Raw genomic sequence first — 71,839 nt, forward strand, 5'->3', positions numbered from 1 at the left:
GTATTTATCATTTTCAAAATTATGTTAAAACTGTGTTAGAATTGTCAGAAATACAACAAATATTTTGAATTGAATACTTCACTGATAAGTATCCTACGAGTGTCGACACCGATACGTGTGTCCGACACGGATACACTATTTAAGAGAAGTGTCCGAATCTCATATATCATTTTTTTTTTTCAATTTCAAAACATTAAATTAAGCTTTTTTTTCTCGTTTGGACGACTAAGCCACAAAATAAAAAAATAAATTAACCTACCAACCAAACAAGTCATATCCATGAACGCGTTGACACTGTGTATATCTTTGCAACGCCATTAAAATACACAATCCAAATTTGTCAAAAATGGCACATACAATTTTGCTTATTCCTCAAACCACTGCACATGGGTTACCCTAAATTTTCAGATAAACACATATGCTTGAAAATGAAGCATTCGAATACAAGCTCAGCAAGTGAAAATGGTTTCTACGTTCAAAGAAACTTCTCCTTCTCCTATGCCTGAATAACTCTACTCAAGAAAGGATAATATATACAATTTTTCTTTTGCCACATCGTACATGCATGTGAAACCTTAGCATACAACTTCAGACCAACTCAACCTTATTATCCTCAAACGATTCAAGTTTACTTTTGTGCTTTGTCACAGCCGTCACAACAACATTAACAAGTAAGCTTCAGATCTGTCAAGACCACAAGACACTTGTTTTTCTTGCAATTACACTTGAGCAAACCCTAACTTGCACTGGTTCAAGCATTTGAAAAATCATGTAATGGGAAATATCTGGATTGTGTTGGTAAGCAAGATTTGGAGGCACAAAAATAGTTACATCTTTAAAGGTAGAGCGGTTGACAATTCTGAAAATTTTCTCCTCGATACAATTAAAGGTTTGGTCTTGGACCACATTAAAACTTTCTTCTATGAACTTCTCATTTTCGGATTGGTACCTAGAACCCCTGATTTGTATGCATTCAATTAAAAATTGTTGAAGAGTTTAGGTTGGTTGAATATTTTTTTTGGAGTCTAGCTATTATGGTAGTTTTTTGTGTTCGATAATTTCTAAATAATGTTGTGTATAAGATTGAATCACGATCATATTTATTTATTTATTTTTGATAAAAAAAATGTTATGATCCTTTCATTCTTTCTTGCAAATGCATTCACAGATTGTATCTGTGTCATTCTTCTATTCAGCTCACACGTTTACCCCTTCCACACTCCACATCCACCAAAGAAATATATATATATATCCAACAACATCTCATCACAAGAACCATTACAAAACCAAAAACATATCAAACACTATTTGTTGTGCAAGTACAATTGACAAACAATACAACTCTCATTGTTAATTTCTTCAATCTCCACAATGGAAACCCTTATTGCAAAAACATGCTTCACACTGCTATTCATGTCTTCATTCTTCTCACTAGCCTCATCAAGAAGAGGACCAGCTTCATCCAGCAACATAGATTGGTGGTGCAACCTAACCCCACACCCTGAACCCTGCAAATACTACATCACCACTAACCAAACCAAGAGCCACCATTTCACATTGATCAAGCACAGAACCATCTTCCGAGGAATGCTTGCTGAGCATGCCCTAAACCAGGCTCTCATCATGCAAAAAGAAGCACTTGAATCTGAACAATCCAACATGCCAACAAAGAACCACAGAACAGTGCATGGCGACTGCTTGAAGCTCTATGGCAAAACCATCTTCCACCTCAACCGCACCCTTGAGTGCTTCCATGGGAACCAAAACTGTTCATCGGTTGATGCACAGACATGGCTCAGCACTGCCCTCACAAACATCCAAACGTGTCAAGATGGAACAGTTGAACTTGGTGTTGAAGATTTCAAGGCTCCCAACAACAAGAACAATGTGACTGAGATGCTGAGGAACAGCTTGGCCATCAACATGGACTTCATGAAACATGATCATCAGGCACAGAAAGCTGATGAAGAAGCGTTTCCAAGTTGGTTTTCGAAGCCAGAGAGGAAACTGTTGCAGTCTGCAACGATAAAGGCTCATGCAGTGGTGGCAAAAGATGGTTCTGGGAATTTCAGAAGTGTGCAAGATGCTCTAAATGCTGCGGCAAAGAGGAAGGTGAAAACGAGGTTTGTGATACATGTGAAGAAAGGGGTTTATAAGGAGAATATTGAGGTTGCTGTGCACAATGATAACATTATGCTGGTTGGTGATGGAATTTCAAACACTATAATCACCAGTAGCAGAAGTGTTCAACAAGGTTACACCACTTATAGCTCTGCAACTGCTGGTGAGTGATCTTTCATCTTTTCTTTTTCTTCTTATTCCTTTTACATTCTACATACATAGCATTTTGGATATTATAAGTGAGTATTGATTTTAAGAAGATGAGTTAAGTTTAAAGTTTTTATTAATATGATTTTAGAATTATTTCGAATTTATCTTTTTTAATATGATTTCTGAATATTTTAAACCTATCTTAATGATTAGTTGAACTTATAAATCATTATCTATCAAACATTAGAAAATAATTAGAAAATAAGTAGTTTATTTAGGGTTTAGAGTTTATTTATTATAAAGAATTAATAAATAAGAATCTTTTAGAATATTATAAAACACAACCCTCTTACAAATCTTTGTAATCACTTCCCAACTCATAACCTAATTTTTCTTTCTCATAAGACTTATTTTCTTTACTATAATACGTGTTTAAATCTAACCAAAACAAAATTAGCCTCTTAAATGAGCTTATTCACCTATAGTATATAGAAGAGTTTATGGTTCCTTTAGTAGTATATTTTTTGCTTTTGGTTTTGATTAATCACTTTTTATATTAACCCAGTTTTGTGCTATATATTAGTCCTCTCAGTAAAAGTCATTTCGTTTGTTTTCTTGTTTTCTAAACTATTGAAAATTTCATCTTTTGTGGTCTTTTAATAAGGTTTTAGGGCATGCATACGTATATGCGTATGTAAGAATACGAAACTTCAATTTTAATTTGAGGCTTTGATGGAAGAACAGTTAGAGTTTAATCTTTAATTAAATAGGCATATTATTCTTTGTTCCTTGGCTTTTACACATCCTTCAATACCTTTTCAAAAGAAAATAGAAGAAGTCTCAATACTTTATTTTTAAATATTCCAAACAAAACATTAAATAAAGTCAAACCCCAGCTCAAATGAATGAATAATAGATTGGATTTTTTTATTCACCTTATTATTATCATCCATATAATTGTGTTTCTATATCATTAGGGAAAACATAACTTCCATATAATTTTATCATAAGTAAACATTTAGCCAATAAAATCTGATGGTGTGAAAAGTTTATCAGAAAATTACACTTCATAATTTGATGGCTTATCATTGCTTTCAATTATTGAGAATTGATTTGATGGTTAGTAGAATTTGAAAAATGTTTGTAGGTCAGGTGTTGAATAGATTGATTTTAGCCACTTTCAGTATAAGAGTTGAAACATCCCCATAAGGGTTGTTAGATCCTGAAGTGTCTCATTTTATTTTATTTATTCTTTACTGATAAAAAAATACTCATTTATTATATAAAAATGTTATTTTGACAACGGTATATATAATCAAAGTCAATAGTTTATAATCTTTCAAAATTTCTCTACTCATCTCATGGATCCACAATCAAAGATTATTCTCTACTACTTTTAAATTTTTTTGGATGAATTGTCAACGTATCAAGACTCTTTCATATATTTAGTTAAACCCTAATTATTAGTAACATGTTTGTTTGTAATGGTGTATGATGAAAATTGCTTCCTTCAAGCCATTCATATTCACTCTTTGAATGATTGAATTTCAGGCATAGATGGTCTCCACTTCATTGCAAGGGACATGACCTTCCAAAACACTGCCGGAGCTCAAAAGGGACAAGCGGTGGCGCTCCGGTCGGCCTCCGATCTCTCCGTCTTCTACCGGTGCGCCGTCATGGGCTTCCAAGACACCCTCATGGCCCATGCACAACGCCAATTTTACAGGCAATGCTACATCTATGGCACCATTGACTTCATATTTGGCAATGCTGCAGTAGTCTTCCAAAATTGCTACATCTACGCTAGAAAACCCTTAGAGGGCCAGGCCAACATGATCACGGCCCAAGGTCGAGGCGACCCATTTCAGAACACTGGAATTTCCATCCACAATTCTCAAATTCGGGCCGCCCCAGACCTCAAGCCCGTGGTTGACAAATACAAGACCTTCTTGGGTAGGCCTTGGCAACAATACTCAAGAGTTGTGGTCATGAAAACTTTCATGGACACCTTGGTGAGCCCGTTGGGCTGGTCCCCATGGGATGATTCTAATTTTGCCCAAGACACACTTTATTATGGTGAGTATCAAAACTATGGGCCTGGTGCTTCTACAAGCAGTAGAGTGAAATGGCCCGGGTTTCATGTGATCACAAGCCCAACTGAAGCGTCTCAATTTACAGTCACACGCCTCCTTGCAGGCCCAACGTGGTTGGGCTCTACAACTGTGCCATTTACCTCTGGTCTCTGAGCCTGTGCTATAGTATTGTTCCATTACATTTATTTGGAACTAAGTTTTTATATGTTGTGTAGTTTGTGTAAAAACGTTTACTATTGATATTCTTTTGTACACTATTTTATACTGTATTATTATTGTTATTCATTTACATATATTATTTTTTACATTTTATTTAAATTTTGTTTCATTTCTCCCCTTCACAACTGTGGATTGTTGTTTCAGTAGACAAATTTTAGAAATTACTCTTCTTTTTTCCTTAAGAATATGAAAAATGGTTTTATTTTTTTTATTTTTTTTTAAAATATAAACTAATTAATAGCTAAAATTTAGTATTTAATTAAATACCAATTTAAAAATTAATTTAGAAATTTGGAAACTAGTTTAGATATTAATAATTTTTTAATTTTTAAAATAATATTTAATTTAGTTAATATAATAACTAATTATTTTTTTTCTAAAATTAATTTTAGTTTAATAATTTTCTAGTAATATGAGAAGTTATTACATTCTAAATTTTTCTCTGCTTGATTTTCTTTTTCTGTTTGGTGTCTTGATACTTTGGTCTGTTTTTTTTTTACTTTAACTTATTTTGACAGTTGTTTTTGGCAGGGTTCATTTGAGTAGTTGTCTAGAAAGTGTTGTGTTATTAGGTTGTCTTTGTTTCTTTTCTATATAGATTAGATCACTCCTAAAGTGATTCATATGTATATATTGTTTATTGCTGATAAAAAAAAATCACATACCCTTCAAAGTTATGATATTTGTGTTTTAAAATTGAAATATATATAAGAAGAATTATGAGTTACATTACATATTGATTACGTACTCAGCTACAATTTGAAAGTATGAGTACACTTAATTACTAACTTTAGAGTATTGCATCTATTACTTTTGTCTCACTACAAGTTAACAATTATTATGGGTTTAAGATTTTGGCTTTTAGAAAATAATGATTATAGGTAGCACCATTGTAATTGTTCCTAGGAACCACCTTGAAATTAGGTATATGGTGTGCAAATGTTGTATGATTAACCTAATTATATGTCGAACAACCATCACTTATGCAGAATTAATTAGAAAGAGACATGAACAGAATGATGAGAATGAGTTATCTGAACACAGCATCCATGAGATTCAGAGTCACTCATTCTCAGTATCATCATCACAACAATGTCATCACAGTTCAGAATTGAACAAGATTGTGGAAATGGTAGGGTCTAGGAACACACTGGGAGCCTAGGAGGGGCCACCATGCCTCATTTCTCACAGAATTAATGACCTTTTTTTTTTCTCTCTGAGTGTGGAAGCTGTTCCATTACGTCAACACTTGTGACAAGCAAATTAAAATGTTTTTTTTTCTTTCATTCCACATGGAATATGGACCAAAGGAGATAGAAATATATAGGAAAAGTGATGTAATAAGTGTTAAAGAAAATCTACATAATAAAAATAATAAAATTTATAATATCCTATTGACTTTAAGTGCTTGGAGATTTCACATTAACTAATGATAAAAATATTTTATAGTATATAACTGAGTGCAAACTTTATCTTATAAGTTGGTTTTGTAAAGTTGAGTTATGCTTAAAGTTCATTTCGTTTTATCCTAATAAAATTTGTTAGACTTGTCCTATCATCTGTTATCGAGTTATTATCGGACCACTCATAAATTGACCAATAGAACATTTCATAGTATATAAATAGATGTCAATCTCATCTTATAAATCAGTTTGATAAGGTTAAAATAAACTTAAAGTCCAATTTTTAATATAAGTGTTTATGGTATTATTTTTTATAATTAAAATCATAGTTTTTTTTTCAATAACTTGTCATAAATATCAAGATTAAATATTGGTATGGATTATTGAAGATAAACTTAAATCTTAATAAGGAGAATAATATATACTTTACAGAAATTAATAATGTATATATATATATATATATATATATATATAAAGTTGAGGTGTAATAAATGAGATTATTGATTAACTCCAAACTGTAAATACTTATACATTTTATTTCTTTTTGTTTCATTGCATTACTTTTTATATATATGTTTTCATTCTCTTTATGTTTTATCTATATTCATTACTACAAATGAGGAAAATAAAGTAGATGGGCGTGTAAGGTGAATGTAAAAGGAGGAAATAAAAATACATTGTTTTTGTATATTTTTTATTAAAATTATAGTTTCACTTAACTGATATAAGTACAAGATTAAACTTAAAGGTTAATGTATGAATTAACAAGATAAAACTTAAATCTTAATGGGAGAATAGGAATAATGCTTACAACCACATTATCTATTATGGTGTAAGATTTATTTGAACTATAAAATTGAGATCAGTGAAGTTTATTAAATAAGGTTTCATATCTGTAGCACAAGTTTTCTTTTCTGTACAAAAAAATGGAAACACTAAACTCTTACTAAAAAATTAAAAAAAAAGTGCAAATACAAAATATGATGTAATAGAAAAAGAAAGATTGGGAAAATAATAATTGCTAGTGAATGGTTTATTATATAAATATACTTATATACCATTAAGGTATAATTCAACGAAGGAATGGTAAATTATTCTGAAGTCTTTTCTTTGGTATATGTTAAGGTTTGGTTTTGAATATCGTAAAAGTATCTTCAGCGAGTTTCTTGGTGCCTAGAATCTCTGGTATATATGTATTCAATTAATAGTTGCAGATAAGGTGACATGGTTAATCTTTGAATTTTAAGTCGTTTTTTAACTAGTTGTAGTAGAGTAAACAGTCAGAGTTTTCTTGAAATATATGTCTCTTTTGCTTTGTAAGAGAGTTTACAGCGTGCTACATTTATTATATCTTTTCTTAGTGATAAAAAAGAAGATATAAAATGTTTATAGGAATTGAATTTTCTAATATTTGGTGTTTGGTCTGAGGCAGTAGTTCTTCTTTTCCTTCACCTTTTGCACTTGGCCTCACATATTGAGAAACAGTGAAACTTGTTGGTGCAGCTACATAATAAAAAGACAGAAAGAAAGGCTTTTGAGAGAGTTTTCCTTTGTTGCATTCTTCACTCTTTGTTAATTGGTTGTGTCTCTATCGGTTGCGGGTAGAGGTGGCAGCATATAGACTCATTTCCTTTCCTTTCTTCTCTTCTCTTCTCTTCTTCTTCTGCCATTTTTCCTCCCAAACCTTTCCCACCAATTCAGCTCTCTCTGATAATGAGATCTCTCTGATCTCACACACCCTATTCTTTAAGAGAAAACAAACAGATTCATCCAATCATCCAACACAAACAACAACAACAACAACCATATATATACTTCATCACTTGCTTCACCCTTTTCTACTTCCACCTCTTCACCCTCACCCTTCTTTTGCCTCTTTCTTTCTCACCCTTTTTTGCTTCTCAATCTCTTCTTTCTCTCAAATTTCTTCTCCCAGTCAAAATCCATGTCTTCTTTGGTCAAGTGTTGTTGAAAGAGAGATATCATATGTATATACACATACCAGTTTTGTTATAACTTGCATCATATCTGCAGTGTGAAAGGCCAATTCATTTTTCTGAGACATCAAAAGATTCACACAGTTTTCATCTTGGTGCTGCACCACTTGATCTGTGGCTTCCAAGAGACAAATCAAGGTAAATATTTTCTTCTGTTGCTCGATCTATAAGATCTCTCTCATCACACTCTTTTTTTAAGCACTTCAAGGATAACCAAACCTTATAGAAAAAGTGATCTAACTCTTCCAAACAGTATCATCACACTTTTTCTGATTTCTATTTTCTCTTAACCTCTTCATGCATATTGCTTTATTGATATGCACATACTTGCATGTTTATATGATGGTGGTGCAAACTTTTGCATAAAACTTTTGGTAAAGAAAAGACTGTGATTAATTCATTTTTGCGTTTTGAATCTCCATTTTGTTTGTGCTTGATTATACATTGTTAGGAATTGTAAGAGGGTTGATGAACTTTTTATCCTTTGGGAGCATAGATTATTATGTACTAGTGGGAATCACAATGAGTGACAATCACTTGTGTGTTCTCTTATTGTGTAGTGGATCGTGCATGTCTATAGACGCATGTCTGCTGACTATGTAAGCATCACATGCATAACAATCATGGCCATCCATGCTTTTTCTACATCTATTTATATCTATGTTTCTATAACAAGAATCAAATTTGGATCACACGATTTTGTTCAACTCGATCAGTTCCAACATTTTCACATTCTTTATTAAATACTGACATGGAGAAAAGTGCTATTCCCTAGTCTCAGTGAATTCTAGGGAGTTTTTTTTGTAGACCCAACAATCATTCTATTTTTCTGTTTCTTCTCTTTTGTGTTAATTATTCTGACTCTGAGACATCTCTGATTACAAATAATGGTGTTCCTCATCTGTGTTTCATAACCCTACTTTTAATTTTTTTGGCTAATTTTTTGCATAACTAGCTAGCTAGCTAGATTGCAATTGCATACAAGAAATCTGAAGAAATACTTTCATTTGATGCTAAGGAAATCTTGAAATATTTAAGATTAGTTATCTTTAACAATTTTTACTAATATTTAGGATTTTCGGAAGTTTTAAATATTAATTAATTTTATCTTACATTCCACCCAATCTTTCACTTCATTTTGCATTTATAAATTTACAATTAGAATAAAAAATTATTATATTTTTTTTTTCTATTTTCTACATCAAAACTTCCAAAGAAAAATAAAAAAAGGAACACTATATATGTGTATGTATATATGTGTGTCATTTGTTTTGTTTGAATTAATAGTATACATCTGATTCGCTTATAATTTATTTTATGATGCATGTAAAAATTGTTTATAAATAATTCCTCAAAAGAATGTAGGAGTGAGAAATAAAACACTTATGTCAGAAACATATATATTATTTTGTGGCGTCATTCATGGTGAATTAGGTTAAAAAATTATGTTCTGCATGCTTCCAGAATTTGGGGAATAATGGGCTTAGGAATAAACCCTAATGTTCAACATTCAGTTTATCTGTCACTAAGCAGCTGGCAGAGTGTAGATCTGCATAAAATTTGTAATAATTCCCTTTAAACAGAAGCTCATCGCATCATTTTATAAAGTATGATTTTATGTTAAAATGTTTGGTGACGAGTTGAAAGCCATTTTTAACTGGTTCCAACTTCTAATTATGGAACTGATTACAAAGAAACCATCATTAAACAAAGATCAAGTAGAAATTAAATTACAAGAAAATTAATACATAAAAACCATATTAAAAATAATTAGTTGTTAAAATTAATTTTTATTATTAATAAATAGTTTTTAAATTAGTATTTAATTAACTAGTTTTTAACTATCAAATATTCTAAATTTAGTAAAAAAAAAATCTTCTCTAAAATCTTGAAAAGGGTGAGTACTACATTTAATATAGTGCAAGAAAACCTGTTTCTCTTTGTCAGTTGAGAATAGCTGATGAAGAGGTTTTATAACTTTTGCATGCATTTCTTACCCTTTGCTTGCTCCATTTATTTACAAAGATCAACACAATGCTTAAAGATTGTAGAACACTATCTTCAAGATCAATTGTGTTAGCTTTCAGAAAACATATAATCTTCTCTTGTGCCAATTATTCTATTGTTTTTATGGTTTCTTTTTTATGGGCAAGACTCTATGCTATCATGTACAACCAACATGTAAATGTGGATTGAAAGCCAAGCATATACATACTTGATTAAATCACAGCTTTTGCTTAGTTTTTTCTCCCTATTTTCCCACCTACTTCTGCAGCATGTTGCTGCAGGATTGTTATGTATCTTATGGCTGATTAAATTACACACATACACACACATTTCCAACTATATCGCTTATAAATTTGGCATAGCAAGAAAATGGTCTCTTATAAGTGTATGTACTCTTTAAATGCAGGGCTGAAAAGAGAAGAGAGAGGGAGAATATGAATAATTTTTCTCATGTTCCCCCCGGTTTTAGGTTCCACCCCACTGATGAGGAACTTGTTGACTACTATCTCAGGAAGAAAATCACCTCAAGAAGGATTGACCTAGATGTCATAAAAGATGTTGACCTCTATAAAATCGAGCCATGGGATCTTCAAGGTAGTGAAATTAGTGTGTAGAATTAAGAAAAAAAGAGATTGTAATGTTGATATTTTGGTTTCAGAGCTCTGCAGAATAGGAACAGAAGAGCAAAATGAATGGTACTTCTTTAGCCATAAAGATAAGAAGTATCCAACAGGAACTCGCACAAATAGAGCAACAGCAGCAGGGTTTTGGAAAGCAACTGGAAGAGACAAAGCAATCTATTCAAAGCATGAGTTGATAGGGATGAGGAAAACCCTAGTCTTTTACAAAGGTCGAGCCCCCAATGGACAAAAATCAGATTGGATCATGCACGAGTATCGACTTGAAACAGATGAAAATGGCACACCACAGGCAAGTTCCTTAGATTTTTTTTATGGACAAAAAATAATAAATATAAATAAATAAAATGAAGAATTTAAGAGCTCTTCAAACCCGAATAAAAAAAAGTGTTAGCATTAAATAAGTAAACTCAAAAGGTTTGTCATGGAAAAATGACATTAATTCAGTTCTCTCCTAATGAACCAATAACTCTTATGGTAGATTAATACTACATTGAGTTTACATTTTTAGTTATAAAAAAAATGATACTTTGAAAACCATGAGAATTGTATACAATAATTGATTTAGATGTAAATATATATAATAAAAAATAAATTTGTAATTAAATGATATGAGAAAATATTAAAATAATAGTATTGAGGGTTATAATATGATTAGATAAAAAAATACGATTTTCATTGTATCAACAATATTTTCAAAATCTATACTGCATAATTAAAATTCCAACAGTAGAATCTTTTTACAACCTATTCCAAAGTTGGTTAGATGCTTTTTCTAGGAGGTATAGGTTTTACCTCTTTGTATATATATTTATGTTTGAAAATTTTACTTTTAAATTATTCTGTCTTTCAATTTTTTTAATTTTTTTTGTTGATAATATATATATATATATATATATATATATATATATATACTTACTTTTGAAAAAACAAAACTAAAGAGAAAGAAGCTAGGTTATTTTCATGATTTATTTTTGTTCAATAAAACTTAATTATTCATTACATTTTTTTCATTATTCTTCAGTTTATTTTTATATATGTAGTTGGTGCATGTATCAGACAAAAGTATTGCACTTGATTGCACTAGAAAGCATGTTGAGTGTTTTATGTATGATGTCTGTATGTCATGCTTATTTCTTTTATAAGATTTCTTTAATTGGAACACATGTACAGAAAATTTATGATAAATATATGGGATGTGATTAGATACAAAGTAGAAGTGCTTTTAAGAGTTTCATTCTTTGCTGATACAAAGTAGAAGTGCTTTTAAGAGTTTCATTCTTTGCTTATACAAAGTAGAAGTGCTTTTAAGAGTTTCTCTACTGAAAATATAGTTTTTTTTTCTTATAACAGACTCAAAAACTTTTCTAAATTTATATCCAAAACTATTCATAAACTTTAAAAAATTCAAGAAGAAAAAGTATCTTTAATGTCACTTATTGGTTTCAAATCACATTTTGAAAAGCACCTAAGTTTGTGGATTTTGGAACTGTGTAATTATTCTGATATTGTATTAGCTTTTGTCACTCTTAAGCCATAACTTTTCCTGGTTTACCTTCTAAAATGAATGCCTTTTGAACTAACCAATAGATTAATCATTGAATTGAGAAAAAGAACTGTGATGGTTTGTAGCAGGAAGAAGGATGGGTTGTGTGTAGAGTATTCAAAAAGAGACTACCAACCATGCGTAAACTGAGTGAGCATGATTCTCCCTGTTGGTATGATGAGCAAGTCTCTTTCATGCAAGACATGGATTCACCAAAGCAAACCTCTCAACCTAATTTGCCCTACCACTTCCCATATCCATGCAAGAAAGAGCTAGATTTGCCATACCATTTGCCTCTCCACCTTCCATTGGAGAACCAAAAATTGCTTCAAACTGCCTCCAACTCAATCACACAATATTCTGGTATGTATATACTCCATTAATAGTTATTGATAGAATAGTGGAGTTTGGTCTTTGAATTTTAAGTCGTTTAGAGATGGCTGATGAGTCAGAATTGTTCGCACTGGTTCTAGTAAAAGTTTGATCTTGAATTTCTTTCAAATCACACGTTGTTTCGTTCTCTTACTCTAACTAGTGTCTGGACCATTTAGTTTGTATGAAGTTGATTTCTTGATATTGGACTTTACGGTTATTAATATTGTTGGCTTTTGAGGTTTTGACACGAGAGTTACTCTTTTGACCACTAGATATGTTTTTGGCCGATAGGGAGGATAAAATACACTTTTAATATAATGGTTGAAACACTCTTAAAATTGTTTGTATTTATTGATTCTTTATTGTTGATAAAAAAAGATAGGATAGCGGGATTGATCTTTGAATTTTAAGTCATTTTTTAGGTAGTTGTGACAGGGTAGATAGTCGAGATTTTCTCAATGAGTATGTCTCTTTTGTTAGGAGTGGACCACATTTATTATATCTATTTTTTTACTGATAAAAGAAAATATGTTGCAGAAGAAAACCATGTGATGCAGCAGCCAGTATCATCAATCATGCAGCAGCAACAAGTTCAACACTCTGCTCAACAAAACTTTCATGCAGTGTTTGGAAACAATGTGACTGAACAAGTTGCTGATTGGAGAGCTCTTGACAAGTATGTTGCTTCACAGCTTAGCCAGGAAGATGCACCCAAAGAGAACAGTTACTCAAACACAGACAACAACAACAACATCTTTCATGTGAAGAACAATGACAATGTTGAACATTTGGGAGACTTGGACAAGGAAGAGATGATGCCTGAAAATGCCTCAACTTCAAACTCAAGCTGTCCAATTGACATGTGGAAATAGTGGCTGCTGTTAAATTGATTTTCAGTTTATACTATTAATAGGGTTACTATTAGTTTATAATATTAAAAAATGAAAAAAAAAATGAACTTATAATTTCTTGTACATAATAAATGAAATGAAATACATGACATTAAAGCTAGTGCATGTGAACTCCTTGTCTTCACTTCTAGCTAGCATTAAGATCAAATTTATTGGAATAGAAAAATAATTAGTAGAATATATTGCCATGAGAGATAAGCTTGCAGAAATTTTAGTTATTGTGTGGTTTAAGAAGATGGCTTTATAAAGCCACTATAAGATGTTCTTGTGTTTGCATATCAAATAGTTATAGAATAAATGATTCTTTATCTTTTTTCTTGTTAATTATTTTGAATTTTTGTTTAACAACTTATTGCTTTCTTACCTTATTGATTTGCATTTTTTGTTCCTTAAAAAACCCTTAATGTAGAATAAATGTTTCTCTTTTTCACTGTGAACCTTATACTAGTGTAAAATTAAGAAATAATATATAGATACCTCATCAAATTTTACCATAACCAATGTAGTATCTACATTGTAATATGTTTTATTTATTTATCAAGCCATTGTAAAAAAGTAACATATATATCGATTATGAACTAAATCAATATTCTTGTTAATAAAAAAAACTAAATCAATATAATATGTTCAATTTCTATATAAAAGGTGTCATTGTGTATTATATTTATTTAAATTAAGCTAGAAATAATATCAAATTTAGAAACCAACTATGGTATTGTCACTCCTTAAGTGGTTTGAAAACTAATGTAACAATTTTATCATTTTGTATATATCAATTATATAACTTTGATACAACTCATGTGAAACGGTAAAAATAATACATAAAAAATAAATTTTAGTAAAAAATGACAAGATAGATGCATAGTTTTCCCGTTGACAAACAATAAATATAATACATAATTTGTGATAGATTTAAATAGGAATTTCAGTGAATTAATTAAAAATGATTTATCTTGAGGTGTGCATGTGGGCACATCCTTGTATTGCGTGTTCCTTTCCTTGGCAGCAAAGATAAAAGAAAAGGTATAATTATTAGTTACAGTTTGTTGGTCGAGTATCAAGCAACACTCAGACAAAAAAGGTTATGGAACCATATATATAATCCCAAAATTAACACATCAAATACGTTTTTAAACACCTCAATGAGGATATACATCTTATTATAAAAAAAAAAGAAATTAAATAGGATAACTGATTTAAATAAAAAAACAATAGTTACACTACAAGAAAATCACTAGATAGAAACCAATTTTAGAGACAAAAAATAATTAGTTATTATAGTGACTGAATTAGAAATCATTTTAAAGACTAAATAATTATTAGTTTTTAAATTAGTATCTAATTAGCTATCAAGTTTTTAACTATCAAATTTAGAATAACTAATTTAAAAATCAATAATTTTTTAGTCTTGATCTCTAATTTAGTCATTATAGCAACTAATTATTATTATTTTTTTATCTAAAATTGATTTTTTTTAATGATTTTCTTGTAGTTTTATCACCAAAATTTTAATAAATTAAAATGAATATTTTATACATCTCAATCCTTATAAAAAATCAAAATTTAACCATCTACATACATAAAAATACAAACAAACAAGTATTCTAGAATTCTAGATAATGGACTTTAAGTCTACTCAACCTTATAAAATTTGTATTTACTTATATATTATGAAATGTCATAATCTCTAGTTAATGTGGAATTTCTCATAGAGAAGGACGAGAAGTGGATTTTATACTAGAAAAATTTTAAACTTGAAAATTAGAGAAAAAAAATTACGTTGATAATGTAAGATAGTTTTACACTGTGTACTATATTTATAATAATTATTTAAAAAGTAATACCAATTATGAAATAATTGAAGTTGGTGTAGAACTGTTTTATTAGTAAGAATAATAAAATTTGTTTTGAAGCTTACTTTTGGCCCACACCAGCAATTGTAACACATATGCTTTGCTGCTAAGTCTCGCAATATATAGAACAAGTTGTGTAATCATATGCTTTATATAAAATCTCTTGAGGTTTAGAAGGCAAGCAAAAGATCAACCATACATTTCCTATGCTTCAAATTGGATTAGGTTCTTTCATTTAGCACCTAATCATGCAATGGCAAATCATTAGAGGCATGATGAAGATTAATTATATACACCAAATAAATACTTATAACTTGAAGACTTGTTGAAGAACCAAACTATATTCATTGGAATATTGCTCTTATAAATATAAAAATATTGTGATTAATATTTGACATAGATAATGTAACAGTATTGGTGAGGCATAACAGGATTTAAGGTTAATTAACTAATTTTTTTTATTGGTGAAAAAAGATAAAATAAATGTGATCTACTTTAGTAATAGTCAAACTCTCATAAAGAAAAGAAGTCACAAGTGTTACCCTGTCAAAACTAACTAAAAGCAATCTAAAATTCAAGGACCAACTGTTCTATGAACTTTTAATTGATTGCATACATATCAAGGATTCGAGGTAAAAGTCAGAGAACGAAAAATCCGCTGTTAACTAAATAAAGTATAAAAGTGACTAAGATACACAAAAGTAACTATTCCTGTCAACTGAAAAAATATACCAACCTTGACAACAAGACAACCATATTCTTGATTTGCAAAAAGAGAGTTCAAACATAAATGAATAACAACATTCCTTTTTTATTGCTAAAAAAAGGTTGCATATTGCTATGAGAAGTAGTTTTTTCCCGAAATTCTAAGTAAGAATCTCCACTGAATTTGGGGCAAAACGCGACAAATTTCAGGTCAAACGGATGAGTATTCAGCTAGGAAAAAAATAAAACGGTTTCACACACAAAAGAACCTTCCTTTCGGCCCTGGCAGTGATGAATAAAAAATTTATTGAAAATCCTGTGGGACGAATTTGGGCCTCAAATCTCAGCCAAAACTCAATAGACACAGTGACGAATGTCTGGTAAAATTTTGAGACCGAAATACCCAAGGAGTAAGGCGTAGTAAGTCCCAGACCGAGAGTGAACAAAACTGGTTTTCCAAAAACAAAACGTCCTGGTTTTTCTTCCCCGTATCTTCTTTTTGTGATTTGTTTATGGACGTGCCTCCTTACCTGGGGGCAAACAACATATGAAACTACTTGTGCGAATCTTTTCAACGCAATACGGACCCAAAATAAAATTTCAGAAAGTAGGGCGAAATTTCACGAGTTTCGGTAGAGGATAGCCTTGGTTTTCAACAAAATTTCTGAAAAATTCTCCCAGAATAGTTTTTTCCCGAAATTCCACGTAAGAATCTCGACTAAATTTGGGGCAAAACGCGACAAATTTCAGGTCAAACGAATGAGTATTCACCTAGGAAAAAATAAAACAGTTTCACACTCAAACGAATCTTCCTTTCGGCTCTGACAGTGATGAATAAAAAATTTATTGCAAATCCTGTGGGACAAATTTGGGCCTCAAATCTCAGCCAAAACTCAATAGACACAGTGAGGAATGTCTGGTAAAAATTTGAGACCGAAATACCCAAGGAGTAAGGCGAAGTAAGTCCCAGACCGAGAGTGAACAAAACTGGTTTTCCGAAAACAAAACGTCCTGGCTTTTCTTCCCCGTATCTTCCTTTTGTGATTTGTTTATGGATGTGCCTCCATACCTGGGGGCAAACAACATATGAAACTACTTGTGCGAATCTTTTCAACGCAATAAGGACCCAAAATAAAATTTCAGAAAGTAGGGCGAAATTTCACGAGTTTCTGTAGAGGATAGCCTTGGTTTTCAACAAAATTTCTAAAAAATTCTCCCAGAATAGTTTTTTCCCGAAACTCCACGTAAGAATCTCGACTAAATTTGGGGCAAAACGCGACAAATTTCAGGTCAAACGGATGAGTATTCACCTAGGAAAAAATAAAACAGTTTCACACTCAAACGAATCTTCCTTTCGGCTCTGACAGTGATGAATAAAAAATTTATTGCAAATCCTGTGGGAAAAATTTGGGCCTCAAATCTCAGCCAAAACTCAATAGACACAGTGAGGAATGTCTGGTAAAAATTTGAGACCGAAATACCCAAGAAGTAAGGCGAAGTAAGTCCCAGACCGAGAGTGAACAAAACTGGTTTTCCGAAAACAAAACGTCCTGGCTTTTCTTCCCCGTATCTTCCTTTTGTGATTTGTTTATGGATGTGCCTCCTTACCTGGGGGCAAACAACATATGAAACTACTTGTGCGAATCTTTTCAACGCAATAAGGACCCAAAATAAAATTTCAGAAAGTAGGGCGAAATTTCACGAGTTTCGGTAGAGGATAGACTTGGTTTTCAATAAAATTTCTGAAAATTCTCCCAGAATAGTTTTTTCCCAAAATTCCACGTAAGAATCTCGACTGAATTTGGGGCAAAACGCGACAAATTTTAGGTCAAACGGATGAGTATTCACCTAGGAAAAAAATAAAACAGTTTCACACACAAACGAACCTTCCTTTCGGCCCTGGCAGTGATGAATAAAAAATTTATTGCAAATCCTGTGGGACGAATTTGGGCCTCAAATCTCAGCCAAAACTGAATAGACACAGTGACGAATGTCTGGTAAAAATTTGAGACCGAAATACCCAAGGAGTAAGGCGAAGTAAGTCCCAGACCGAGAGTGAACAAAACAAGTTTTCCGAAAAGAAAACGTCCTGGCTTTTCTTCCCCGTATCTTCTTTTTGTGATTTGTTTATGGACGTGCCTCCTTACCTGAGGGCAAACAACATATGAAACTACTTGTGCGAATCTTTTCAACGCAATACGGACCAAAAATAAAATTTCAGAAAGTAGGGCGAAATTTCACGAGTTTCGGTAGAGGATAGCCTTGGTTTTCAATAAAATTTCTGAAAAATTCTCCCGGAATAGTTTTTTCCCGAAATTCCACGTAAGAATCTCGACTGAATTTGGGGCAAAACGCGACAAATTTCAGGTCAAACGGATGAGTATTCACCTAGGAAAAAAATAAAACAGTTTCACACACAAACGAACCTTCCTTTCGGCCCTGGCAGTGATGAATAAAAAATTTATTGCAAATCCTGTGGGACGAATTTGGGCCTCAAATCTCAGCCAAAACTCAATAGACACAGTGACAAATGTCTGGTAAAAATTTGAGACCGAAATACCCTAGGAGTAAGGCGAAGTAAGTCCCAGACCGAGAGTGAACAAAACTAGTTTTCCGAAAACAAAACGTCCTGGCTTTTCTTCCCCGTATCTTCTTTTTGTGATTTGTTTATGGACGTGCCTCCTTACCTGGGGGCAAACAACATATGAAAGTACTTGTGCGAATCTTTTCAACGCAATGCGGACCCAAAATTAAATTTCAGAAAGTAGGGCGAAATTTCACGAGTTTCGGTAAAGGATAGCCTTGGTTTTCAATTAAATTTCTGAAAAATTTACCCGGAATAGTTTTTTCCCGAAATTCCACGTAAGAATCTCAACTGAATTTGGGGCAAAACGCGACAAATTTCAGGTCAAACGGATTAGTATTCACCTAGGAAAAAATAAAACAGTTTCACACTCAAACGAATCTTTCTTTCGGCTCTGACAGTGATAAATAAAAAATTTATTGCAAATCATGTGGGACGAATTTGGGACTCAAATCTCAGCCAAAACTCAATAGACACAGTGAGGAATGTCTGGTAAAAATTTGAGACCGAAAAACCCAAGGAGTAAGGCGAATTAAGTCCCAGACCGAGAGTGAACAAAACTGGTTTTCCGAAAACAAAACGTCCTGGCTTTTCTTCCCCGTATCTTCTTTTTGTGATTTGTTTATGGACGTGCCTCCTTACCTGGGGGCAAACAACATGTGAAACTATTTGGGCGAATCTTTTCAATGCAATACGAACCCAAAATAAAATTTCAGAAATTAGGGAGAAATTTCACGAGTTTCTGTAGAGGATAGCCTTGGTTTTCAATAAAATTTCTGAAAAATTCTCCCGGAATAGTTTTTTCCCGAAATTCCAAGTAAGAATCTCGACTGAATTTCGGGCAAAACGCGACAAATTTCAGGTCAAACGGAGGAGAATTCACCTAGGAAAAAAATAAAACAGTTTCACACACATACGAATATTCCTTTCAGCACTGGCAGTGATGAATAAAAAATTTATTGCAAATTCTGTGGGACGAATTTGGGCCTCAAATCTCAGCCAAAACTAAATAGACACAGGGACGAATGTCTGGTAAAAATTTGAGACCGAAATATCCAAGGGGTAAGGCGTAGTAAGTCCCAGACCGAGACTGAACAAAATTGGTTTTCCGAAAACAAAACGTCTTGGCTTTTGTTCCTCGTATCTTCTTTTTGTGATTTGTTTATGGACGTGCCTCCTTACCTGGGGGCAAACAACATATAAAAGTACTTGTGCGAATCTTTTCAACGCCACATGGACCCAAAAAAAAATTTCAGAACATATGGCAAAATTTCAAGAGTTTCGGTAAAGGTCTTCGGTTTTTAATAAAATTTTTGACAAATTCTACCAGAATAGTTTTTTCCCAAAATTCCACGTAAGAATCTCGACTGAATTTAGGGCAAAACGCGACAAATTTCAGGTCAAACAGATGAGTATTCAACTAGGAAAAAAATAAAACAGTTTCACACAAAAACGAACCTTCCTTTCGGCCCTGGCAGTGATGAATAAATTTTTTTTTTGCAAATCCTGTGGGACGAATTTGGGATCAAATCTCAGCCAAAACTCAATAGACACAGTGACGAATGTCTGGTAAAAATTTGAGACCGAAATATCCAAGGAATAAGACGTAGTATGTCCCAGACCGAGAGTGAACAAAAATGGTTTTCCGAAAACAAACGTCCTGGCGTTTCTTCCCCGTATCTTCTTTTTGTGATTTGTTTATGGACGTGCCTCCTTACCTGGGGACAAACAACATATGAAACTACTTGTGCGAATCTTTTGAACGCAATACGGACCAAAAATAAAATTTCAGAATGTAGGGCGAAATTTCACGAGTTTCGGTGGAGGATAGCCTTGGTTTTCAATAAAATTTCTGAAAAATTCTCCCGGAATAGTTTTTTCCCGAAATTCCACGTAAGAATCTCGACTGAATTTGGGGCAAAACGCGACAAATTTCAGGTCAAACGGATGAGTATTCACCTAGGAAAAAAATAAAACAGTTTCACTCACAAACGAACCTTCCTTTCGGCCCTAGCAGTGATGAATAAAAAATTTATTGAAAATCTTGTGGGACGAATTTGGGCCTCAAATCTCAGCCAAAACTCAATAGACACAGTGACGAATGTCTGGTAAAATTTTGAGACCGAAATACCCAAGGAGTAAGGCGTAGTAAGTCCCAGACCGAGAGTGAACAAAACTGGTTTTCCAAAAACAAAACGTCCTGGCTTTTCTTCCCCGTATCTTCTTTTTGTGATTTGTTTATGGACGTGCCTCCTTACCTGGGGGCAAACAACATATGAAACTACTTGTGCGAATCTTTTCAACGCAATACGGACCCAAAATAAAATTTCAGAAAGTAGAGCGAAATTTCACGAGTTTTGGTAGAGGATAGCCTTGGTTTTCAATAAAATTTCTGAAAAATTCTCCCAGAATAGTTTTTTCCCGAAATTCCACGTAAGAATCTCGAGTAAATTTGGGGCAAAACGCGACAAATTTCAAGTCAAACGGATGAGTATTCACCTAGGAAAAAATAAAACAGTTTCACACACAAACGAATCTTCCTTTCGGCTCTGACAGTGATGAATAAAAAATTTATTGCAAATCCTGTGGGACAAATTTGGGTCTCAAATCTCAGCCAAAACTCAATAGACACAGTGACGAATGTCTGGTAAAAATTTGAGACCGAAATACCCAAGGAGTAAGGAGTAGTAAGTCCCAGACCGAGAGTGAACAAAACTGGTTTTCCAAAACACAACGTCCTAGCTTTTCTTCCCCGTATCTTCTTTTTGTGATTTGTTTATGGACGTGCCTCCTTACCTGGGGGCAAACAACATATGAAACTACTTGTGCGAATCTTTTCAACGCAATACGGACCCAAAATAAAATTTCAGAAAGTAGGGCGAAATTTCACGAGTTTTGGTAGAGGATAGCCTTGGTTTTCAATAAAATTTCTGAAAAATTCTCCCATAATAGTTTTTTCCCGAAATTCCACGTAAGAATCTCGAGTAAATTTGGGGCAAAACGCGACAAATTTCAAGTCAAACGGATGAGTATTCACCTAGGAAAAAATAAAACAGTTTCACACACAAACGAATCTTCCTTTCGGCTCTGACAGTGATGAATAAAAAATTTATTGCAAATCCTGTGGGACAAATTTGGGTCTCAAATCTCAGCCAAAACTCAATAGACACAGTGACGAATGTCTGGTAAAAATTTGAGACCGAAATACCCAAGGAGTAAGGAGTAGTAAGTCCCAGACCGAGAGTGAACAAAACTGGTTTTCCAAAAACACAACGTCCTGGCTTTTCTTCCCCGTATCTTCTTTTTGTGATTAGTTTGTGGACGTGCCTCCTTACCTGGGGGCAAACAACATATGAAACTACTTGTGCGAATATTTTCAACGCAATACGGACCCAAAATAAAATTTCAGAAAGTAGGGCGAAATTTCACGAGTTTCGGTAGAGGATAGCCTTGGTGTTCAATAAAATTTCTGAAAAATTCTCCCGGAATAGTTTTTTCTCGAAATTCCACGTAAGAATCTTGACTGAATTTGGGGAAAAACGCGACAAATTTCAGGTCAAACGGATGAGTATTCACCTAGGAAAAAATAAAAGAGTTTCACACACAAACGAACCTTCCTTTCGGCCATGGCAGTGATGAATAAAAAATTTATTGCAAATCCTGTGGGACGAATTTGGGCATCAAATCTCAGCCAAAACTCAATAGACACAGTGACAAATGTCTGGTAAAAATTTGAGACCGAAATACCCAAGGAGTAAGGAGTAGTAAGTCCCAGACCGAGAGTGAACAAAACTGGTTTTCCAAAAACAAAACGTCCTGGCTTTTCTTCCCCGTATCTTCTTTTTGTGATTTGTTTATGGACGTGCCTCCTTACCTGGGGGCAAACAACATATGAAACTACTTGTGCGAATCTTTTCAACGCAATACGGACCCAAAATAAAATTTCAGAAAGTAGAGCGAAATTTCACGAGTTTTGGTAGAGGATAGCCTTGGTTTTCAATAAAATTTCTGAAAAATTCTCCCAGAATAGTTTTTTCCCGAAATTCCACGTAAGAATCTCGAGTAAATTTGGGGCAAAACGCGACAAATTTCAAGTCAAACGGATGAGTATTCACCTAGGAAAAAATAAAACAGTTTCACACACAAACGAATCTTCCTTTCGGCTCTGACAGTGATGAATAAAAAATTTATTGCAAATCCTGTGGGACAAATTTGGGTCTCAAATCTCAGCCAAAACTCAATAGACACAGTGACGAATGTCTGGTAAAAATTTGAGACCGAAATACCCAAGGAGTAAGGAGTAGTAAGTCCCAGACCGAGAGTGAACAAAACTGGTTTTCCAAAAACACAACGTCCTAGCTTTTCTTCCCCGTATCTTCTTTTTGTGATTTGTTTATGGACGTGCCTCCTTACCTGGGGGCAAACAACATATGAAACTACTTGTGCGAATCTTTTCAACGCAATACGGACCCAAAATAAAATTTCAGAAAGTAGGGCGAAATTTCACGAGTTTTGGTAGAGGATAGCCTTGGTTTTCAATAAAATTTCTGAAAAATTCTCCCATAATAGTTTTTTCCCGAAATTCCACGTAAGAATCTCGAGTAAATTTGGGGCAAAACGCGACAAATTTCAAGTCAAACGGATGAGTATTCACCTAGGAAAAAATAAAACAGTTTCACACACAAACGAATCTTCCTTTCGGCTCTGACAGTGATGAATAAAAAATTTATTGCAAATCCTGTGGGACAAATTTGGGTCTCAAATCTCAGCCAAAACTCAATAGACACAGTGACGAATGTCTGGTAAAAATTTGAGACCGAAATACCCAAGGAGTAAGGAGTAGTAAGTCCCAGACCGAGAGTGAACAAAACTGGTTTTCCAAAAACACAACGTCCTGGCTTTTCTTCCCCGTATCTTCTTTTTGTGATTAGTTTGTGGACGTGCCTCCTTACCTGGGGGCAAACAACATATGAAACTACTTGTGCGAATATTTTCAACGCAATACGGACCCAAAATAAAATTTCAGAAAGTAGGGCGAAATTTCACGAGTTTCGGTAGAGGATAGCCTTGGTGTTCAATAAAATTTCTGAAAAATTCTCCCGGAATAGTTTTTTCTCGAAATTCCACGTAAGAATCTTGACTGAATTTGGGGAAAAACGCGACAAATTTCAGGTCAAACGGATGAGTATTCACCTAGGAAAAAAATAAAAGAGTTTCACACACAAACGAACCTTCCTTTCGGCCATGGCAGTGATGAATAAAAAATTTATTGCAAATCCTGTGGGACGAATTTGGGCATCAAATCTCAGCCAAAACTCAATAGACACAGTGACAAATGTCTGGTAAAAATTTGAGACCGAAATACCCAAGGAGTAAGGCGTAGTAAGTCCCATACCGAGAGTGAACAAAACTGGTTTTCCAAAAACAAAACGTCCTGACTTTTCTTCCCCGAATCTTCTTTTTGTGATTTGTTTATGGACGTGCCTCCTTACCTGAGGGCAAAACACATATGAAACTACTTGTGCGAATCTTTTCAACGCAATACGGACCAAAAATAAAATTTCAGAAAGTAGGCCGAAATTTCACGAGTTTCGGTAGATATCCTTGGTTTTCAATTAAATTTCGGAAAAATTCTCTCGGAATAGTTTTTTCCCGAAATTCCAAGGAAGAATCTCCACTGAATTTGAGGCAAAACGCGACAAATTTCAGGTCAAACGGATAAGTATTCACCTAGGAAAAAAATAAAACAGTTTCAGACACAAACGAATCTTCCTTTCGGCACTGGCAGTGATGAATAAAAAATTTATTGCAAATTCTGTGGGACGAATTTGGGCCTCAAATCCCAGCCAAAACTAAATAGACACAGTGACGAATGTTTGGTAAAAATTTGAGAGCGAAATATCCAAGGGCTAAGGCGTAGTAAGTCCCAGACCGAGACTGAACAAAACTGGTTTTCCGAAAACAAAACGTCTTGGCTTTTCTTTCCCGTATCTTCTTTTTGTGATTTGTTTATGGACGAGCCTCCTTACCTGGGGGCAAACAACATATGAAACTACTTGTGCGAATCTTTTCAACACAATACGGACCCAAAATAAAATTTCAGAGAGTATGGCGAAATTTCACGAGTTTCGGTAGAGGATAGCCTTGGTCTTCAATAAAATTTCGGAAAAATTCTCCCGAAATAGTTTTTTCCCGAAATTCCAAGTAAGAATCTCGACTGAATTTGGGGCAAAACGCGACAAATTTCAGGTGAAACGGATGAGTATTCACCTAGGAAAAAAATAAAACAGTTTCACACACAAACGAACCTTCCTTTCGGCCCTGACTGTGATGAATAAAAAATTTATTACAAATCCTGTGGGACGAATTTGGGCCTCAAATCTCAGCCAAAACTCAATAGACACAGTGACAAATGTCTGGTAAAAATTTGAGATCGAAATACTCAAGGAGTAAGGCGTAGAAAGTCCCAGACCGAGAGTGAACAAAACTGGTTTTCGGAAAACAAAACGTCCTGGCTTTTCTTCCCCGTATCTTCTTTTTGTGATTTGTTTATGGACGTGCCTCCTTACCTGAGGGCAAACAACATATGAAACTACTTGTGCGAATCTTTTGAACGCAATACGGACCCAAAATAAAATTTCAGAAAGTAGGGCGAAATTTCACGAGTTTCGGTAGAGTATATAGCCTTGGTTTTGAATAAAATTTCAGAAAAATTATACCAGAATATTTTTTCCCGAAATTCAACGTAAGAATCTCGACTGAATTTGGGGCAAAACGCGACAAAATTCAGGTCAAACGGATGAGTATGCACCTAGAAAAAAAATAAAACATTTGCCTCCTTACCTGGGGGCAAACATCATATGAAAGTACTTGTGCGAATCTTTTCAACGCAATACGGACCCAAAATAAAATTTCAGAAAGTAGGGCGAAATTTCACGAGTTTCGGTAGAAGATAGCCTTGGTTTTGAATAAAATGTCTGAAAAATTCACCTGGAACAGTTTTTTCCCGAAATTCCACGTAAGAATCACGACTGAATTTGGGGCAAAACGCGAAAAATTTCAGGACAAAGTGATGAGTATTCACCTAGGAAAAAAATAGAACAGTTTCACACACAAACGAACCTTCCTTTCGGCCCTGGCAGTGATGAATAAAAAATTTATTCCAAATCTTGTGGGACGAATTTGGGCCTCAAATCTCAGCCAAAACTCAATAGACACCGTGACGAATGTCTGGTAAAAATTTGAGACCGAAATACCCTAGGAGTAAGGCGTAGTAAGTCCCGGACCGAGAGTGAACAAAACTTGTTTTCTGAAAACAAAACGTCCTGGCTTTTCTTCCCAGTATCTCCTTTTTGTGATTTGTTTATGGACGTGCCTCCTTACTTGGGGGCAAACAATATATAAAAGTACTTGTGCGAATCTTTTCAACGCACTACGGACCCAAAATAAAATTTCAGAAAGTTGGGCGAAATTTCACGAGTTTCGGTAGAAGATAGCCTTGGTTTTCAAAAAAAAATTTGAAAAATTCACCCGGAATAATTTTTTTCCCGAAATTCCACGTAAGAATCACGACTGAATTTTGGGGAAAAACGCGAGAAATTTCAGGTCAAACGGATGAGTATTCACCTAGGAAAAAAATAAAACGGTTTCACACACAAAAGAACCTTCCTTTCGGCCCTGACAGTGATGGATAAAAAATTTATTGCAAATCCTGTGGGACGTATTTGGGCCTCAAATCTCAGCCAAAACTCAATAGACACAGTGACGAATGTCTGGTAAAAATTTGACACCCAAATACCCAAGCGGTAAGGCGTAGTAAGTCCCAGACCGAGAGTGAACAAAACTTGTTTTCCGAAAACAAAACGTCCTGGCTTTTCTTCCCCGTATCTTCTTTTTGTGATTTGTTTATGGACGTGCCTCCTTACCTGGGGGCAAACAACATATGAAAGTACTTGTGCGAATCTTTTCAACGCAATACGGACCTAAAATAAAATTTTAGAAAGTAGGGCGAAATTTCACGAGTTTCGGTAGAGGATAGCCTTGGTTTTCAATAAAATTTCTGAAAAATTCACCCGGAATAGTTTTTTCCCGAAATTCCACGTAAGAATCAGGACTGAATTTGGGGCGAAACGCGACAAATTTCAGGTCAAACGGATGAGTATTCACCTAGGAAAAAAATAAGACAGTTTCATACACAAACGAACCTTCCTTTCGGCCCTGGCAGTGATGAATACAAAATTTATTGCAAATCCTGTGGGACGAATTTGGGCCTCAAATCTCAACCATAACTCCATAGACACAGTGACGAATGTCTGGTAAAAATTTGAGACCAAAATACCCAAGGAGTAAGGCGTAGTAAGTCCCAGACCGATAGTGAACAAAACTGGTTTTCCGAAAACAAAACGTCTTGGCTTTTCATCCCCGTATCTTCTTTTTGTGATTTGTTTATGGACGTGCCTCCTTACCTGGGGGCAAAAAAGATATGCAAGTACTTGTGCGAATCTTTTCAACGCAATACGGACCTAAAAGAAAATTTCAGAAAGTAGGGCATAATTTCACGAGTTTCGGTAGAGGATATATATAGCCTTGGTTTTCAATAAAATTTCTAAAAAATTCTCTCGGAATAGTTTTTTCTCGAAATTCCATGTAAGAATCTCGACTGAATTGGGGGCAAAACGCGACAAATTTTAGGTCAAACGGATGAGTATTCACCTAGGAAAAAAATAAAACAGTTTCACACACAAACGAACCTTCCTTTCGGCCCTGGCAGTGATGAATAAAAAGTTTATTGCAAATCCTGTGGGACGAATTTGGGTCTCAAATCTCAGCCAAAACTCAATAGACACAGTGACGAATGTCAGGTAAAAATTTCAGACCGAAATACCCAAGGAATAACGCCTAGTAAGTCCCGGACCGAGAGTGAACAAAACTTGTTTTCCGAAAACAAAACGTCCTGGCTTTTCTTCCCCGTATCTTTTTTTTGTGATTTGTTTATGGACGTGCCTCCTTACCTGGGGGCAAAAAAGATATGAAAGTACTTGTGCGAATCTTTTCAACGCAATACGGACCCAAAATAAAATTTCAGGAAGTATGGCGAAATTTCACGAGTTTCGGTAGAAGATAGCCTTGGTTTTCAAAAAAATTTCAGAAAAATTCTCCCGGAATAGTTTTTTCCCGAAATTCCACGTAAGAATCTCGACTGAATTTTGGGCAAAAAGCGACAATTTCAGGTCAAACGCATGTGTATTCACCTAGGAAAAAAATAAAACAGTTTCACACACAAACGAACCTTCCTCTCGACCCTGGCAGTGATTAATAAAAAATTTATTGCAAATCCTGTGGGACGAATTTGGGCCTCAAATCTCAGCAAAAACTCAATAGACACAGTGACGAATGTCTGGTAAAAATTTGACACCCAAATACCCAAGGGGTAAGGCGTAGTAAGTCCCAGACCCAGAGTGAACAAAACTGGTTTTCCAAAAACAAAACGTCCTTGTTTTTCTTCCTCGTATCTTATTTTTGTGATTTGTTTATGGACGTGCCTCCTTATCTGGGGGTAAACAACATATCAAAGTACTTGTGCGAATCTTTTCAACGCAATACGGACCCAAAATAAAATTTCAGAAAGAAGGGAAAAATTTGACGAGTTTCGGTAGAGTATAGCCTTTGTTTTCAATAACATTTCAGAAAAATTCTCTCGGAATAGTTTTTTCCCAAAATTCCACGTAAGAATCTCGACTGAATTTGGGGCAAAACGCGACAAATTTCAGGTCAAAGAGATGAGTTTTCACCTAGGAAAAAAAATAAAACAGTTTCACACACAAACGAATTTTCCTTTCGGCCCTGGCAGTGATGAATAAAAAATTTATTGCAAATTTTGTGGAGAGAATTTGGGACTCAAATCTCAGCCAAAACTCCATAGACACAGTGACGAATGTCTGGTAAAAATTTGAGACCGAAATACCCAAGGAGTAGGGCGTAGTAAGTCCCAGACCGAGACTGAACAAAACTTGTTTTCCGAAAACAAAACGTCCTGGCTTTTCTTCCCCGTATCTTCTTTTTGTGCTTTGTTTATGGACGTGCCTCCTTACCTGGGGGCAAACAACATATGAAAGTACTTGTGCGAATCTTTTCAACGCAATACGGACCCAAAATAAAATTTCAGAAAGTAGGGCGAAATTTCACGAGTTTCCGTAGAGGATAGCCTTGGTTTTCAATAAAATTTCTGAAAAATTCACCCGGAATAGTTTAATCCCAAAATTCCACGTAAGAATCTCGACTGAATTTGGGGCAAAACGCGACAAATTTTAGGTCAAACGGATGAGTATTCACCTAGGAAAAAAAATAAAACAGTTTCACACACAAAAGAACCTTCCTTTCGGCCCTGGCAGTGATGAATAAAAAATTTATTGCAAATCTTGTGGGACGAATTTGGGTCTCAAATCTCAGTCAAAACTCAATAGACACAGTGACGAATGTCTGGTTAAAATTTGAGACCGAAATACCCAAGAAGTAAGGCGTAGTCAGTCCCAGACCGAGATTGAACAAAACTTATTTTCCGAAAACAAAACATCCTGGCTTTTCATTCCCGTATCTTCTTTTTGTGATTTGTTTATGGACGTGCCTCCTTACCTGGGGGCAAAAAAGATATGAAAGTACTTGTGCGAATCTTTTCAACGCAATACGGACCTAAAAGAAAATTTCAGAAAGTAGGGCATAATTTCACGAGTTTCGGTAGAGGATATAGCCTTGGTTTTCAATAAAATTTCTGAAAAATTCTCTCGGAATAGTTTTTTCTCGAAATTCCACGTAAGAATCTCGACTGAATTTGGGGCAAAACGCGACAAATTTCAAGTCAAACGGATGAGTATTCAGCTAGGAAAAAAATAAAACTGTTTCACACATAAACGAATTTTCCTTTCGGCCCTGGCAGTGTTGAATAAAAAATTTATTCCAATTCATGTGGAACGAATTTCGGCCTCAAATCTCAGCCAAAACTCAATAGACACATTGACAAATGTCTGGTAAAAAGTTGAGACCGAAATACCCAAGGAGTAAGGCGTAGTCAGTCCCCGACTGAGAGTGAACAAAACTTGTTTTCCGAAAACAAAACGTCCTGGCTTTTGTTCCCCGTATCTTCTTTTTGTGATTTGTTTATGGACGTGCCTCCTTACCTCGAGGCAAACAACATACGAAAGTACTTGTGCAAATCTTTTCAACGCAATACGGACCCAAAATAAAATTTCAAAAAGTAGGGCGAAAATTTCACGAGTTTTGGTAGAGTATATAGCCTTGGTTTTGAATAAAATTTCAGAAAAATTATACCAGAATATTTTTTCCCGAAATTCAACGTAAGAATCTCGACTGAATTTGGGGCAAAATGCGAAAAATTTCAGGTCAAACGGATGAGTATTCACCCAGGAAAAAAATAAAACAGTTTCACACACAAACGAACCCTCCTTTCGGCCCTGGCAGTGATGAATAAAAAGTTTATTGCAAATCCTGTGGGACGAATTTGGGCCTCAAATCTCAGCCAAAACTCAATAGACACAGTGATGAATGTCTGGTAAAAATTTGAGACCGAAATACCCAAGGAGTAAGGCGTAGTAAGTCCCAGACCGAGAGTGAACAAAACTTGTTTTTCGAAAACAAAATGTCCTGGCTTTTCTTCCCCATATCTTCTTTTTGTGATATGTTTATGGACGTGCCTCGTTACCTGGGGGCAAACAACATCTGAAAGTACTTGTGCGAATCTTTTCAACGCAATATGGACCCAAAATAAAATTTCAGAAAGTAGGGCCAAATGTCACGAGTTTCGGTAGAGGATAGCCTTGGTTTTCAATAAAATTTCTTAAAAATTCTCCCAGGATAGTTTTTTCCCGCAATTCCACATAAGAATCTCGACTGAATATGGGGCAAAACGCAAAAAATTTCAGGTCTAATATATGAGTATTCACTTAGGACAAAAATAAAACAGTTTCACACACAAACGAACCTTCCTTTCGGCCCTGGCAGTGATGAATAAAAAATTTATTGCAAATCCTGTGGGACGAATTTCGGCCTCAAATTTCACCCAAAAGTCAATAGACACAGTGACGAAAGTCTAGTGAAAATTTGACACCCAAATACCCAAGGAGTAAGGCGTAGTAAGTCCCAGACCGAGAGTGAACAAAACTGGTTTTCGAAAACAAAACGTTCTGGCTTTTCTTCCCCGTATCTTCTTTTTGTGATTTTTTTTTGGACGTGCGTCCTTACCTGGGGGCAAACAACATATTAAAGTACTTGTGCGAATCTTTTCAACGCAATACGGACCCAAAATAAAATTTCAGAAAGTATGGCGAAATTTCACGAGTTTCGGTAGAAGATAGTCTTGGTTTTCAATAAAATTTCTGAAAAATTCTCCCGGAATAGTTTTTCCCCGAATTTCCACGTAAGAATCTCGACTGAATTTGGGGCAAAACGCAACAAATTTCAGGTCAAACGGATGAGTATTCACCTAGGAAAAAAATAAAACAGTTTCACACAAAAACGAACCTTCCTTTCGGCCCTGGCAGTGATGAATAAAAAATTTATTGCAAATCCTGTGGGACGAATTTGGCCCTCTAATCTCCGCCAAAAGTCAATAGACACAGTGACGAATGTCTGGTAAAAATTTGACACCCAAATACTCAAGGAGTAAGGCGTAGTAAGTCCCAGACCAAGAGTGAACAAAACTGGTTTTCCGAAAACAAAACGTCCTGACTTTTCTTCCCCGTATCTTCTTTTTGTGATTTGTTTATGGACGTGCCTCCTTTCATGGGGGCAAACAACATATGAAAGTACTTGTGCGAATATTTTCAACGCAATACGGACACAAAATAAAATTTTAGAAAGTAGGGCGAAATTTCACGAGTTTTGGTAGAGGATAGCCTTGGGTTTCAATAAAATTTCTGAAAAATTCTCCCGGAATAGTTTTTTCCCGAAATTCCACGAAGAATCTCTACTGAATTTGGGGCAAAACGCGACAAATTTCAGGTCAAACGGATGATTATTCACCTAGGAAAAAAATAAAACAGTTTCACACACAAACGAACCTTCCTTTCGGCCCTGGCAGTGATGAATAAAAAATTTATTCCAAATCCTCTGGTAAAAATTTGACACCCAAATACCCAAGGAGTAAGGCGTAGTAAGTCCAAAACCGAGAGTGAACAAAACTGGTTTTCCGAAAACAAAACGTCCTGGCTTTTCTTCCTCGTTTCTTCTTTTTTTGATTTGTTTATGGACGTGCCTCCTTACCTGGGGGCAAACAACATATGAAAGTACTTGTGCAAATCTTTTCAATGCAATACGGACCCAAAATAAAATTTCAGAAAGTAGGGCCAAATGTCACGAGTTTCGGTAGAGGATAGCCTTGGTTTTCAATAAAATTTCTGAAAAATTCTCCCAGAATAGTTTTTTCCCGAAATTCCACGTAAGAATCTCGACTGAATTTGGGGCAAAATGCGAAAAATTTGAGGTCAAACAGATGAGTATTCACTTAGGAAAAAAATAAAACAGTTTCACACACAAACGTACCTTCCTTTCGGCCCCCGTGATGAATAAAAAATTTATTGCAAGTCCTGTGGGACGAATTTGGACCTCAAATGTCAGCCAAAACTCAATAGACACAGTGACGAATGTTTGCTAAAAATTTGAGGTCGAAGTACCCAAGGAGTAAAGCGTAGTAAGTCCCAGACCGAGAGTGAACAAAACTGGTTTGTCAAAAACAAAACGTGTTGACTTTTCTTTCCTGTTTCTTCTTTTTTTTATTTGGAAATTACTATGATGTTCAGTATGTGAAGATGTATAACATTTTCATGGTCCAGTTGGAGGTGTGTCTTCATCTCCATTTTTGTAAAATATACTGCATTCTTAATCATTTGTTAAGAGTTTGGATATACAAGCTTTCAATGTTTGGTACAAGTTATAAAAAAATATTTTCAGGAATCTATGATTATTTTAGGTTACATAAAATTTTGTCTTTTCTGCATCAGGTTTTTGGCAGCAGAATAATGTCTATGGCTGATGTTGGTGCTGGAGGTGAAGATGTTGTTGTTACATTTGAGAGTATTGCGATCCTTACACCAAGGTAATGTATTTAAAGGCATATACATATATTCAAGTATTTTTGGGCTTTTGGCTTCTCATAGTTTATACCACTTGTATTTCCAATTAAGTATTAATAATAAAACTTTGTTCTTTTATGTAGAGGAAGATTGAAAAAAGAAAAAACAGAAGAAGAAGAAAGATCCTAATGCACAGTGGCAGTATACTATGCATATAAATGTTACTGATGTATTTTCATCAATGGAATGAGTTGAGAATGCTTATGATCTGTTGAATGGCAAAACCTGAAGAGTTCTCATAGTTGAAGATGAAACCTTGAAGGACAATGATGTTCTTGTTCAGTACAAGGTTATAAGATGACACCTTAATTCTGCTAAAAGTCTGTTGAATATTCATATCTATACATTAAAAAACTGTCTCAGTTTTTATCCTCAGAATAGTGTTTTAATAGATTGGTTATATATAATATTGTTTATGATATTTAGTAAATTGGAGACACTTTTTGATTGGTAATCACTGGGGAAAATGCGAGACTACTATTCTTGATGTTGTACTCTGATTCAATACTGATACTCTGAAATGTTATTGTAACTCTAGTGAAATTTAAACTTATCATGAATGTATATTCTAATCCAATCCAAGTTAAAAGGTAATACAAAGTAATTATGCTGCTTAAAAAAGTCCTTAAATTAAAAATGTATAATTAAAGTCCTAAATAATATCTAATTAGAGTTTAATCCAATGATTATAACTTTATATATTATTTTATTTTATTATGAAAATATATTAGGTTTAGGTTAATAGTATAAAACAGATTATAAAAAAAATATAAAAAAGTGGTGGTTAAATTTTATTTATTCAGAATTAAAATTACGTCAGTTAAAAACATCACTACTTACGTATATTATGACGTCAGAATCTTCTTCGATGAATGAAAATTACGACGGTTATAACTGATACTATTTACATATAAAAACCACCACTACTTACACTATGTTTAAAGTGGCGGGTGTTGCAACGGGTAGCGTAAAACCGTCACATTAAACTTTGTGACGGTCAGTTCTATGACGGTTTGGGAAATCGTCACAAGCGTATATTGTGCTGGTTATAAACGTCAGTTTATACGAAAATAACCACCACAATATACACTTTTTTTTTGTAGTGTTTGTTTATGGATGTGTCTCCTTACTTGAATTTTTTCAACGCAATATAGACCCAGAATAAAATTGCATAAAGTAAAGCGAAATTTCACGAGTTTCAGTAGATGATGATATATACACATTCAACTCAAATTTATTTTTATACCTTTTTCTTTTTCTTTGGTCTAAGGTTGTTTATAGAGTTTTTGATTGATAACAAGTCTATATAATAATAACCTAATAAATATATATATATATATATATTCTATATGAAATTATTTAATATATAAAATTATAATTCATGCATATGTTATAATACAATTTTATATTAAATTTGTGTTTTTTTAATTACAATTCTATATAAAAATAATTATAAAAATGAATAAATTGTATTCATGAATACGACTTTCGAGTAAAAATCATCCCACCCTAAACTCTTGTCCATATGGAATAACTTATATTTTTATATAAAATATTATTTATTTAAAATTATAATTTCAAAAAAGAAAAAAAAAACTCTACTTTGGTGGAAAAAAACGTTTTAATAAAATAATATTGTTTTTAATTTTTTTTTAAATTATTACTTTTTAAAATGGGTTGTCTATTCAATCTATTAATTTTTTTTTATAAAAGTTTTCATGTCAGACATCACTATGCAACTTGACATCTCAGCTGGGCTGACACCTCAAGTAACAACAATCATCTGCCGTCACATGAAAAAAGTATTATTAAAAAAGTATTATTCAATCTATTAGTTTGTATTTTATATTTTTTAATGTAAACTAAATCAATCATTACCATTTTGATCATGTTTTCACAACACTACATTATTAGTATCTCAAACATTTTGTCATTACAGAAAAAACTATCATCGCTATTTATTTAAACTCACCAATATTAACTTAATATTTCAATAATAACTAGTTTTGATATAATCTCTTATTTGAAGATGTTATATTTAAATCATTGTCTATTACCAAGTATTTATTTATTGACAGAATGCTCACAAAATCAAAATGTCTTCATACTCATTAAGAAATCAAAAATGAAAAACTGATAATGAAATATTTTTCCTTTTGTTGAATCCTTAACATGATTTCTAATACACTCTGACATTAATATTCTTATAGAATTACACTCTCATGGTGGTGTGTTTGGAAATAGAAAAACTAGAAGAGGTGAAATTTGAAACTGATCAAATCCAAGTAGCTTTTTAAATGAGCTTTTGGTGATGAACATCTAAACAAAGAAAATGTGTACAAAGCATGACATAACTAAACAAAAACATTTGTACTTTCTTTGGACAAAGAAATTAGTAATCCACCTTTTTCACAATCCTATAACTACATTGTTGGGAATTATGAAAATGTCAACAGAGCAGAAGAACAGAATCTTAGCTAGCTTGGATGAGAAAAATCACAGCAAAAATTCCCAGGAGAAATGTGAAAAGGTTCAAACTATGCCCCAATGTAGAAGCTGCAGAAAAATGAGAATTCGACCTGCAGGTAAAGAGAAAGTATAGTTAAGGAGAGAAGACAAAAGGTACTTAAAACAATGTCAATGCAGCATGAGAAATATGGTGTACTTCTGCAAGCTCTTGAGGGCACCACAATATAGAACATTATCTGGTGCAGCCATCTCCGTATCACCATTTTCTTCTGGATTGATGATCCTCAGATAAGTTTCTTGGCCTAGGTACCACCTGTCCAGGTTTTCTGCTCTCAGGTTCCATGATCCAACGTTGTCAAGCGATATAAGAACTGCTGTCCATCCTCCAGGAAAAACCTGTCCCATGGCAACCAACAAACAGCCATTAACATAGAATTCACTCCCTATGCCTTAGCAAAGAAAAGTACAAATCATATGAAAAACTTGAAATGTTTAACACTTCCTAAATGCAACTTATTCACAATCATCATTGTGCAGATGATTGTTCTTACTTGAAGTGTCAGCATAGCTGAGATGTAAGTTGCATAGTGATGTCGAACATGAAAGTTTTATATAAAAAAAAAAGTATTATAGGCATCAAACCTTCTAGCTTTCGTGAACATTGGAAAAAATACTTAAAATTAACATGAGAAACAACTTTACTGTAAAAATAGTCCAATCCAACCATATCACCCTTTTACATTTAGCATAGAAATTTCTTACCTGCGTTGTGCTGCGAGATATTGCATCCCACTTGTTATAAGAGCCTCTAGAATTTTCTGTCCAATCACCATAGTCCATCCTGGATTCAAGAAATCATTTTATGAACTGTGATCACAGAAATATTGTGTACTCCAAGAACAAAAGTAAGGAAAAGAGATTCTCACCCAACTACAAAAAAGGAGTAGCCATCCAGATGAAAGTTTTGAATAGAGGAGTCATTGTTTTGCAATATAACCTCAATGAAGCCCTTGTACGTAGCATTGATAATTGATCTGTCAATTTTTGGTGTTCTGTTCATTGGCTTGCTGGGAAAATCAAGCTTATAAATTCCTCTTAATTGATGCTTGTCAGCAAGCCGAAATGGAAGGTCAGGCTTGAGAAATGAGATCCCATTAATAGTAGCCCGATTCGTACCATTAATCGGCACCAGTGATGTAACCTTTAACACATAAGTATCAGTTATATTGATGGAGCCATACCGAAAGGATCCTTGAGGGTTTGGACGAGCACCACTAGCAGATGTATTTTGTCTGCGCAACAGCCCATGTAAGATTCAGTTCATATGTAAAAAACATAAACAATGAACAAACTACAGAAACTGGTATATTTCTGTCCTTTAAACTTGTCAAGTCCCTATATAATCTTTCATGAAAATGTTTAGTGGTAGAAGAATTTGATAATAAATTATACATGAACCTCTCACGATTAATTTTCAATCCATTTGCTGAGCAATCAGTTAATTTAGATTGAACACCATGATATAACAGAATGAAATATGTTTACTTTATAGGGAATATCAGATGAACCAAAGGGTAAACAGTTCAAAGCATAACGCAACATTAACTGCATTCACTGTGATTAAATTCTCAAAGATATCAAATTCTGAATGACAAACCTGACACTTCTTGCTTGGTTCATCGAAGCTGTCTTGTCATAAAAATCATCTGGTGGGGGAGGTAGAGGACCACTTACTGGTCCCTTGGAATTTGAGTAGTGTAAAATTGCAACACCCGTAACCTTCTGCCAAAGTGATTCATTCACAAACCTGGCACTGGCAACAATATAGTAGTCTGTACTTGCATTCTGGTCAGTGGAAAGCAGAAAAGAGTAAGACTGGCCAGCATGAATATCGAAATTGGTAAAATTTGATTGAGTTGTGTAATGCCCCTCTGTCTCCGCCAGCAGTAGATTATGATTTTGAATTCGGAAATTCAAAGAAGTTGAGATTCCAACATTGTGGACACGAATTCGATAAGTTTTGCCTGCCATGTACATTTGTACTTTCAGTCAATACTCCAAAGCTATGGTAACATTAAAAGGGGGGGAGGGAAATAACTTGAAATGGGTTTTAAGAAACACATGAAGTCAGCAAAGACCAATCTATACTACCACACCATTAATCACAACAGCCTCCAAAATCATTAGTAGATGCAATATGGTAATGTGCTAAACTACTACAGTGCAGTTAGAAAAAGGAAGCAAAAAGCTAACATTTCCTAAGCTAACATGCAGCAATAAAAATCAGGAAATGGACATACATATGATCCTCTGAGACTGAAAATTATGGTACAAAGAGGACAGGATTGTTAAGTAAAGTGACTAAGTAACCAGTGGAAGCAATGAAAGGATCTGCTTGAAAATAAGGAGAGAAAAAAAGCTCACAGGCTTCATTGGTGAACTTAATGAAACCTTTCAGGTTAAATATAAAAGCTCATTCCCTATATAAAAGGGGAGATGATAATACCTGGATCAACTGTGATTTTTTCATAATCGATGCCACTAGGAACAAGAGTAGTGTTGTACTGGAAAGGTCCCTTCCCATTGATGAGAACACCATCTGGTATCCCTAGGTCTTTTCCACCATCAAGTGTTGCTCTAAGGGCCTATACATTAAAAATGAATGCATAATAGGAATTGAAAAAACAATCACAATGCATTCCATCTCCCATATTCACAAAAGAAACATTTAACATAAGCCAATGACTAACCGTGTGGTTCTGAGTATACCAATCACCAATGATAATGAAAATATCTCCATCTGGCTGTGCAAAAGGAATTGGGATGATTTCCCTATTGTTGATAACAAAGGGACCAAAGCCACCAGAGGCTCTTTGGAAGTTAAGAGAAGGGAAGTAAAAGAAACTCCCAATTTGATCCTTGACTTGGAACTGGTAAGTCCAATTCCATTTGGAAGGAATTGGACAATTTGTGCCAAGGACTCCATCTTGCCATGAATTTCGCCGCATTTGAACCCCGGGCCTACCACAATCATCAGTCACAAATTTGTTGAATTATAAAAACAAACAGACGATAAAGAAAGTGAAAACTAACATAATGTAACACTGGAACCAACCATGTCATGAGAAGTTCTTCATCCAATCCATTGTACACATTCACAGTTACATGGTTATTGGTTGTAACATTGATGAGAGGGCCTGGAAACTTCCCATCGACAGCTATGACCTGCGATCATATATTTTCCAACACTGAAATCAGCCAAATTTTGATCTAAATATTATACTTGAAGTAAAATTAACTAAAGCAAAAAGTAAAACTGTGTTTTAGGCTCCTCAATTTTGGGTTAAAAATGGTCTTATTCCTAATACTTAAAAAGAATGGTTTTGGTCCTTGTGCATTTGACATTTGATGAATTTCGTCATCATCAATCTCCAGTCTCACTGACAAAGTTATGGCAAGGAAAATTTACCAGATATAAAAAACACAACCAAAATCCTAGTTTTCAAAGCATAGGGAACTAGAACAAATTTTGACTGAAAATTGATAGACCTAGAATATATTTAACCCTAAATAAAATTACCAAAAAATTAACTTCAATAAAATGAACTGAGAAATTGAAGAACTTAATGGAAATGACAAAATAACAGAGAAGTAAAAAATGGGGGAAGGGGATTCAAAAACCACGTGCAGAATCTCACAAATCCCAATTAAAATCTCACAAGGTCCACATCTCAACCCTTCCACCAGCTTCAATATTCACTCATACAGTGTAAAGCACGTACTTCAACAAGATAAAAGCTTTTTTTATCTATTCTCTATTTCAAACAGGGGACTTTTGCAAGAAAACAAAGCAGGAGTAAAACCAAAACAAAAAGAAAAAAAAAAGTTTATCAAACAGAGACCATGTTTGACCCATTTTTAAGCTTAGCAGCAGCCCAATTCCATATACTGGTTTCACATGCATTCTTAACATTTAAACAACACCAACACACACATACACAAAGCTAAGCTGAAGAAAGATCGTAATTAAAAATAAAAAAAATAAACGTGTGTGTGATTGATAAATAGTACAAAAAGAAAACAAGAGCAACCCAGAAGAACCCTTCAAATAAAAAGAAGTGGGTTTGATGATTCGAGTGACCCAGATGAAAAAGCGACGGAATTTCAAATGGAAAAGAAGGTGCGGAGGAAGAAGGAACCTGTTGAGGAACACCCAGAGGGGAAACGGTGGTGTAGGAGACGCGAAGTTCAGTGTAGACCGTTGGGTCGCCAGCAAAACAGAGTGTTGAAAACAGAGCAATGTGCAACAACAGAGTGAAGGCAGAGAGAAGCATCTTCATGATGGGCTTTGAAAGTGTGTGCGCAAAACACCAAACGTTACCAATGGAAAATTATTGGTATGATTTATATAGCATGTTATGATTCTGAAAGTTTCTGGGTTTTAACAAAATCAAGAAGAGAGAGAGAGAGAGAAAGAAGAAACGGCTATTTGCATATTTCTAACGCATGGCTTCTAATAAGAGAAAAAATAAAAAAAAATAATAATAATAAATAATAAAGAATAATAATTTTATTTCAAAATTGTTTACCTGTGATTGGTGGAGTCTGTTCATGTTCTTTTTGAAACCATAAATTCAAATATTCTATATGCATTATTTAACGTAATATGTTTGTAGCATTCTTATGTTTTTCATTATTCTTTTTATCATAAATAATTTGTATCAATACTAGATTAAAAACTTGAGCTAAAATTACAAAAAAAATTATGAAAATATTAAAATTTACCATGAAAAACTAAAATATAAAATTGAATGTTAAAAAAACTAGTTTTAAAGAATTTTGTCTCATGTTTTTAAGAATTATTGTGGTTAGATTCTTATTTCAAAATTCTTCGTTGATTTCAAAGTCAAAACAAAAGTCTTCCATTTTATTTGATTAATTCATTAGGATGATTTTTTTAAAATAACTAGCTTTAGAGAAAGAAAAAAAATAAGTAACTATTTCGGGATAAAATGTCATATGGATAAAATGCTAAATAAAAAATAAATAAGTTTGATATTTTAAAAAATTAAGTATTCAAAAAATAATTTTAACAATGCAATGAAAGAATTGTACATTTTCTTTTATTAAACAAAATTCTCATTCTATAAAGTTAAAAATATCTCTGATTTCCTTCCTAATACTCACTTCAACGATAAAATTTAGAAACAAAATAAATTAATTTTTTTTTATCAGCAACAAAATAAATTAATTATTTTTTACTCATCGTGTTATTTAAATTGAATTTTCTTATAAAATCTATAGTGTAAGTTTGATATAAAAAGTATTTTTTTTATTCGCAATAAAACATGGCATGATTTTGTTTTATGTATTGTCTTTTAGAAAATATTTCGAACACAAATTGTAAAAAGAAATAAACATATGTATAATTATCAATTAAAAAATGTACTTTTAAACAAAGATTTAATTATATTTTAATATCTGAAATTTAAGACAAATTTAGTTTTAGTTCTCTAAATTAAAAATAAAAATAAAACCACTTTAATTCTTCAATTTTAAAGAATATGTTTTATTTCTTAAATAGCAAATGTTATATATTAAAATGGTTCTTTTGAAACCATTTTGAATACTTAATTCCTGAATTTGAAGGAATAAAATTGTATTTCTTGAAATTTAAGACATATTAAAATGTTGTTTGAATTCAAAAAACAAAGCAAAAATAAATAAATTTAAAGGTTAAAAAACATAATTAAACCTAAAATTAATCATTTGTTCTTTTAGCATATAATTAATTGAGGTCATACATGCTTAATTCCTATTTAAAAACATTAAGTTCAAATTCTATATATGGAAAACATTCAACCATAAAAGTCAATTCCGTGTATGTAAACTAATTTAAAAAGGAATATAAAAAAATTATATATATATATATATATTGAAATAGAGTTATGATTATAAAATACATATATGAGATATTGAATAAAGAAGGGAAAAAGTACATTAAGTCAAACTAAAAAAAAAAGTAATAATTATTATATATAAAAGGGAAGATAATATTAATTTTAAGAATTTTATAATTAAATTTAAATTTAATAATATAACTTAAATTTTAAAAATGCATTTATTTTTTTTATTTAAATTCATTCTATTTTTATTATTTTTTTAAGAGAAGGAATTTGCTTGGTTAGGAGTGTGAAAAGTAAAAGATTGATTTGTAGTATATTTGAGACTTTGACTTAATAGAAAAAAAATGGATTTAAATAGAAAGTTTATTAGTATACGTGATTAATTCAATTGAACTAATAAAGGTTAGAAGGTTATTTTTAGTATAATGTCAAAATTACCTTTAAATGTTTTTTCTTAAATATAAATATTTTCTTATTAAAAATGAAAATAAATTATTTCTTAAAATTATTATTTATTAATTCCTAATAATAATTATAAAAATAAAAAACAAATATTAAATATAAAAATAAATTAATTATTTATCGAACCATATTTCATTTTCTCTTTTAAAAAAAATCCACAAATTCTCATAAATTACTTAAATTATATATATATATATATATATATATATATATATATATTCTTCACAAATAATCTAAATTTTGGAAAATGACCTTAGAATTGATGACAGAAAAGTGGAAAAGTTTTCTGGTATTAGCAATCTGAAAAAGGGTCCACATTCTTACTTACATTTATTACTTTTTGCCCCACATTACAATTTATTCCTTTTCTTAGTTTTATAAAACAAATAATACAAACTTTATACATGTATTTGATTTAATTTTTATACATAAAATATATACTACTAAAATATTATTGAATAAAAGTAATTTTGAAAATAAAAAAATATTAATTATTATATTGAACTACATTTAATATTATTTTAAAGATTACAAAATTATTAGTATCTAAATTACTTTTTATGGTAAATAAATAATTTTTAAATTAGTACTTAATCAGCTATTAAGATTTTAACTACTAATTAATTAAATTTTAAAATTGGTAATTAAAATTTTGATAACTAATTAGATACTAATTTATAAACTATTTATTAATAATAAAAATATTAGATAAAAAAATAATTTATGAGATGGTATCTATTTAATGATTTTCTTGTAGTAATATGATTAATAAGTTCAATAAATATTGTTAAAATAGACATTAATAAATTAGGATATTGTATTAAAAAATAAACTTTTAAATTTAATTTAATTTTATAAAATTAATTTAAAGTAAAAGATAAAATGTATACATTATTTACATAATATAATTTGATGATATTTGTAATCTAAGTTCAAAATTTGAACAGATTTTTTGAAGGCATTGAAATCGGCATGCTATGATCTTGAAGCAATAGTGTAGGAATTTAATACCCTTTGAAATTACATTGATAATTTGGTAAGTTTGTAATGTATATTTAATTAGTGTGGTTTTTTGTGTATTAACAAATAATTTTCTCTGATAATGATGTATATCAGCATTGATTGCCACTATTTCATTGTCATTTTCTGTAATTCTAATTTCTTTTGAATTTTTATTATTTTAATATTAAACTTATTGTCTCAAACAAAATTTTAAACAACTAAGTTTCTTGATTAGTGGTTCTAAGAATTTTCTAAATATTGGTGGTTCATATGGTTTTTTATGTAATTATATAAATTACAATTTAACCATTTAGTTATTTATTTCTAAATATTAGTGTATCTTTGAATTATTATTACTTTTTAAACTTTTTCTAACTTAGTTTATTGTCATCATTATTTTAATTAGTGTGTCAAAGTGATGAGAATCAACTCTTATTACAAAGTAAGTTGTTTTTCAAAGAATTTGTATTTTTTCTTCTTTTAGTTATTTTTAGGAGGTACAGTAATATGTTTTGTTTGTGAAATCATGAATAATTTAATTTCTCTAACTTATTTTTCTTAATTTTTAAATCAATTCTTTGAAGAATATCAGAATTAAGGAAAGAACACGTGAATAAAAAAAGCTATATAATGATTTAATAAATTGGTCTTTGAGTATTTTTTATTTCTTAACAAAACTTAGAAAAAGTATAGCTTTTAATATGATTAATATGATATCAATAATTTTAATAATAATATTAATATATTATTAGTAGTATTAATAATATTATTATTATAATCTAAATGTAAAATCAGTTTGTAACACCTAACTTTATTTACCTACAAATAACGTTATTAAAAAAACTTATTGACTCAACGCATAAAAAAATTATTTTCGTCAAACTATTTCACTATTATATGCGAAATAAATTAAATCTTAAACTCTAACCTATAAATTTTAAATTTTATTTTACTTACTAATATAATTAATACATAAAAAAATCATAAAAATTTAAACCTAACTCTTAAATTATAAATCATAAATCTTAAACTCTAACCTCTAAATTTTAAATCCTATTTTACCTACTAATATAATCAATAATCAAAAAATTCATATATAAGTTTTAAATTATCTATAATTCCAAATTTTCAGGTAAAACAATTTTTTTTTTTTATAGTGGAATATGAGCTCCATAAGTTGGTTGACCTTTCACAAATTATGGAAAAGTTGTGGTAGCAAGACTTCTCCACTTGTGAATTAAACAATCTCTTACATCAAAAAACGTGTTCTTTCTCCCCAAATATTCAAAGGAAGGTTTATGTCTCGGTTTTAATGAAAAAATAATTAAATTTTTAAACCAATTTTGAATTTCATTAATTTTTTGTTTATGAATGTAGTTGTTTCTAGAAAGGCACAATTGGGCAGATTATTATATTTTCCATACCTTTTTATTCATTCAATGAATTGACCTTAGCATATGCCACTTCCTTTTAACTTACATAAACATATTTATCAGATTGTTGCACTTCTTTTTAAACCATTTATGAACCCTTATTAGATGTATTATTGATATTATAATTATTATACATTTAATATTGAAATTTATAATATTTTATTTTAATTTTTTTATAAGATGTTATTAAAAGTTAAATATACTTTTCATTTATTTTTAGTATAAACTTTAAATATCTTATATATTTAAAATAAGAAAACTATTTAAATAAGTTTTTATCAAAAAAAAAATTATATGATAAGCATATTTTCAATGTGAATTATATTATTCACATAAAAAAATAAGTCAATTTAAAATATTTTAATAAGTTTATGTTGAAAAGTCGTTTGTCAAAAAGAATTACAAAAAAATTTACATGTTACAAATATTTAGAAAATATAAATTTAAACTAAGAATTTAGAAGGTATAAAGTTTGAAGAATAAAACCAATTTTGCTTGAAATTAAAAGAAACTAAAAAATATTTAACCTATTGTTAATTATGGATTTGAATATATATTGATCTTTGTGGCGTGCAAGTTTTGGGGCATTGAGGCAAATGGGTTTCACTATCATGGTGAATGTGTTGGGAGCAATAACATCTCAATCAAAATCATTAACCAATCAAAACAAAGAGTGGTGTTAATAAGCCACCAAGTTATCATCATAAATATTGGTTTGTTGAAATTCTTTCTTCCTCATCTTTTTCTTCCTACACTTCTAAACTATACAAAAATATCAAAATAACCTTATAATAATATCATCATAATCAATTTTAAACTTTCTTTTAAATTATTCATAACATTTATAAACTACGCAATTCAAAATTATATTTTCAATTACTTAATCTACGATCATGTGATAAAAATATATTCTATATTGTGTAATTTTAAAATATTCATACTTCGTGATTCTAAATATAGTTTTGTATTGTATAATCTCTATTATGGATTACCTAATCTGTAGAAAAATTGTTCTTAATTATACTACTGAGAATATATTTTTGGATAGACTATTCCAAATTTTCTATTTTTTTAATGTATTCCAAGAAGAATGAGATTTTTTATTTAAATAATGCACAAATGGTATTTTAACAACTCCACTACATGCATGTGGTGCAAAAATAAAGTATTAGAGTTGAGGAAGAAGATGTTCAAAATAAAATAAAAGTAGTGATATGTATGCATCTTAATAAAAATTGAATTTTCAATTTTATCTTTTATAAATATGTATTATGAATGGTAGATTATATAATGTATTTCTGATGTGAAAATACATTTGTAATATATAATCTATAATATATTAATATATTTTAGAATGTGTATATTTTGAATGATATTTTATAGATTTAGAAATACATACCAAAATATGTAATTTGGAATCTATTTTTTACGGACATTTTTGTCATTTCAACCTCCTCATGGAGGTGCAAGTTTAGAAACATGGGGTATAAAACGCAAAGCCCTAAAATATGGGTAGCCCAAAGTAGAAGCCCGTTAATTAACCTCTGGTCCTTGGCCCACGTTTATGGCAGAGATGTGGTAATTTCTTCCTACACCTCCATGCTTTCTTCACCTCCCTGCTTTCTTCCTGCATCATCTCTGTAGGAGAGGTTGCAGTATAAGATAATGCCATGGGAAATAGATAAAGAGAAAATAAATTCGTCTTTTTTTTATACTGGGTCCTTTTTCTATTTGAATAAAATACTTTTTTTTTTATTAGATATAGAAAAACACAATCAAGTTTATCAATAAAAGAAATTGTTTGATGCATAATTCAAATTTTAATTTTGGAGAAAAACCAAGTTAAAATTGAGAAGCTCATCAATTTTTTGGGAAGAACCTATAATTTATCTGTGTAAGGGCAAAAACAAGAGACCATTGGACAGTACTTGGAATTGGTTAAACCATGTTGGAAACGAAATAAACTATACTGAGAGAGGTAAATACCCAATATCATGGTTAAAAAAATAGCTTTCTGCAGAAGAGAATCCTTCAAACTTTGTAATTTGCAAACCACACTTTAACAATAAAGCAGTAACGATTATAACAAGAAGATTAAACATACAATGCAGTTCCTACACGTGTTGCAGATTTTCAATTTGGCCCACATGCATGAAAACTCATCCTATACATGTAAACATAGTCAGTTTGGTCCCAAAGTGTAGCACACAACACAACCAAGTTAAAAAGTGCAAATGTGGTTAGCAGACAACATATGATAGCAGAATCAAACTGGTTAAGTTTGTACTAATAGGAAGCAATTTAATAAACATTTACGTATAAGAACAAAATTGAGAATCCGTGTCTTTAAGGGGATTAATGTTTAAATTGACAAGTATTTTAGTTATGGAAATTTTCCATCAACGAGGATTCACACTTTTGAAATTAAACAACAAAATATGGTGATGATGACACTGTTCCATCTAATCTTAGTTTTTGTACTTTAAGAGAAAGCATGAATGAAATTAAAACTGACCTGGAGGGTTTGGAAGAACCTACTGCGTTTGCGAAGGTCACGAATGATGCCTTAAAGTTCTGCCTTCTTCCCCTTCTACACCCAATCGTCGACCACACTGGTGTTGGGATTTTCGAGAACAGCCTCTGTTTATTCCTCCTGCTGCTGTATAGGACCTGCTCGCGGCTGCGATTCTGCGAAGAATCACATATTGGCTCCACATATGAACAGAGAAATGCTGAGACCAGTACTCAACTTCAACCTCACGAGGCTATATATCATTGTTGGTATCATTCTCCATGTCAAAACTTCATTGATGCTCCCTTATCCAATCTGTTGTTGTAGAGCTCAAGCTCTACCCAGCTACATCCGGCGACTTTCTTCACTCCAGTCCCCATTATACTCTTCCGAATCTTGTTAGCATCATCCCATCGTTCAGAACTGGCATACATGTTAGACAGCAAAGCAAGAGTACCAACACCAACACTTTTCCCCTTGAGGTGTCCCTTTATCCATTCAGACATCTTCTCATTGGCATGGATTTTGCAAGCCTGAAGAAGAGCTCCCCAAATAGACCATTCAGCTTCAACAGGCATTCTTCTAAGGAAAGCCTCGGCTTCCTCAAACAAACCAGCACGTCCGTACATATCCACCACGCAACCATAATGCCTCATCTGTGGCACAATGCCATAAAAATCCCTCATTGCTTTGAAAAACATAACCCCTTCATTCACCAACCCCGCATGGCTGCATGCAGACAACACCCCAATAAAAGTAACATCATCAGGCTCAACCCCTTCAACCAACATCCGTGAAAATAGCTCCAATGTTCTTTTCCCATAACCGTTCATGGCAAGGCCAGAGATAACAGTGCCCCACGAGACAACATCCTTGTGCACAATCATCTCAAAAACCCTTAACCCCACTTGCATATCTCCACACTTCACATACATGTTGAGCAAAGCATTCCCAATAATTCCATCAACCACAAGGTCATGTCGTGAGTCAATATACGAATGCACCCACTGCCCCAAACTCAATGCTCCAAAAGAGGCACACGCTGATAAAACAGTCACTATAGTTGCCTCGTTAGGTTCAGCTTCTGCACTATACACCATTCGTTTAAACACACCAAAAGCCTCCTCGCAGTGGCCACCACGCGCGTAGCCCATCAACAAAGTGGTCCAAGAAATCACGTCCCTCGTAGACATTTTATCAAACAGGTTCTTCGCATATTTCAACGACCCACTCTTAGTGTACAAGTGCAACACCGCGTTGTCAAAAACAATATTCGCGTTGGCAATCACCCTCACGCCGTAAGCGTGAACGGACTTGCCGGGTCTCAGAGCCCTGAGAGATGAACACGCGCACAACGCGCCGACTAGGGTGGCTGCATTGGGCCTGACAATTTTGGGCTTTGAGTTCATTTTTGAAAAATGGTGAAGGGCTTGGGCCTCGAAGCCCGATTTGGCGAGGCCCGATATTAGTGAGGTCCATGAAACGACGCCGGGGGAGGGAATTGATCGGAAAAGGTTTGTGGCGGAAACGACGTCGTTGTGGGCGAGGTAGCAGTGGAGGAGCGAGTTCTGGATGAAGATGTCGACGTAGTGACCAGATAGAAGGAGACGCGCGTGGATTTCGAGCGCTTTGGAGCGCGTGTGGTGGGAGGAGCATGCCTTGAGGGCGTAGGTGAAAGTGTAGTGGTTATGGGAGAAAGGGTTTGAGAGCATTTGGTTGAAGAGATGAAAGAATGCATTTTTAGAATTTGTTAGAAGTGAAAGAAAAGGGTTCAACAATTGGGGATTAGGGTTTGTGATGAGTTGTTGTTGAGCACGAATTGCTATTTCATTCAGATTCTGAGCCTTCATGGCATCACCCACTAACGTATTACCTAATTGCTATAGATAAATTTGTCTCAATGAATAAATCAAATCATTGAAATTCATAATTTTATAATTACTAATATTATAAATTATAATTATTTTTTCATTACTCACATTTGAATCAATGTTCACCTATTTTCTATTTTTAAACAAAAGACTTAGAAAAATAAAATTAAACATTCTATTAAAAAAAATAAGAGATTAATCATACTAATAGGAGTGGGTCAACATAAAATATTAGGATTCTCATTCTTGATATTCATGGAAGAAGAGAAAAAATTAATGAAATGAATGCGAAAAATAACTTTTGATATCATATTTAGACAATGAAATTTAAGTCAATCAACCCTACAAAATCGTTTTGGTAAGATGATATTTGACCCCACCTATATAATATAATTTGTTCTTTTTTTAATTCATATGAGATCTCTAACATATTCACTTCATGTCAAGTATATTGAGCGTAAAAATCAATGAGACCTCGATAATGAATGACATGATAAGTCAAAATCTCGACTATGATAGACTATTAAGAAACACTAATGCAACCGACATTTTTTATGACGGTTAAATCAGACCTTTTATGTTGATTTTAGAATCGGCATATAAACTTTGAACGAAAGTTTGAAATAAAAAGGTACTTAAAATAGGAATGAACCCCAAAAACTTTAAAGTAATCTAGGTCAATGTTCGAATACAAATTATAATCAAGATTTCGTTATATATTGGCATGAGACTATATTTCAGAAATGTACATTATAGTTGCAAGTAAAATTGATAAATCCACCATATATCCAACTAGCATTTTAGTGTACAATACGACAAGAAAGAAATATAATACATAATGTCATTCATCAATTACATATCCAATATTATGAATTAAGATAATTTAGGGGGAAACAACCATTTGCTCTAGCTAATGTTAACTTGTAATGAATTCCTAACAAAGTGTTGATAATTCAACCAAAATTCATTAACTTCATGAATGATTGTTGATCTACATGTGTCAATAGCAATACATAAATCATCACAATGATAATGAGAATAATATAAATAAACAATCTTCAATGACTTTGATCAAAGGGAAAGGGACGTAGGAAAGCAGAGTTCAATTGCCAAATCTTTAAGGAGATCTTAATGTTTATATCAGTTGCATTGTTGAATACAAATAATCTTGCAGCTCCATATATTGCTTCAGTTGGGTAAACTCTACTTGTGATCACTCTTCTCCCTCCTTGAGCAAAGCTCTCAATAATTGAATGGTCAACCTGATCAAATTGGAAAGTTAATTGTTACAAAAAAACATGTGCATTAATCAAAACAAAAACATAATTTCACCCCAAACTACATTTGAACATGCATTTCCTATATGAAAACTAAATCTAAAGAGAAAACCAATGATAAAAACTAAAATAAGTAATATAGCCACATGCCAAGTGAACAAGAAGTACAATTCACACTTACCAATACCCTCATTGACAATTTTTCATCACTGAGGATTGGAATGTTGCTGCCATAAATTGCCTTTGAAACATCAGAAGCCTTGGATGATCTACATCAGATCCAACAACTCATTAGCATGTTTTTTCTTTAAAAAGAGAAAATTTGTATTACCAAGTGCAATTTCTCACCTTGTTTCATCAACACAGAAGAAAGTGGTAGTATTAGAAAGACGAAAATAGATTGGAGTTTGTTCAGAAAGTGAGTCATCTGCTATTGCCAGAAGACCAAATGGTCCAAAAGCACTTCTGTCAGTGGCACCACCCTTTCCACAACCCATGTTGTTCTTACCATTACTTTTGGAGTTCAACCATTCAATCTCAAATTCAGCAAATATGTCCAACTGAGATGTTTTTGGTAAATGAAATTAGTTGTTGATGAGTACAATTATTCTGAGTGACAATGCAACAAAACATTTGAGTAAAGTTACATAATTCTACAGACAAACCTGTGTTGCTAGGCTTATGTTTAGTGGCACAACAGAGCCAGGCTTAACCACCATTCCTTCAAATTCATCACTACTTAGTCTTAAGCTTTCTACTTCCTCTACTGGCCACAGAAGCAAATTAGTTCTAGTCTTGTTATCAAACAACACTGTTCTTGGAATTGTCTGATAAAACAGAAAACATGGATTTAAGGTTTATGTTCACATAAAGTTATAAACTCAACCATGAAAAATCATAACATTTCATCAATCACTTCTCCATGTGAATTTCTAACTTGACCAATACATGATCACAATTTAAACTAAAATCACAATGAAAGTTGAAGAAACAAAAGATAGAATCAAACTTAGAAGAAAAAAAATGATACCTGAAGAGAAGCCCAACCCTTTCTTAAGTCATCACTTTCTATATCAGTTTCATTGACCCAACCCCACAGAATTCTCCTCTCTTTTTCTTCATCATAGAAACTCTTTGAAGCATAGTATCTTCCATAGTCCAAAAGCAACCCGATACCCACATCCATAAACGGGTCATCGGGTACCCACGTGTCATTTTCAACAAAATAGGTTCCAAGTGCATAACTATCTACCCTTTTGTCATCCAAACTAGCTTTTAGAACGTGCTTAACATATGGCCCATTTACTGAACTATCCAAACCCTTCGACCCGTTTATCGAAACCGGGTAAAAGTCCACACATTCCCACATACCCGTACCCGGAACTGCATGCAAGTAGTGATCGTTTGGCTCAAAGTTGATGAAATCAGTGGTTTTGTAAACTAATGAAAGGCCCGTTTTTCCTTTCTTTGACCCGATTGTGATCCTCCATTTTCCATCCGACCCGATCCAACCCGTGGTCGGGTCCCGAAAGTCCTTGGAGCCAATACCGGGCGGGGGCAGCAGGATCGGGTTACCCGGATATTTGACCCAATGGAGGAGAAGTGGATCAGATAGATTGGCAGGGTATGCAAGATTTTGCACTTGCACGTAGTGATTGGTGTCACCTGTGTAAAGCATTATGATTTTGCCACCTGGCAGAATCGTGGCCGATCCAGTCCATACACCGTTGATATCATACCAGTCGTTGGGGACCATAGCAATGGGTAGATAGAGCCAATGAATCATGTCCCTTGATACTGCATGCCCCCATGTGATGTTCCCCCACACAGCTGAATCAGGATTATACTGATAGAATAGATGGTACCACCCCATGTGAAACAATGGACCTGCAATCATATGATAAAATCTCAATCTAATCTCATTTTTCTTCTTCTTTCATCCTTCTCTATTTTTTAAAGCTTAATAATAATTAAAAACATATACAACTAATAATATTTTTAAACCCTAATAAGCCTAAAACATCTCTAGTCAAATGAGTGACCTGATAAAACACTCAATAAGATAGACTCGAAATGACTTTAATACTATATTAAGAAGTTGATTTTAAGCTTAACTCAACCTCATAAAATTGACTTATGAGGTGAGGTTTATACCCACTTATATACTATAAAATACTTTAATTTCTAATTGATGTGAGATTTCTAACATATACAACTAATCATAAACCCTAAATCCTAAACATATATAACTAATCATACTTTGATTTTTGATTATATGTTAATACATCTCCTATTCTATCAATTTAAGCTATTTACTTTATCTTGTATTAAAACAATTCTAAGTAGCCATAAGATGTCACCCTCCTAAGTTTGCACATAAAAATTTGTCCTACTTTTAATGAAGATTACAAGTTTAGTGAACTATAGAAGTTCCTGAACTATCAATTAATTAAAAATTTACATGTATTTTTTAAAAACAATTAGTATAAAAGTGTATACACTTTATCTAGTATAATATTTTGTGTTAAATAACATTGTAAATATCTCCAAACTCTTTGCATATATCTGCTTTTTTTTTCAAGATTTGATTAAATATATTATTTATACTAGATATGAGACTCAATTTTAGTTATATGGAGATGTGATGTCTTTTAAATAAGAAATAAGAGTTGAAATTTATTTTTAAGTTAAATATATAAATTAAAATTTTAATTATTTAGTTATTCATTTTTAAAGGTTTACTATTTTTCAAACTTTTTTCTGTAAATTGTCTGTGACTTTTTTAAAAAGATTTTGGATTTGATTCTCATCCTTTTTCGATAAAATAGCACATTATGCTTTGATTTTAATGTTTTGTTATTTTGTGAGATAATGAGAAGATATATAATTACATGTATTTTGTAGTAATTTAATCTTTTATATCATGTAAAGAGGATAATTCTTTTTCTGTTTATAATATTTTCTTTTTCTAGTTCTGGTAACTCTGAATCTGAGAAAGTAGATATACACCATTTCCATGTTAAAGGGAGTAATGGTTTATCTACTTTATATTTATAATTTCATATTTTTATTTACGTAAAATTAGTATTTATACTTTTTTTTTAAGTTTATATTAAATGCTTGAAACAATAATAAGATTCAACTTATCTAAAGTAAGTAATAAAGAAAATAAAGTAAAAAAATCTTATTCATTAAAAAAAATGACAATTTTTACCAGAAATGTTCATCAATTTTATCCACTTAAGAGTTCAAGTTAAATCAATTAAATTATTTAAAATTTTAGTTTAATTAATCTAACTGAAACCAAACCAATCTAATCCAATAAATATTATTTCAAGTATTAGACTTTTAACTTACCAATTCAACGGAACATCAATCAAATCAATAATCTATTTTTATCACATAAAATTTTTATATTATAATTGTATATATTTTTCTAATTATTTAGTTTATAAAAATAAAATAAAAAATCTTTATTTTTTCTAATTATAGAACTGTGTGCAAATTGTAGATAAAATTATGTATTTTTTTCTAAAAACAAAATTTTATATATTTAATTAATTGAACTAGATGATTCAAATCCAATAAACTTATTCTTAATATAATTTAAATTTTATTTGATGCAAATTGAGGGATCAAAATTCCTAAATTTTACATATATAAAATATCATAAGTATATATTAAAAATTTAAGGTGAAAGTGAATTAGAGAAATTCCATTTTCTAATATCTTGTATTTTATTTATGCTAACATTTTGTGTATCTCCTTTCATATAACTCACACTATGTTTAAATGTTAGTTATTATTATTTTTTATTAGGGACAAAATATTTAGTTTAGTGACTGTAAAAAATTATTAATATGTCACAGAATATAAAAGTAAAAGGAACAGAAAATAAAATTGAGAAATAAAATGGAAAAGCAACATACCATCTGGATCTGGAGCCAATTCAAGCAAAGATCATCAGCACCAAACATGAAAACCAACAAGACATTGACTGTTAGACACTTTATCAAACAGTATCATTAAAAAAAAAGAAAAAAAAAAGACACAATTGAAATAAAGTTAAGTCGTGATATATTCACAACTCAATATTTATAGATTCTTCTTACATTTTTATATATATTTTTAATTTCAACCATAACTTTCTAAATATATGTTAGTTCTTTTTTTCATTTTTTCATGTATACTATATTATAAATTTTACAAACACTTCGGAAATACTTTTAAGATTATACAATCCATAATATATTTTAAAATGATATTTTGGATTGTATAATCTGAAATGTATTATTGGATTTTGCAATATCTTTCGGATTTTACAATTCAAAATATATATAGTGGTAAAGAGTGCTATGGATTGTACAATCCAAAAGAGAATATATATATTTCAGATACTATAATCTAGATACTAGAATCTAAAAGGTATTTCCAAATCTAGAAATATTTTTTAAATTTTACATTCCGAGAGGTGTAAATAGAAAAACAACATTTTCAGATTATAAAATTCATAATGTATTATTTTTTTTAAAGACAAATGATCTTCTCACATAACCTATGAGGGTGTATGGAAAAGTTATGGAGTTACAAGAGAAAAACAACCCTAAATTGATCAGATTAATTACAACAGTTAAAAGTAGAAAGAAACAATCTTAAAGTAGAAAGAAATAATCTTTTATTGAAATGTAAACTCATTCGAGTATATACTTGTGAAAAGTAACAATTTTAAGTAAAATTTTATGATTTGAAAAGTTGACGTGGAGCAAGCAACTACTACAAAACGTAGTTATAATCTTGGTAGGTGAAGCAAATAAGCACACACACACTTACCATTCATCCAATTTTTTTGTGGTTGAAAATGAAAAGCTGTTCTTTGCCAAGAAAACATGGCGTTGGTCCAATTATATGAAACTTTGTGGAAAAGGGTTGGAATGGACTTGGGTGAAACCCCTTGAGCCACCCCTCTAGCAGGGGAGATGTTAGGATCAAAAGGGGTAGTTTCTGTGTTGCCAATCTCCATTTTTTCCAAGTGGTTTTGGCTCTTGATCATGATCAATGCAAACAATGACATGAGAAAAACAATGGAGCAAAGTATCACAAGGATACCCTTTGAAGGTTTATGGCCATTCTTGTTGAGTCTTGGTGGGTGATTCATCAAAGGGGTGTGTAGATCATGGGGGTTAGAAAGATTGGCCTCCATGTTGTGCTTGAGCTATGGTGGAGGACTTTGGGGTTTGTGATTGTTGCAATGAAAAAGATTGTAATAAGGGTTTTTTGAGAGTGAAAGTGGTAGATGAATGGAAAATGTAGCACGTGGAAGTTGGACATAAGAATGGTGGTTCCAATGGGATTGTAAAAGAAGACAAGGCCAAAAACAAATTGAGAAACACAAGTTTGGGATTGGAGGGTATATGAAGGTACCCTTTAAAAGGAGAGCCAAAAAGTGGAACACTTGTATTGTATTGTTTTGTTTCTTCTTTTAGTTTTACACATTTTAATCAAGTAATGAATATTTCTTAACTGATTTGGTGAAAATTCAGTAACTTGGAGATGTATTAGACATGCTATATCCATTATTATTTTTTAAGGTTTTGCTTTTTAGTATCAAAATAAGGTAATATATAATTGTTAAAGAGAGTGTTTTAATGTGAAATTGTGTTAGTATTCTTTAAGTTCATTTATTTGTTTTAGATTTGTGTTTGATGGTTTATTTTTTTTTTTATGTTCTTTTGTAATTTGATGTGATGGTTTACTCTGGGTGTTATTAATGGGTGTTATTAAAGGTGAGTGGTGATATTTTTGAGTTTCAGGTTAGTTAACAACTTTTATTGAGAGATTGGATTATGTTAGCGCGTAAGGATTTTTCTTTTTTTATTTTTTATTTTTGTATAAGAGTTTAGTCACGTTCGAAGTGATTCATATTTATTTATTATTTCTTGTTGATAAAAAAAATTAAAGACACTTAAAACTTTAATTTTTACACAAGATTAGGGTTTATCTTTCCATTGTCAAGAGATATTGAAGAGTTTGAAGAGAACATGAAAAATCTTGAACTAGAGTATTTCTGTTTTTAGTTGTAATTTAAATTCTTATAGTTGTTTAATTGTTTTTGTCTTTATTTTTTTATTCGTCTTTGTCATAATAGGATTCTTCTAGAGAAATTTAATGGAATAGAATGTAAATTTAGAAAATTTTGAAGTGTTGATAAAAAAAATAATATTGTATCTGGTCACACGGAATAAAATAGAATTATTTTTTAATTCACTATTAAAAACTAAATAGTGTAATGAATAAAAGTTGAATTTTTATGTAAATGAATCATTTTTTTTTACTAAGAGTATTATCTTTTTTAAGTAAATGAATCTAAATTAAATGTATCTAGAATCTTCGTACATTTTTGGCTTAAAATTAGAAAAAAAAGGAGAAAAACAATAAATTTAACTTTCTCCTTGTTTCGTTTTTCTTGGTTGAAAATGAGAAGGCATAGAAAATGTCCAGATCATGTTTTCCTTATGTCTTTGAAACGCATGTTTTCCTTGCCTCCTATTTGAACCTATTAATATCTATTTACACTCCTTCCCTTAGCTACACCATCTAATTATATTTGGTTGTAGAAAAGTCCAACTAAAGTCTATTCTAAATATCACTAATTACATCTAAAAAAATTAAGAATTAATTTATCAAAATTATAAGCATAGTAAATTATATTCTGGAAATAGAAATACAAATACAAATAATTTATTTTTATTTATTAATAAAAATTTCTTCATCCATAAACTCATCATCTTTTCCTACTCGATAAGAATTCGACTTCAAATTTTGGGAAGACCTCTATTGAATTGTCATGATTTTTCTTATAATAAATTATTAGTTTTCATATGTCTAATATCTCAAAAGAATTGTCATTATAATTCAATGGAAAAAAAAACTAAGACTTGTTTATCTATAAAAAAAAACTCACCTTCTTTCTAAAGATGAAGATGATTAATGATAAACTCTTAAAAATTCACTACTTAAGATAACCTCTTTGAATCCAAACTTAATACTTTGTCTCTCATAAGTATTGTATATCCTTTGTAATATTATGAATGATCTTAGGTAACACTTGAGTTTTATTTTAATTATGTTATGATTTTGTTTTGAGACATGAATAAATAGTTTAGCTAGAGTGATGTATATATATATATATATATATATATATATATATATGTGTGTGTGTGTGTGTGTTTGATTATTTAATAATTATATTTTGTAAAATGTACTTAACATATTAGTGTGATATATAATATGTATGTTGTTGTTGTTTTTTTTGTGTTATTTTATGATACATATAATGAAGATGTAGAATAACTTTCTTAAAATTGATTCTAGAAATTAGTCTAATAGTATATTCTTAAAGCAATAAGTTGAAGTATTATTCTGCAAAATAAGCATATGACAATTAAAAGGAAAAATTGTAGAATAATTTGAAGAGAGCATAAAGAGTGAGGAAGTGGAACTATCAAACTGATATATAAATATGTAATACAAATAGTGATATCCAATCTACATATTAAAAAAATAACATATGATAATTCTCTGAAAAACAGAAAAAGAAGAGAACAATTTCATATTGAATCCCCAATGACTGGTTAGGGGCTATAACCAAAAGTGAAGAAAGAATATGAAATAAATAGAATAAAAACTTTTAAGGGGGAACAAAAAAGCAAGCCATCTGCACAGATTTTCCTTGATCTTCGAAAATGTGTATATATATTTCTGAGGCAGGAGTTTACAGGTAGCACACAAGGTTTGAATAAAAGAAGTTTGGTTGACAATGTTGTTGCCGTGGTGAGAGAGAGGTCTTCTGAGCTCAAATATGTTGTAGCAGACCTTTTGGAAACAAAAAGACTGTCTCTAATATATAGCATAGCGGAGTATGTTGTCCTCTATACACTTTCTAAGGCTTTTCAGCGACCTTGAATGCTTGATTTCCATGCAGCCAGTGATGTCAGAAATTGCATCACCTGAACATGTAACATAACATTGGTTGAATTATGACACCAGAAAAGATACATCAGTATATGCAAACAAATAGACTAGTAGAGTGTTAGGATTAGTTTCGTAATCAGAAATAATCAATTATGTTGGAGATCCCACATCAACTAGAGATTAGTCGATTAGAGCATTTCATAGTATATAAGTGGATGTAAACTTTACTTTATAAACTGGTTTTATAAGGTTGAATTAGCCTTAAAGTCCACTTCTTAATAAATTTGTGATATAGGTAAAACAAAAAATAGTTAGTTCTAATTTTAGTGGCATCATCACCATAGTTTTGTGCAGTATAATCAATGTGTTATCTAAACATTTTATTGACAATAATCCAGATACTACTCAATTGTTTTAGCATATTCAAGTTTTGTGATTAAAAGAAAGAAAAATGATATCAACACCCTCTTTGTCAGTTGCTGAAAATAATTAAAAATTAAAATTTTTGTACGTCTTACTTATTTAGTGAATTTCTATTTTCATATTAATTAAATTAAGAGTATGATTTAAAGTGCTTCATCTTCCTATAGGAGTTCATCTGTCAGATTTAGATTCAGTCCAATGAAAAGAAAAAGAAACATTCGAAATAAATTAGAATGAAGAGATTTACCTCTGAGGGATCACGAAGAGAGTAAATTGCGTTGCTTTCTTTTGGGGAAGGGGACACTAAGATGCCACAACCTTTATTAGATTCTCTCAAAACCTGTAACAGTCATTTTGATATCAGCATTAAGGGAATCAACAACAGAGAAATTGAGAAAGAAGCACTTTGAGGCAGACATCATAATAAGCGATTTATTATTATTATTATTACCTTAAAGGCATCTTCATCTGTTCTATCATCTCCAACATATATAGCTAGCAAGTCATCGCAATTGTCAAGTCCTAAAAAAAGGTCTTGTGTCATTTACTTGCATAACAAAATTCTGATCTTCAAAGAAAGTAGCCATTAGATAAAAACAATGAACTTACCAAGTGACTCAAGTAAAAATGTGACAGCTTTTCCCTTATCCCAGTCAATCACTGGGCGAACCTCTAAAACCTGAAAATTAGTAACTAAACGTAGATTATTACGAAGTACTTTTTTAACAGTTAGATCTCTTGAAAAATGAGTGAAAAGGTCACGAAACAGTACCTTCCGCCCATGAGTTAAACGCAAACGTGGATACTGCTTCATAACATCATATACACGTTGTCCAACAATCGGCCAACTCTGTACATCAAAGGAAACAAATTAAGAGGAAATAAATACTTACAATCATTAAAAAATATGAAGTGCATGTTAGATTTCACATGGAATTGTGCAAACATGTCATGTAACATGAATTTAAGGAAATGTTTACTTGTTTAGTTCCACGATTCACTTTGAAGAATTGATTACGGGTTGAGAAGTCATTTTGAGTTTAAGCAAAACTTGAAATAGTTTGAGTAGGATGGAAAATTTCATAGTAAGTTTTATTAACTTGTATTTAGAATAAAATCGTCTATACATAGGTTATCTCATTTTAAAATTAATTTCAACCAAAATAAATTTCATTCGAACATGCACAAAATAAGTTGGTAAAGAGAGGAAGTCATCTTAGGTAGAAAGATTCCCCATTCTTATGATAAACAATAAGGCATCAGAAATGAAGTTAGTACCTCCTTATCTACATTCCGGTAATGTACAGAGGCACAAAACTTATTGTTCTCAACTGTTGCTCCTTCAATGTCTTTTGTACACTCCTTGAGCAACCCAAGTACCTGTGCGAACAAGAATCATTAGTTGATCAGCATACAACTTTCCATTACAGAAAAAAAGACAGAAAAGTGTTTATTTGAATTGTATTTTTCAAATATACATGCCTCATCAATCATGGGCAGGAATTCAGCAGCAGGTTGGAATAAATTAAGTTCACCAACACCCTGTAATTTCAAAAGAATAAAATTCAAATCGAGCTACGTTAAAAGGTACTTCTAGATAGATAATGTGAAGGCAGACACATATTCACAAAGACATCAGGTAGAAACTTTGAAACCAGTACCTGCTTCTCAGAATCAGGGTGATCACCAGAAATAGATTGTCTAGGAGGACCAATAATGTCCATCCCATGACTACCAGCGTAATAGAGGTCACTTAGTCCAACAAATTCATATACCTGAGCCAAAGGGGTGTATAAAATAAAGGTTAAAATCAAAATTCAAAACTAATGATCGACAAGGAAACCTGTTATATGCAAGTAAAAGAGAGAAAAAAAATCTCGTTTCATAAAATTCTCCCACTACCTTGTCACGCCTTCTTCCACTAATTATTGCAGTTGGAAAATATTCCGCCACTTTTTTAACAGCAGCACGCATCTGAAGTTTAAAGGTCAGATCGGCAAAGTAGTAACATCAGAAGAAAAAGATCTATTTAAAACGTGGACAACAAATCAATAGAGAACATCACATACATTATCTGACATGAACGCACAGTCAGGATTGTCCACAATGGGTGAAAGAGTCCCATCATAATCAAGAAATAATGCTATTCTCTTCCCTTTTGCACAGTTAGAAATTTGATCAAAAGATGTAAGTGCTGATGGAAACTTTAGCTGTGGAATTGAAAAAGAAAAGGTGACAAAATGAACTTGCATAAACAAAACATTCCACAACTATTGAACAAAAAAAATTACAGAGGAAAGTATGTTATACCAGCCAGGTACTATAAGCAGCATCAGGTGATCCAACCCCATGACTAAGATCCTTGGATACTTTATTGTGAGTAGGAGAAGAAGAGTTCATGGCATCAAGACAACCGCTAGAACGAAAATCATCAAGAATTCCTGTCTTCTTCCTTGGAATTGCCAGCAAGGGACCATGATGGGGAAAGGTTGCCCCTTTTGGAGAAGAGTAAGGTGACAAACCAGAAGGCACACCCAGCCTTGACCTTGTTAAGGCATCAGTAAGGACAGGAGTAAGATTTGGCTTCAGCTCCATTGGATCCAGGTCTATGCACAATTTTCACAGTACAGCAACAATGTAAGACCTTTTGTGGAGGATTCAGAACAAATTGAACCAATGTCTACAAAACTTCCACCACTTCAATCAACTCTTTTCTTGTCACTGCTTTTGAGTTGGCAGTTTATCGACTGATGAGTTCCTATAGACAATGATCATGCAGTTGATTAGTTTGAATTCATTGAATATCAAGTCACCAATTAATTGAAAACATGACCCTATAAACTACTAAAGGCAAATAAACAAACAAAAAGGAAGAGAAAAATAGTTGTAGAAATAGAATTTCTCATAACTTTATGGTTAGAAGAATTTGGAACCGTCACTCACTCACCATGGTGATCCTGTTCCAGACTCCAATAACCATCATTGCACAAATTGTACATACCAATGTGGACTTGTCTTTTCAGTGAAAACACTAAAAGAACAATTTAAGAGTGATAAATCCATCACGGATTGATGTCAACTCCACATTTTGTTTAGCTTTTTTTACCTAGATTCTCATATCCACAGGTGATATAACTAAATTAAAGAACATAAATGACAATAATCTTTATCTTACAATATGATTTTGTAAAATAAGTTAAATCCAAAATGACTTTCTTAAATAGTATCTCAGCAGATCTAATGAGAGTAAGTTGAAAATCTCACTTCGTTTATAAATATAACTAAAATAGATTATACATAAAACAGGATGCAAAACCTATTTTACAAATTTAAGTTTAAAAAAATTAAGTTAGTTCCTCTCTCAATTTAAACTACTGAGATTGCTCATTTTACTAAAATACCCTTAGTGACACCAAATCTACTATTAGAAAGTACATTATTACAAGCAAGAAGCAATTATTAGAGAAAAACACGATCCCAAGAAGAAGAAGCAATTATTAGACAAAACCCCCGAAAAAAGCGAGCGTGAAAACAAACGACAACATTGCACCAGCTTAATTAAAATTTAAACAGTTACAAGGCAGACAAACCAGAATACACTTGTGGACAACAACTGAATCAATCAATCATTCATGCAGCAACAGCTCTGAATAAAACAATGATGCACTCATAAAAGTAAAAAGAAACAAACGTTCTCGCAAATAAATAAAATCAGTTGGAAAAGTTTAATAATACATCAAATAGTAACTATCAACCTAAAGCATCAAGAAAGAGAGAAAGAAATATTCACTAGTCAAAAACTGTTGCTGAACCATTTGAATGTCAACATATTTACGCAATCCCCATTAAATAATAATTATAACCGAACGGTCAAAGTTCAGATTCTGAACTTGACTAGCAAGGTAAGATGCACCTAATGGTTCACGGTAAAGAACGCATCTCTCCGGAATCAAAAAGTTCGAAATGAACTCCAAAGCTCCGGTGGGCTTTGACCATGTGTGTGACCAAGAGCACTGCGCTATTTGGTGAATGAGTTCTCTATTTTTTTATCCCCAAAAATTTAGAAAAGGACATGTTAGAAGAAAAAGTGTCTAGATTCAAAGAACACTTGTAGAAGAATACACGTTTCTTCAATTTCAAAAACACAAATGAGTATTAAACTTTTCAAAAACAAGACTTTATTTTGTTTCACTCAACGAACTTTTTAGAGTTGGTTAAGTCTTCCCTCCAAAATCAATTATATGAAGCCCAAAGATCAAAGCTCGAAAACAACTCCTTAACTGTTAAACCTGAAAAAGACGATCCATAGTTTGTTGTCCATAACTCTTGTTGAAAATGAAAGGTATGGCCACTTCTCAAACAAGGTTCCGAAATTGCTTACATATTTATCTTACTCTAGAAAAGTAAATACAGACTCCAAATCACAACCTGTTAGCTGGCAAATTCTATTCTTCTCCACACCAATCCTATTAAATGCCCTCTACAAATTATCATATTAGAGCCAAAGATTTGAGGTCCATTCATGTTAAATCAAACACTCCATAATTCTTCATATGTTAATGCGTAGAAAAGCTGTGAATTCCATAAATGTAACAGGAAATTCACGTTTGTTTTGGTGTGCCAAAATTTTGAAACTACCCTCTGATCCAATAAAAAAAACTCGATGACAGAAAAAAGAGACACTGTTTTTTTTTTTGTCAAATTCAGAGAATTCACAATCCCTGAATGACAGTACCAAAACCGAAAAAGGACATTACAGTTGACTTGGTTGGACTATCCACACACAAAAAACACGATGAAGAGGGAGATTCAGATCATACTACAGAGTGTTGAAACAAACAAAACTGAGAGAAGTGTTAATGAATGTTACAGCAATGATCACACAGAACTGGTTGCGAATTTCAGAGAAATCAATGGCTAAAAGTAGAAAGAAAGAAAAACCTTTGGAATGTGAAATTTGATGAGAAGTTTCCTTTTGCAGTAATTTCGCAATTATATATCGAAAAGAGAGAGAGCAATGTGCACGTGAGGGAGAAGAAAGGTACCGTACTTTCTCCCGCGCTTGAGAACAAGAGGTTCTGAGAATGGAGAAAAACGAGAGTGTTGGTTGCAGTTTCACGAGAAGAGAAGAAAACGCTGAGAAGAGAAAGAGAAAGAGAAAAAGAGAAAGAGAAAAGGGAAGGGTTGTTGTTTGTTACATTGAGAAAGGAACGAACCGGAGGGAGTATTTAAGCGCGTTGGTCCTCACCTAACGTGCGTTTCAGAACCGCACAGGCGCGGTCGTTGAATAAGGAAACCACTCGCCATTAAAATATTTTACCCTTCCTTTAGGCTCTCCGCGAGGCGCGTGACCAGCACGTCGCTTTTTGGCGATGGCTCTGGGAGTAAAAGACCAATGGGGATGCGCGTTGAGATGACGCTCTTCTGGTCGAGAGTTAAAACGAAGCTAGAAATTAAAGTAAACTTAAAAAAGGTATTTCAACTAAGAAGGTGAATGGAAAGTAACACGTGAGTTATCAAATGTGAGATGTTTCCATCTCTCTATTTCTTTTTTATCTTTCATTTTTTATTTTAAATTAACGAAATTTTTACAGGTATCATTCGCACGATCGAGACTCTAACTTGACACTTGATCCAAATAGATCGACATAATCAACCGCAAAATTGGTTAATGATCAAGTGTTTGGTAATCTATTTTTTATTAAGTTCATTAACGACAAAGAGTTCACAATGATTATATAAATAAACATAAATCCCAAAAAATAAAGTACGCAATCATCTAATATTAAATACTAAGTGTCAAGTATTGAAGTAACTAACTTAAGCGGTGGAGTGTCTTTTGCAGATACTATCCAAGTCCAGAACTAGCAAGAAGGAGTAGGAGAGTGAGAACGTAGAAGTCCAGAAGTGAGGTACCGACCAACCGAAAAACATTACGATGAAATTCAAAGTTAACTTATTTTAAAGATAAATAAATAACATATGAACAAAAATCCACAACATAATTGTATTAGGTTTTTAATTCAAGGTGATGTGTTAGTTTTTTTTCTAATTTTGTTGATAATTCATTGATGCTGAATTTATTCAATAATATCTTGATGTTATATACAATCAATAAAACACAACTAAAAGTACCTAACTTCCACCATTTATTTTAAAATGTTTGTATATAATTTTTTTATACAATATAATATAATGATATGGTGAAAAATAGTGGCAATTATAATTTCCTTTAACCATCAATAACTTTTTCATCATTGAAGATAACAATTTTTACGATAATTACACATTATTTAGGTTCTCAACCTTTATTAGCTTTTTCTATACATGTTTGAAGATAGAACTTATAAACTAAGATATGTTTGGGATATAGTTTTTTTTTTTTTAAACTAGGTAATTTTAAGAAAATCTAAAGCTATGCAACTTATTGTTTTTAATATCTTTTCCCTTTTAGTTTCATTCACATTACTTTTCTCACTTTTTCAACAAAATTATCTAAACAAAAATTAGATTATAACAAGAAAATTTGATTATACATGTAATCATGTATGAAAATAATTATTTTTTTTCCCACATACATCACACATGACTTTTATATAAGTATATAAAGATGAAAATCTCTTCATATTTATAGATAGGTTAAAACACTTTGAAATGTCTTATTTTAATTTATTTAATTTTTGTTGATAAAAAATACGATGTTTATAATTTTATACTATTTAGACTTTTTCTTCTTGAGTGACTTTTCTTTGAAGATCTACCTATTTTGATTTGGAGTTTTGAGTAGATTTTGCAATAACTTTGACCATGAAAATACCATTGAAGTAATACTTGTACTTCTCTCTAAGTTGCATTGCCCATGGTTTTTCTTTGTCTTTTATAGTGTCCTTTCTCAGCTATTATTATTGCATTAATGAGATGTGCTACTCTTCAACAAGTACATATATTTCTATTATTAGCTTTATCCCCACTTTTAATCTCATAGGTTTCTTAATTTTTAATTTTACTTTTTATAAAAATATTACTGGTCATAACAAATTTTGTTAAATATTATTATTAATATATCATGTCAATAAAGAATTAGATTTTTATTATTATTAATTTTCTAAAATTAAATCATTTTAATCTAATACTAACATCTAACATGTCATATTATTATTAATAAAAATATATATTAATGTGTTTTCAGGTTTTAGCTTTTACACATATTATTTCAATTTTTTTGTCCCTATATTTTTTTTTTAATTTATTTTGGTCTCCATTATCTTAATTCATATGAACTAAAAATGATTGAAAATATTATGTACAAAGAATAAAAGAGTTAGCTTTTTAGCCTAAACTAAAAGTAAAATCTATTCAACTACATGAAGCGCATGAGTGATTTAATCTATATTATTATAATTATAATAATACTTATATCGAATTTTCAATATATAAACATTAACATCTGTTAATATATATATATAGCAAGTTATATTTAGAATGAAAAAGACAAAGTTTTAGGGTTTATTTTTATTTTTTAAGTAAAAAAATACTGTTGTATTAAGCATTTTCATATAACTTCTACAAACTGTTTTCCTTTTTTCTGATTTTGACAAAAAAATTTATCTTTCTACTATATATATATTTTTTAAACCAATTTTTAATTTATTTGAAGCATTTAATTTACCTACTTTTCAATCTAATAAACCAATATAGCTTTATTTTGGCCATATTTAAAGGATACATGATAATTTTAAGTCATACATAACACATATATTACTACTAGTTTATAAAAAAAATAATTAATTTGTATATTAACTAAATTAGATATTTTTTTATACTAACTTTTCAGTCTCTAAAATAATATCTATTATTAATAAATAATTTGTAAATTAATATCTAATTAACTATCAAGATTTTAGATTTTAGTTATCAACTTTAAAATCTAAATAATTGATAGCTAACCTTAATATCTAACTTGATATTAATTTAAAAATTATTTATTAATAAAAATTAATTTAGATATCAATATTTTTTATTTATTTTTATATTCAATCCTTATAGTAATCCTAATTTAATGAATAGCCTTATAAATTTCAATAACAATAACTAAAAATTTCACCATAAACAATTAAGGGTAAATAATTATTTAAATTTTTGAAATAAAAATATGTCAATTTGTTGTTGTGTTGAATGTGTAAATCTCAACCACTGTGCAAAGGATATTGGCCAGGCTCAATGTTCTGTCACCTAAATTGAAGCACATGGCTTTATTGATCTTAGTTTAGACCATGTTTTCATCATAAATTTGACTTTTTTGGTTCACAATTAGTGAATAAAGACATGTTAAGTCAAATTACAATGATTATGGTGCATAATTTTTTTTATACATAGTTTAATTATTAGGTTTTGTGTTAGCATGTGCCATTCTTTGATAAGATTGTAAGAAGAGACATGGTATTCTTCACATCAGATCTTTATAATTTGTTATATTTTTAAGTATAAAAAAACAGATATTAAAGTAACTAATTAATTTTATATATATGGTCAGGGTCAATCATTGCATTTGAAGTATTGTCTTTTTTAGATGTCGGTATTTCGTCATGATTTTATCCTTAAAATACGTATTGTAAGATTAAGGAAGAAATACAGGGGTGGGCAACGCGTCTGAAGTGTGCACTTTGATGTAAGCTAAGGTTTGGTCTTGGATTTCTGCAAAATTACGTTCCGCTTCGTTTCCCTTTTCCAGTTGGTGTTTGGAACCTTTGGAATGTATGAGTTTGGTCATTTGATGTGATATTAGGTTTTTCTTGTATGGTTAGCGATAAGGGGTGTTAGGTAGGTGTTTTGAGCCGATCTCTGAATATTGTTTTATGTATAAGGGTTGAACTACCCTTGAAGTGGTTCGCATTTTATATATAATTGTTATTGCCGATAAAAAAAAAGGAAGAAATGTGTATTTAATCTATCATTGACCTCGACTCTCAAACGATGTGAGACTATACATTGATAAATATTGTACAGTGGAATTAGTATTTCGTTATGAAGAAATCTAGAGAGATATTAGTTTCATTAAATTAGATATTATTTTAGAAACTAAAAATATTATTGGTATTTAATTTAATTTTTAATACTTGATAAATATTTTTTAAATTAGTATATAATTAACTATCAAAATTTTAGATATCAATTTTATGATTTCAACAATTAATAATTAAAATATTAATAACTAATTAAATATAATTTAAAAATTATTTATTAATAATCAAAATTAACTTAAATATTTTTAATTTTATAACTTTTAAAATAATATCTAATTTATTTAAATATGTATGATTTTCTAATGTGATAAGTGGAACAATAAGTAACAATTAATGATTCACGTAAAGGAAAATTCATATGAAGTTTTTTTAACAGCGCAAAAAGTCAAACTCTAATTTAATAGGGGTTATAATATTAGTAAAACATAGTGTCATGAATTGCGTGACAGTTAAATTAATTAGGATTTTAAAATATTAAATTAATGAAGCCCCACAACGTTTTCATCATTTAATATATAATAATGAATTAATGTAAGACACCTTTCACATTATTATACTAGAATACTGGGTTAAATAAGTTTTGTTTTATCTAAATAAGTATTTTTAATTTTTTTTAAAGTTATTTTCACATCTAACATTTAATAAATATATAATTTTTAAAACCTCTTTAGATAGTTTTATAAATTTCAAACTCTTAAAATACATATATAAAGTTTCAAAATTTCAAAATATAATAAATTATGTTTTTATGTTCGAAAAATGCTATTTCTAAAGGGCTTGTATGATAGGCACTGTAGTAGTAAAATAACATAAATATGAACTAATTTTTCAAATAATATTATCTCTTATTTAATGTAATATAATTTTACATATATATATAGTGAGATGGAGTTTTAATTTAAATAAAAAATGAATTTTTAAACCTATTTATAAACTTTTTCAAACGATTGTTTCTTTCACCATTAAATTAACTCAAGTCTCTATCTCAAATAAATTGGATCCAACATTCACTCAAAATTTTACTTATAAAAAATAATTTTATTGCATTTTACTTCTAATTCTCAATAAAGTTACCAGACTAAACACGTTAATAATATAATAATATGTTACTTTAACAACGCCATATTAAATAGTTATTAGTTTTTAACTCTGATTTAGTTAATATAATTTCAAAATTACTTCATTTTAACAAAAAAAAAAATCAATTGTAATATAGCTCATAATTATCAACCTATCAACTCTCTTTCATGTTTCATATGTTTTTTTAATCGATAAAAAATAAATTAAATAGAAATAAAACACAAATGAGTGTTTCAACTATTTTACAAAAAAATACCAAATAACTTCTCTAAGAATCCTATTGTTCCCGTATGCCAATACAGTCTCACGTCACTCAGGAATCGGCCAATGGCAGTTTATATACTCCCTCCTCCCTTCACCCTTCGAGGCGCCTTTTAAGGACAAAATCGTGACGGAGCACCAACCTCCAAAGCGGACAATACCTCGGATGCGGTGATTGACCCTAGCGATGCTGTCCAACGACTTGAGGTCGGAACACCTACAATGAATACAAATCTACATAGACAAGCGTTTGGAACAGATGTTCGACCTCTCAAACCACACAAGTAACAACGATTTGCTACCATGTTAATACAAGTAGTTGGACAATGGACTCAATCTGAAAAAGAGAAAAACGTCCTTAAAACCTTATTTTTTAACCAAGTTCATGACTACATTAAATGTAATCCTTAAACTAACTAACTTTCTTTTTCACTTGCTTTTAAAATATGCTTTAAATCCATCATCCATTTTTTAAATAAGTTATCACTATTTTTTTTAATCATAACACCAAGTTGCAATTTAAAAAAAAAAGGAGAAATCATTCCAAAATAAAATTTTAATGGTTATATATAATAACACATGTTGACATGAATGGTGTGAAACTAATATGTTTTAACATACTAATTATTTAATTAATTAGTGATGTCCCACAACGTTTTCATCATTAAATGTATAATAATTAATGTAAGACTTCTACACGTGGTACTAGAATATATATTTTTAATAGGTTCGTTAGCATATTTTCCACCTCATGTCTATGTTACTTTAAATTGGTCTTAAAAGTATTAGTATTAAATTAATTGTAAAAACACAATTTAATGATAAAAAAAAATAGTTTTACAAAACTTAATAAACTACTATCGTTGTATTTTTTGCATGCATTTAGAGAATTACATTTGCTTCCTTTCAAGAATTAAAATGTTGCTTAATTACATATTTATATACTAAAAATTACCCTTTTGTAGAAGAAGATTTATATAAAAACCTTATTGTTGAAATTAGAAGGGAGAAATTTAATATAAATGAGTTAGAAATTAATCTATATAAAAATTCAAGATATTATTTTCAATCCTTAAAGTAGTGTGTTTGTGAATATTTTTTTTATATATTACTCAATTTTATTATTTTTACTTCAACTTTCAACTCATTTATGGATTCTTAACCTTTATTAAATTAATTAATACATACAATAGATAGTTTGTAACTTTGCATTGATATAGTATTTGACATTGATAAAAGACAGAATATTAATCATAAAAAAAATAATTAACAAAACAATTAATTAAGGAGTTAACGTATTAGGGGTTGATTCTCTCCTCCTCCTGTAGTAAATTGTTAATATTAACTTTAATAACTTATATAATAATAATATATAATTATAATTATAATTATAATAAATAATAATAACAATAATAGTAAATAATAATATGGAAAAATAATATGTGATTAGTAACATAAAAACTAAGTAGAAGGAATGACTTTTGTAACAGTTCTATAAATTTCTTGTGAAGGAATTATATATATAGTCATTTTTTAAAATATAATATCTTGAAAACATACATATAAGAACAGAATTATTATTTTAAAATATTTAGTAGTGCATAAAATAAAAATCACATTAAAACTAAATAGAATGTTTTCCATCAAGCTTAAAATGAAACCTGCATAGAAACACGTGTTAAATTTTCACACACATATATAAGGATTCTCGGTAAATAATTATATAGTGTTGTATTAATATATAAATATTTCATTAATTTTTTATTTTTCTTACTTTTTTTCCCCTATTTTCTTACCTTTACTTTCTACTATTCAATCCAATCAAACCATAAAATTGATACACTAAGACAAAATGGAATTTGAATTATCTATTAGAAATATATCGATTTTAATATTTTAAAATGTATTAATTTAAGAAAACTTTAAGTTTAACTAAATCTCATACAACTGACTTATAAAATAAAGGTTACACTCACTTATATATATATATATATATTATAAAATGCTTTAATCTTTAGTTGATGTGAGATTTCCAATATACTTTCTTCACGCCGAGAGTGACAGTTCGCGTGTGGGACAACATGATAACAACCCGATAACGGGTGACACGATAGGTCTAACATACAATTGCTGAAATAGGCTCGAAATGACATTATAAATAAAAAACTGAAATAAAATAAAGGAAAAAAAAGGAAGGTAAAAGATACATAAATAAATGTTTCTTCTATTTTCTTTTCCTTGATTCAATCAAAACGAAGAGTCTAAATATATATACAAACAATGCGCTCATTCTAGGTAGTTAAAGAGATAATGTAAAATAAAGAGTTAATGAATATTAAAATAAAAACTTGAATAAGAAAAGACAAAATAAATATTAGACATATATATAAAAAAAAACAACTAAAAATACAAAATTAATATTAGTTTATCAACAGAAACCTTGCATTCATAATATTAATTTTTTAATTAGAGCATAAAAAAATGGTTAATAAGATGTTGGTAATTATAGTAAATGCATGTATCCACCTCAAGCTTGCGTGTTCTCCATTGACCACATAATTTACAAACAAAGTTTGACTGAAAGTCGTTCTCATGGACCAAACTATTTTCTCCTTCCACAAAGTGTAAATAAAACAAGAAGCTTCCAGAAAAAAGAAAAAGGAAGAAGAAGAAGAAGACAAGAAACTGATGAAGCAAAAGTTGAAGTTGAAGTTGAAGTTGAGCACACAGAGAAGAAGAAAGTGACACCAGCTAGATCCACCACATCTAATTAATACATACCTAATATTCTTTAAATATGTTACCACCTCAAACTACATTTTTATATTAGTTTGCAACATCAATTTAAATCTTATTTCAATTTGTAAAATAAGTTTGTAATTAAAGTGATATCTACATTTATTTATATAATTATATGTGAAAATAATTGTTTATCAGATTATGATTTTGATTATTATTATGAGAAGATGATTATGATTTTCTGAAAAAAGAATACAAAATGACCATGAGTCTCCAAAAGAGGTATGATTCTATGTCATACATACTACACTAATATTTTATACTCTCATTCACTTGATCGTCCGAGTATTGTAATAGGTGAAACTTTCCTCATCTATTTATGATATTTCAGCAATCCATAACTGCAATTACAAAAGATCACTATGGAGGTCATCCCAGATGTTCGACTTCGAATTTTCGACGAGAAAAAAATATTCACTTTACTATATAAATATATGTAAAAAAAGAAGTTAAGTAATCCATTTGGTTCTTAAATATGAATTGAACTATTAATTTAATGTTTTAAATAATGAAATATTTATTTTAGTATATAAAATTACAATTTCCTTAGTTAAGTTTTGTTAGACTAATTTATTATCAAACTATACCTAAATAAGGATTGGTT

At 31.5% G+C, this 71,839-nt stretch overlaps 6 protein-coding genes across 12 annotated transcripts; 2 read left to right on the plus strand and 4 right to left on the minus strand.

Annotated features, from left to right (window-relative positions):
* Positions 1–1,268: 1,268 nt before the first annotated feature.
* On the plus strand, positions 1,269–4,682 carry LOC137834630 (pectinesterase-like). The gene is made up of 2 exons (XM_068642714.1): positions 1,269–2,284; positions 3,823–4,682. The coding sequence occupies exons 1-2, from the start codon at positions 1,372–1,374 to the stop codon at positions 4,515–4,517; spliced, it is 1,608 nt and encodes a 535-aa protein (XP_068498815.1). The 5' UTR covers positions 1,269–1,371; the 3' UTR covers positions 4,518–4,682.
* A 2,767-nt stretch (positions 4,683–7,449) lies between these two features.
* On the plus strand, positions 7,450–13,767 carry LOC137834634 (NAC domain-containing protein 7-like). 2 transcript variants are annotated; one of them, XM_068642718.1, is made up of 5 exons: positions 7,450–8,121; positions 10,397–10,584; positions 10,649–10,920; positions 12,264–12,537; positions 13,087–13,767. In XM_068642718.1, exons 2-5 carry the CDS (start codon positions 10,425–10,427, stop codon positions 13,419–13,421), a joined length of 1,041 nt encoding a protein of 346 aa, XP_068498819.1. In that variant the 5' UTR covers positions 7,450–8,121; positions 10,397–10,424; the 3' UTR covers positions 13,422–13,767. The 2 variants fall into 2 exon arrangements, with proteins under 2 accessions (XP_068498819.1, XP_068498818.1); XM_068642717.1 differs by having other exon boundaries at positions 7,962–8,121; positions 10,649–10,924; positions 12,268–12,537.
* Positions 13,768–35,010: 21,243 nt separating this feature from the next.
* On the minus strand, positions 35,011–39,733 carry LOC137834635 (monocopper oxidase-like protein SKS1). Its single transcript, XM_068642719.1, has 9 exons — positions 39,415–39,733; positions 38,331–38,440; positions 37,966–38,236; positions 37,722–37,860; positions 36,873–37,239; positions 36,142–36,507; positions 35,978–36,056; positions 35,412–35,611; positions 35,011–35,325 (listed from the first exon to the last, which is right to left on the minus strand). Exons 1-9 carry the CDS (start codon positions 39,553–39,555, stop codon positions 35,220–35,222), a joined length of 1,779 nt encoding a protein of 592 aa, XP_068498820.1. The 5' UTR covers positions 39,556–39,733; the 3' UTR covers positions 35,011–35,219.
* A 5,693-nt stretch (positions 39,734–45,426) lies between these two features.
* LOC137834637 (pentatricopeptide repeat-containing protein At2g29760, chloroplastic-like) lies at positions 45,427–48,415 on the minus strand. Of its 3 annotated transcripts, XM_068642721.1 has the most exons (3): positions 46,534–48,415; positions 46,123–46,182; positions 45,427–45,656 (listed from the first exon to the last, which is right to left on the minus strand). In XM_068642721.1, the coding sequence occupies exon 1, from the start codon at positions 48,378–48,380 to the stop codon at positions 46,815–46,817; it is 1,566 nt and encodes a 521-aa protein (XP_068498822.1). In that variant the 5' UTR covers positions 48,381–48,415; the 3' UTR covers positions 45,427–45,656; positions 46,123–46,182; positions 46,534–46,814. The 3 variants fall into 3 exon arrangements, with proteins under 3 accessions (XP_068498822.1, XP_068498823.1, XP_068498821.1); XM_068642722.1 differs by lacking the exon at positions 46,123–46,182 and having other exon boundaries at positions 45,427–45,645; XM_068642720.1 differs by lacking the exon at positions 46,123–46,182.
* Positions 48,416–49,332: 917 nt separating this feature from the next.
* Positions 49,333–54,931, minus strand: LOC137834638 (beta-fructofuranosidase, soluble isoenzyme I-like). The gene is made up of 7 exons (XM_068642723.1): positions 54,509–54,931; positions 53,608–53,616; positions 50,709–51,565; positions 50,344–50,505; positions 50,027–50,238; positions 49,860–49,947; positions 49,333–49,663 (listed from the first exon to the last, which is right to left on the minus strand). Exons 1-7 carry the CDS (start codon positions 54,876–54,878, stop codon positions 49,460–49,462), a joined length of 1,902 nt encoding a protein of 633 aa, XP_068498824.1. The 5' UTR covers positions 54,879–54,931; the 3' UTR covers positions 49,333–49,459.
* A 2,232-nt stretch (positions 54,932–57,163) lies between these two features.
* On the minus strand, positions 57,164–63,334 carry LOC137834639 (trehalose-phosphate phosphatase A-like). Of its 4 annotated transcripts, none has more exons than XM_068642725.1 (12): positions 63,014–63,334; positions 60,383–60,830; positions 60,142–60,282; positions 59,975–60,046; positions 59,734–59,847; positions 59,555–59,614; positions 59,351–59,452; positions 58,845–58,922; positions 58,682–58,751; positions 58,524–58,594; positions 58,320–58,412; positions 57,164–57,684 (listed from the first exon to the last, which is right to left on the minus strand). In XM_068642725.1, the coding sequence occupies exons 2-12, from the start codon at positions 60,665–60,667 to the stop codon at positions 57,628–57,630; spliced, it is 1,143 nt and encodes a 380-aa protein (XP_068498826.1). In that variant the 5' UTR covers positions 60,668–60,830; positions 63,014–63,334; the 3' UTR covers positions 57,164–57,627. The 4 variants fall into 4 exon arrangements, with proteins under 4 accessions (XP_068498826.1, XP_068498827.1, XP_068498828.1 ...); XM_068642726.1 differs by having other exon boundaries at positions 63,123–63,273; XM_068642727.1 differs by having other exon boundaries at positions 63,118–63,273.
* Between the last annotated feature and the right edge of the window lie 8,505 nt (positions 63,335–71,839).

The sequence above is a fragment of the Phaseolus vulgaris genome, chromosome 5, assembly GCF_000499845.2.
Source record: "Phaseolus vulgaris cultivar G19833 chromosome 5, P. vulgaris v2.0, whole genome shotgun sequence".
Classification (NCBI taxonomy): Eukaryota; Viridiplantae; Streptophyta; class Magnoliopsida; order Fabales; family Fabaceae; genus Phaseolus; species Phaseolus vulgaris.

Excerpts from the sequence above, each read along its gene's own strand:
- LOC137834630 (XM_068642714.1), top strand. The coding sequence starts at position 1,372 with ATGGAAACCCTTATTGCAAAAACATGCTTCACACTGCTATTCATGTCT. Across the intron at positions 2,285-3,822 it reads TTATAGCTCTGCAACTGCTG|GCATAGATGGTCTCCACTTC; the intron begins GTGAGTGATCTT and ends ATTGAATTTCAG.
- LOC137834635 (XM_068642719.1), bottom strand. The coding sequence starts at position 39,555 with ATGAAGATGCTTCTCTCTGCCTTCACTCTGTTGTTGCACATTGCTCTG. Across the intron at positions 38,441-39,414 it reads CTCTGGGTGTTCCTCAACAG|GTCATAGCTGTCGATGGGAA; the intron begins GTTCCTTCTTCC and ends ATATGATCGCAG. Across the intron at positions 36,508-36,872 it reads AACCAAGCAAGAAGTGTCAG|ACAAAATACATCTGCTAGTG; the intron begins GTTTGTCATTCA and ends GCTGTTGCGCAG.
- LOC137834639 (XM_068642725.1), bottom strand. The coding sequence starts at position 60,667 with ATGGAGCTGAAGCCAAATCTTACTCCTGTCCTTACTGATGCCTTAACA. Across the intron at positions 60,047-60,141 it reads GTGCGTTCATGTCAGATAAT|ATGCGTGCTGCTGTTAAAAA; the intron begins GTATGTGATGTT and ends TTTAAACTTCAG. Across the intron at positions 58,752-58,844 it reads GTTTAACTCATGGGCGGAAG|GTTTTAGAGGTTCGCCCAGT; the intron begins GTACTGTTTCGT and ends ACTAATTTTCAG.
- LOC137834637 (XM_068642722.1), bottom strand. The coding sequence starts at position 48,380 with ATGAAGGCTCAGAATCTGAATGAAATAGCAATTCGTGCTCAACAACAA.
- LOC137834638 (XM_068642723.1), bottom strand. The coding sequence starts at position 54,878 with ATGGAGGCCAATCTTTCTAACCCCCATGATCTACACACCCCTTTGATG. Across the intron at positions 50,506-50,708 it reads AGGGTTGGGCTTCTCTTCAG|ACAATTCCAAGAACAGTGTT; the intron begins GTATCATTTTTT and ends CTGTTTTATCAG. Across the intron at positions 49,664-49,859 it reads AATTGTCAATGAGGGTATTG|GTTGACCATTCAATTATTGA; the intron begins GTAAGTGTGAAT and ends CAATTTGATCAG.
- LOC137834634 (XM_068642718.1), top strand. The coding sequence starts at position 10,425 with ATGAATAATTTTTCTCATGTTCCCCCCGGTTTTAGGTTCCACCCCACT. Across the intron at positions 10,585-10,648 it reads CGAGCCATGGGATCTTCAAG|AGCTCTGCAGAATAGGAACA; the intron begins GTAGTGAAATTA and ends TTTTGGTTTCAG. Across the intron at positions 10,921-12,263 it reads ATGAAAATGGCACACCACAG|GAAGAAGGATGGGTTGTGTG; the intron begins GCAAGTTCCTTA and ends GGTTTGTAGCAG.